Raw genomic sequence first — 65,988 nt, 5'->3', positions numbered from 1 at the left:
TCTTGATCCATTTCCAGAGCAGGCCTGAAACTGGGGAAGAACTGACAATGCCGTAGCTTCTCCTTGCTATCTTTTGCTGATCTCATCTTTCAGTTTCGATAGAGCTGATTTCAGGGAGGAGAAATCTGATAGTAAGTATTCAGTAGCCAAGTAAGTGCACAGTTCTTCAGTGCTGAATTATCCACAGCTGCTTACTGTTCATAGCTATGAGCTAGACACAGCAGGACTGGTGGGACAGTGACCCACCTGTCCACACTTAAAGCCATTATTTTCCTCAGTGGCACGGTATTTCAAAAGAATTTTGCATAACTGAAGGTAATTGTATGTGTCCATATAACTGACAAAAGAGACAGAGACAAGGGGTGAAGCTGCAGTGCAGCAATGATGAAAGGCATTGGTTTGCGTCCTGCTTATGAAAGAGTCACTGATACTCTGCAGCCCAAACCACATGCAGTTTAACTGATGCTTTTCACCTCCTGGACTTAATTTTCCATTCCGATTAGACAGTTATGAGAGATTTGAAAAGTTTTAGATTTTCTGTGACATATCCAACCCTATTGGCTCTGATAACATGTAGAAAACCAGCAACCAGCTTATATTACTCGGTGGTGAATCCAGGTCTGGATGGCAGGAACGAAGACAGGTCAAGACTTGTGCTTGCCTGATTTGTGTTGCTTGCTGAGGCCTCTTGTGAGGCTTTCATGTAAAGGATGCCCCTGTCTACCTTCATTTTGACGTCTGTTTCAAGGGCAGTGGTTTTTTTTTCAGAATTATTTTGTACAGTAATGAATGCTTTTGACGATCTTGTCTGAGGTGGCCATTACTGAGATTTAGCACCACGTAAAGCTGTTCACTACTTTCAAAAGCTTTATTAAGGTTGTAGAACAAACACTCAAAGGGTAAGAAAGCGTCCGCATGAAGCCTGAATTCCAGACGCATATGAATTATGAAGCCGTCTTTGAGTGATGACTTTTTTTCTTGTTGCTAATCCTCTGCCACTTTCCTTTTTAAAAAAAAAAAATGAATGTTTGGTTTTTGACTGGGAGGAACACTCACTTTACCAATACATCTTTCTCATGTTACTCCTATGTTTCTCCTTTGCTAATTAGAAAAACATCGACTCTATCCTGTAACCAAGGTAGTATTTTTAAATGTACTTGCACAGTAACTAAACCCAGAGTATGCAAACGGGTAAAGTACCTGCGTCATATTTCACTCTAGGTATTCAAGTGGCATAATTTTACATATATTTACATAGCCACAGACAAAAATGTGGGTTTAAAACACATATGAGAAAAAGTATCGTATTTTTAGGACATTTAAAAAGGAATTTCACCCCTAATATAGAAGGAAATATGAATTGATGGTAACAGTTTCCATCTGCATGTAGCGCGTGCATCGGTTTCCACTCGGTCTAACCAAGCTGCTCCGTATCTTTCCCTTCGGGACGCCACTCCGGACCTGCAGTCCCCGCCGCGAGCTATTATTTCCGGAGCCCTTCCCCGTTTCCCAACGCCCTTCCCCGGCGCGCTCAGCGGCAACGTGGCTCTTCCCCGTCGCGTTGGGTTGCGACGCCGGCGGCGGCGGCCGCCCCCCGACAGCCCTCCGCCGCCGCGCTCCCTCCGCGCGCTCCCGCGGGCAGCCGGCTGCGGGCACGGCGTCGCTGCGGGGCAGTGCGCAGGCGCTGCCGCCGGGGCCGGGCGCGCTCCCGGCCGAGGCGGGGACGCGCGGGCAAGCTCAGACGTGGCACTTGGGCGAGTGAGTGTCCCCGAGCGGCGGCGGCGGCGCGCGCGCGCGCGGGGGGGGGGCTGCGCGCGGCCCGCAGGTAACGGTCCCAACGGCCTCCCCCGGTTCTCCGCCCGCCGCCGCAGCCCGTGGGCTCCTCCGGGGGCAGCGGCGGGGGCGGATCGGGCCCTGCCGGCGGGGCAGCGCCCGGGGAAGCAGCGGCAGCAGCGGCGGTGGGAGCGCCGTCAGAGGCAGCGGAGGGGCGGCGGGAGAGCGCGGGGGCTGCGGGCGCCCGGCAGCAGCGCGGAGGCGCGGAAGCTGCGCCCCGCGGGCGCGGAGCCGGGGAGCCCGCGCCTGGAGCGCCGGCGCGGCGGGAGGCGCAGGCACCGGCGCGCCGCGGTGCTCCCGCCTGGGGCCGGCGGACGTGTCCTCCGCGGAGCGGGGTGGTAGCGGCCGGAGAGCGAGACCTGTGGCGATGCTCTAGTGGCTTGAAAAACGGGGGTAGGAATGTTAACTCTTGGCAGGCTTTGCGCTGAACTGGAGTAAATTCAAGCTTTTACTTTCATAGCTTATTCCAAAATGTGTTGTTAAAACCAGCGAAATGTAATATGTGTAGCTGTATTCTATTCTGAATATATACGTGTGTGTAGATACATGCACACACCCCAAAGATTATTTGCCGAATTGAGGTTGCAGCATGCCTTGGGAGGGACAGCACCTCTTCCTAGCGGATATGTTACCAAGCACGGTGTCTCTGAAGAAATACTAAGTTAATAGTTTTTCAGTGAGCCAAGAACGTGATCCTCTAGTTTTGATTCTGTTATCCGACTTCTGCGTTCCGCATGCGCTTAGTGGAGTTTTACATCTTCACAGAGATGTCAGTGTAGTAGAGCATTGCATAGGTACAGCAATCCTCTGGGGAAAAAAAACAAAAATAAGATGACAACCTATTCTATAACAGTGGTAAATTAAATCGTAGAGAAGTGCTTGTGTTCTTCCTCAGGCTATGGGGTGTAAGGCAAACTATTAAGAGAGACAGGGAGAAAAAAGTTTTCATGTCCTTCTATGTAGTGACACTTGTAGTAAACAAACTCAGGGAAAGATCTGGATTTAGCAGATCCTCTGATCTTTCTCATGCAATTTCCAGAGTGAATCTGTATGTCTCTTGATAGAGCCTGATCTCTAAAACCTTAGGTGATCATTTTCTTTTGATATTTTGGGTGTTGCCTCCAAAGTATTTTAATTGTGTGTTGGTATATATACATACGTTGAGAAGGGATTCAATATGCTCAATGTTGAGTAGAATCTGGAACTGTTTGATAAACTTATGATTTTGCTTATGGTTAGAGTTCCTGTCTCTCTTTAGCACAGCCTCTGTGTGTTTATACTGTCTGTGGGAAGTTTGACGTGGCAAGATTTTTTTTTTGTGAGTGAGTGAGTAAGCTGTAGAGGAAGTCATTTCCCCTGGATGCTATCACAGCTAAAGGTGTTGGCTGTTGCAGCTGCCTCAAAGAGAAAGTCTCTTCCTTTATATAGATACAAAATACATATTGTCTATACCAGTGTGTAGGTAATTTATTGCTGACTTACTGACTTTTTGGAGCAAAGAATGCTCGTGCTGCCACGTCTTTTCTGATGGGGGCAGGGGAGGGGAGAAAGTACAGCTGGCAGCACCAAGCTTCTCTGTTTAAACATTTTTTTTTCTTCTTCCCATGTTTATCTTGTTAAGTAGGAGACGGAAGACAACTCTCTAAGATTACCGATCTGAAGCAGTTGAGGACGGCACATTGAGGAGTGTGGCTTACAGGATGGCGTGGGCAATGTGTGAGGAGGGCTAGGCCCTGTGTGCAGCTCAGAGTGATTTCTTGTCTGATGTGGAAGACTAGTAAAACTGTTGTGTTTTTTTCTCAGAACTGTGTGTTTAGTATAAGCCTAGAGATGGGTTTTCTGATAGGGATAGCTTTTCTCTATTGACATGTGCCAGTGCAGCGTGAATTTGTCTGTTGTGATCTTGTAGCTGCATGTAATTTTCAGGTGCCTTTGTGCATGCTTCTGGAGCACAATTCCTGATTTACTTCCATCCAGTTTGCATGCTCAAAGATCACTCTGTGGCTCAAGGCTAAGAATGTGAAGTATATGATATAGGGAAAGCTATTTCAAAGGAACATTTAGCATCTAAAATGCTGGTTTGCATCATGTATTCTTAGTTCTTTGGGGATGCCTGACCTGTGTACTTGGGACTCTGCAGAAGTAGAAAGTGTTCATTCAGGGTTTGGATCTTCAGTGTGTCTCAAAACAGTTTTAATTTGGGCATCAAGAAACTTAGTGGAATTCTAGTTTTGTTAAATTCAATATGAAATCAAAATAAAAAGTTCTCTCTTCAAGGGAAAAGAGGAAGCTACCTAACCAGACTGCAAAGTGTACAACTTCAATTACTCTTCAAATGCCTTGTTGGCAAGGGCACTGTATCTGAAAACTAGTCTTATGAAATACAATTGTCTGGTATAGTAATGCAGAATTCTTCAGATTTTCTAGTTCTAAAAATGATTGCAATTATCAGGATACTCTTTCCTGAAAGTTTCCTAGAAGTCTCTTTTATCCTGCTTAACAAAGTCTGATTGCAAGAAAGAAATTACGTCTTGTGAATACTCTCATCATTAGAAAACTTTTTCTGAATTGCCTTTAATCAAATTCTGGTTTGGTGTTTGGTTTTTTTTTTTCTTTCTTTAACAACAGGATCGAGATGTGAAAGCTTAGGGAAAAGGTGCCTGGTAATAGCAAGGACAACATACGGTACTGTTGAGGCCATACTGCTCTCAGAGAACAGCTTCTCATTTCTGGAATACCTTGTGCTCCATTTTGTCTCAGTATGGAGTCCTGTAGTAAAAAGGCTGCTCAGGCCTGGACCAGTAATGTGGCAGGCAGCTAGAAATAGGATCTCTCTCTATTCTGTACTTTAATATCTGTTTCACAGCATCAAAAGCAAGGAATTGTCCCTCACTTGCTTGGAATGGGGCAGATGTAGATGGTTTGATGGAAAGCTGATGCCATGTTCCGTATCTCCTCTAAAAAAAGGTGTACTAGGACAGAAGAAGGATTAGCTAGAGGAGTTTCATGCTCTGGTCGTTCTGCCTTTCCTGATTTTTCAGTGTGTTCATTGGGATATATGGTATTTGGGGAGCAGGACTCGCTGTGTATTTTTCAGGTCTAGTAGAAGTCTAGGTTTTCCTAGTAAAGAAACAGTTTGAGACTTTCCTCTGAGTTTTCTTTCACCTGCACATCAATTACTTTTTCTCTCCATGGACCTGAGAGAAGTGAACCTTGTTCAGATAAATTCAGTGATTTTTTTAAATTCATGCAGTATGTGATAATGCTGAGGAAACTAACCAACCAAGCAAGCAAAACCACTATTTTCCCGTGACTTCCAGGTCCTTTTTTTGCCCTCAGATGTGTCTTTTGTCTTTTTTGGGAACGCAGTTCACAGCCTTTTAAAGTGCACGGGGAGTTTAAGAGTAGCAAATGTCACTTTCTCTTTTCCAGATTCTTAAAGAGGACCTCATACTTGGAGTGAGAATATTGCCATCATGAGTCAACAAGGTTATGTTGCAACTCCTCCGTATTCCCAATCCCAGCCAGGAATAGGAGGCTTTTCTGCAGGTTTTGGACCACCTAATTCTTCAGTTCATTATGGGCATTATGGGGACCCAAGCTCCTCATACTCAGCACCTCAACCAGGTATGAATTTGACTTAAAATGTATTTTCAGAGTCTACTTTGCTATGAAGGCATTTTGCATCTCTCTTTCTTACTTGTGTCAGCACAAAATGCTCAGTTGCTACTGCAACAGGATCCTGCAGTAGCTTTGTCTGTGTTATTGTTGCTGTAAGATGCACAGTAGTGAGTATCTGACCTTCGTGTGTGAATTCTATCGTCCAGGAAGCAGTAAGCACCAGTGCTTGATGCTGTATTATGAGTAATAACTAATACAGACAAATACAAAAGGAATGATTTTTGCAAATAGAGAAGTGTTTCTCAACTCATGTTAATGGCAAGCAAGCTCTCAGAAATGGGTTGTATTCTTCACAATGGGACCTTTGTACTACTGAGCATGAACTGGTGTTCTCCTACTTAAGCTTGCTTACTGGGTGAGGCATTTGGATAATGCATGGTAAGTAGAGCCCATCTGCTTTATAACCACTGAGGAGACATTTACTTTCTATGAGGAAGGGCACCATGAATACATACAAATGACGAGCAAAGAGGATATTAGCTTTATTTCTACCAGTATAATCATGCTACAGATAATATCATTTACATCCAACAGATAAACATGGTTGTCTTTGTCTCTCCTTTGCTTTGCATTAATTTTGATTTACTGATACATGACTTCAGATCTTTCAAGTATAATATATGAGTATGTGGTGGCCGAAGCTTAAAAAAAACCCAATAATAATTTGAGAGCACAGAATTGCAACCTGCTTTGCTCTAAGTAAGTAATGCTGGCCTAATTTCAGTGAAGTCAAAGTGGGCATGCTAGGCTAGTGAATTGGGGCTGTGGAAAACATTCAAAGAGTAAGGTTTCCGGTTTCCTTTGCAGGTCTGCTAATATGCATAGCCAAGATAGGGAGGCAGGAAGAGGGACGTCTCAATATTTTGCCTGATGTCGCAGGGGAAAATTTGTTAAAATAGTAAAGATGTCTGAAGTGTTCTCTAAGGCGTCTAAAAATGTATTTGGTAAAATTTTTAATAATGTTCACATTATGGTAAGTTACATTAAATGTAGTATTTGAGGTGGTGGAGTAGACTAATGACAGAACTAAGCATGCAAGTATGTTGAGGTTTTTCAAATATTCTGTGGTGTCCTTGATTTTTTTGTTATTATGAAAACCGAAAAAAGAAGTTGTTTTACTTAGTTTGTCTAAAACTTCTTATTAAAGACAGTGGGAGTTGTGTTACCTTAATCCAATGCTGAATGTTGTCAGAAGATAGAACTATTTCTGGTCATTGGCTTATTAGAATATTTGAGAAAATACTAGTTTTGGTACCAAACAAGTTTTTTATGTTTTTATAATTTAAAGGAAAATAATTCAAGAAATACAGCTGTTTATTCAGCACTGCTGTTTACATAAATTATAGTCTCTTCACAGTCACTGTTCTAGATCTGAATTAAGAACCATTTTTAGCATAGGTTTGCAGGTTCTACATCTAAAAGCTGCTTTTTTTTTTTTTTTCTTTTCCAAAGGTTATTCCAAGTTTTCTTTCTGACCATGGTCACTGAAATCAAAAGGACCTCTTGCTTCTACCTACAAAGATAACTGCGTGACAGGGAATTACCAGTATCCCAAATAGAATTGCAGGATCTGTTTGTTTATTCTTGCTTCTTTCTTACTGTCCCTTGTGGCTTCTCTTGCTGGAAAATTGCAAGCTACTATTTGCTTCCTTTTTGCTATCTGTTCTTTTTCGCATTTTTTTGTATAGCTGACCAGAAATCTGTCCTTTCTTATAGAATCACAGAAGGATTGAGGTTGGAAGGGACCCCTGGAAGTTGTCTGGTCCAACCTCTCTGCTCAAGCAGGGTCACCTAGAGCCAATACACTTGTATTCTTGGTGATCTTGTGCTTTCTTACAGAAAAGTACTTCTTCTTTTGCAGGTGTGTCGAAATCAACTGTGCCTTTTGGATCTTCGGCTCCTGTTGGGCCTCCGCCTCCTGGTGCACATCAATTCAGCCAGACCAACTTCCAGAATGGGCCCAGTACACCAGGACAACAGCCACATAGGTGACTTTTGAGAATTAATACATGAGATCTAAGCTATTTGACCTCTGTTGCCTGTCTTTGGCTGCTTCACTGACATTTGAGTATTGCGTTTCTTTTGTCTTCAGCAGTTCTGATTTATTCTGGTTCTGAACTGGATCTTCTAGTTAGGTTCCCTGTGATGATAAACTGCCAGATCATACAGTGTGATCTGTAACCTCATTAAGTTCCATTTTACAGCAAATCAGGACTTTATCATGCGTTGTTTGTTTTATTTTTAATTATTCTTTCTTCTTGGTCTTAGACCCATTGTTTCAAAGCAGCAGCAGCGAGGTGTTGTACGTCCTGTTTGATGTAGAAGTTCCATAATTCTTTTTTTTTGTTCACTGATTGCTGTCGTAATTCCCCTTTGTCGTGAGATACAAAGAAGTTGCTATTTACAAATTAATGGTTGCCAACAAGTTTTGGCCAGTGCATATCTCTCTACCTATAGTTCCCTACAACTGGTGATCAGTTGTAAAAGACAGTGTACTAGTGCACAGGGAGAAGTGGTCGTTGTCCTGAAGTTGTAAAGACAAGGTGAACAGAGTCAAGCTGACATGACCCACCCAGCAAAATACTGATTCTCTTTCCTAGCTTCCAGTCATTGCCCTGACAGCTGCACATCTGCTGTTTTTTACCTAATCTTGTTTTATTCCCAAATTCCTGAGAGCTGCTATTTTAGGCCAGGAAGTTTCCACATCAAAATTTCAAGGAAAGTGAATTCTACTTCTCTTGATATAGCTAGGCCCCTCCTCGGTGTTAGAAGTGACCTTAGGAAAATCAGTGCAGATCTTCTTTCGAAGATAGCCTGGGGTCTTATTTTTCCCCGAGTGAAATAGTCTGGTAAAAATATCTTTATAAGCCACAGGTGTGTTACTTCTTTCTTTTCTTTAGTTGTTTTTCTTGCATTCATGTTTTTCCATTTCTGATGATCATGAAGCAGTTTTTCCCTACCTACATCTTCTTTTTCCCTCTGCTACAGGGAACTCCTTAACAGTTGCTCACTTCATTTTCCTCTCTTCACAAATTTTTTCTCCTGATCTTTTTCACCCATCCCCAGTAGAAAATCTTCCTTGTAAGCATGGAAAGGGGATGCAGTATGTTCAGAAGCTTGTGATTCTTAATCTTCAAGCTTTCATATAGTTGTTACCACTCTCTCTTTGCCGTGACATACTTGCTCTTCTTTGTTTCTAGTAAGTATGCACACGAACATGTACTGTCTTTTTTTAAAAAAAAAAACAAGTGTGCATTCTCTCTGTGCTTCATGACTACTTTAATATAAATACATGTTTTCTAAGCAGAACGTGAGCAAACTCTCTTAAGAGTTTGTCTGTCTTAATTTTTGCAGCACCACCCTTCAGAAGGTATGAGACCTTCTAGAATTCTGATTGGTTGATGTAATTTTTTGCATAACTGCACTAATTTTTCCCTTTAGGTTTCAAGGCCCTCCACCTCCAAGCAATACAGGACCTTCCTATCCTCACTTCAGCCATCAGTCACAACCAGCCTACCCAAATACTGCATCCACTTCACCTACAGCACAAGTTGCTAACCAGCTCAACAGCATGCAGATAAATAGCTATGGTAATCAGTTTTATCTGATCTGAATGACTTTTTCTCAGTTAAAGCTGTTAAGACTATGATAATTAGAAACTTACCTAACTTCTGTATAAACAGAAAATGAAATCTTTGACCACTGTCATTTGCTCGAGTTCTTACATTTTTTTAACCTCATCCTATTCCTTAAATCAATATTCTTGGGTTAATTCTGAATTGATGTTTGATGAACCTTCGGGAAAAGTCAGCTGTCTTATCAGTCATTTCTCAAATTATTTGGTGACCTTGTCAGTAACAGCCAAGGCATGAGCAATAATATGCAAACAGGGTTTCATCTTTTTCAGCTTTTTAGAGTTTCTCTCAGTTTTGAAACTATTCTGTTTTGTCCAAATCTTATAGTTTAGTTTTTCATCTGATTTATTTGCATTTGTTTTGGGGGTCAAACCCAAGCCATAAGGTAAAGATGTGATAAGATCATGTGATTCTTCTGTGTAAATTACTTCCCACCACTAATTTTCTGTTTGATTATATCTACTTTTCTTGAGTATTTCCTGGTGAAATTTACCATTTCATTTAAAAGGAGTGGAATTTATTTAACATCTTGTTTTGCTGAGACCAGTGTGTTTAGGAGGATACATTTTTTAAATGAGGATGACTTTGGTGGGTGGTATCTTTGTAAGATAGGTGTCAAGGTGAACTTTTCAGTTCAGGCTGAACTGATAACTGTATCACTGTTCCTACCCTGGCTTTGCAAGTTGCTGATTTGACTTGAATGAAACCTGCATAACTGCCGTGAGCCTTTCTTTGTACAATTGTTTGTGAAGACTTACACCTTCCTCGCCTTAGAAAAATTAATTTAGACTCGATTTCAACCTTCATGTACTGAACTGCAAGAGCACAATGAACTCAGACCTTTTCGTACAGAATGAAGTGTGGCCCAGCACCTCTAGAGCACTTCATATGTAGCAAATGGTATTATTTAGAGCAAATTATTTTTTTTTTTTTGCTTCCTGCCTTCATTATATTGCCTTCAGCAATAATTGTGTAAAATATAACATTCTTGCTTAGTGTGTTACACGCTGGAAGGTTGAGATACCCTTCAGGCCACTAGACAGGTTCTTTAGAACTCTGCCTCTGTGTTGGGTTTTGTTCTTCTGATTTTTTTCCCTGGCTTTTAAGTCCAAGTTGGTGTAACTTGACAGAGTGCTGCAATTAACAGATTGTAAAGCTACTGGAGTGATGTTTGTTCGTACCAGCTGAGAACCTGACCTTGCATTTTGCATGTGACATTTTTTTTTCAGTTAACATGTCTGACAGAAGATTCATTTCAATGTTTGTATATTACCACGTTGGTCCTTTTGCTCCAAACCTAATTTTGGTTATTCTTTTAGCTTTCTTGAAAATTATTTTGCTGTAGGTCTTCGGGGAGAAATTTGACTAAAATTGTAGGTTTTGTAAAGTAATAAGTATTTACAGATTGTAAGTCTCAAAACCCCCTATTTCCAGAGTCCTCTTAATTCTAATTGGAATCTGGATCTTATAAACAACAAACTACTCCTCACCAGTGTGTACAAAATAATTGCCACGTTTCATCTTGTAGCATCAAAACGAAAATATGGTTGTAACCCAGGTAAAATGAGTGGATTTATCTTCCATTGAACCTGTCATGGTGAAATGCAAATAGCAGGCCCACAAAAACATGCCACGTAAGAGATATTGATTGCAAAGCAAAAAGAATGTTGTTTCACGTTAGGAAATAAAATATTATTTCAAAAGCAAATAGTGATTTATGTGTATTCTAATCAAGAATTGTCAAAGGCTGGATTCTGTCTCTCCCTGTCTACCCCAGCTGCAGGGTTTTATTGAAAATTGAGCCAAAAGAAATAAAATTGAATGTCTGAATCCATTCAAACTTAAACGATGAGGTCAGATTTGTTACATGAACAGGCATTCAGAATCCCCATAATGCAGCATTTTCAGTATGGGATACAGTATTGCCTATATGTTGTAAATGTATTGAGCAGAAATAGAACACCTTCCACACAGAATTAGTAGGTAATCATTTTTGACTCAGCTGACATAGTTTCTTGCTCAGGTCCTGGCACTACTCCGAGCTCTCGCGTGTCTTCTGGGCATCCGTCATCTTTTCAGGGTCCACAACTACCACCGCCAACCCAACAGCAAATCGCTTTACCACCTGGATCACAGGTTCCTCCACCAGCAAATAGTGTTAATGGCCTTTGTGCTCAACCATCATTGCCCCCTATGGCCAGACAAGATGGAATCTCTGGACCTGTCCCCCCAAATCCTAACTTGCAACAGCTTTCAGGACAGCCTCCAGGGCCTGGATATCATCCTCAGCAAGGTAAGGAACGATGTTTGTTATGTAATTGAATACAAAACATGCATGGAGAATCACTGGTGGAACCGTGACTATTCACCATGGATATTCTGCTGACTTGGAAAAATTAAAATTTAATCCTCCTCTAGTAGAATGGAAGGATTTGCATTGTCAGTCAGTATATCCAAGGCAGGCTATGCTTTTGCTCAAGAGTTTAGCAGTCTGTTGAGGCTGTAACAAGAAAAAGGAGATTAATTTGAATCAGGAACAGAATTACTTGGTTAGTAATGGGTAAAGGCACAACATACTGCAGAAAGGAGTTTTTCTTATACTCTGTAAAGGTATAGATTGCTCTCTGTCTTATACTACTGTCAGTCATAAGTAGCTTTCAACAAGGCTTTACTATAGCAAGAATTGTAACAATGCAATTACTTCACCTGACATAGGTGCATAGAACAGTTGCTTTGACAAGTGAAAAGCCAGCGAACTAGACCAGTTTGCATTGACTGATGTCAGGGGAGAGATTCTCACTAATGTAATGGCCTGGTTTGAGCAGCTCTGCAAACCATCCTACTTGACATATAGCTGAAGACTTTGAAACCAAAGTTGTCACACCTAGTCTTATGCTTACCTTTAAAACATGGACTGCTTGAGCTGAAGTAATCCATTTCTTTTACTTGCTAAAAACAGAAGGGAAGGAGAAGTTTCATTTAGCTGAGTAAGAATGAATTGTATGGCAAAAGTTGATGTTAAAAATTGATAATGCAACTTAAATGCTTTAAATGAGTTGTCATTTTTAACTCTGCAGCAAACTATGGTCCTCAGATGGCAGGATCTCAACTGTCTTATCCTGGTGCTTTTCCTGGAGGTCCAGCACAGCTCACAGGTCCACAGCAGAAGAAGCTGGATCCTGACTCTATTCCAAGCCCGGTACGTAATGTGGCACTAATTTTTTTATAAAACTAAATTTCTGCTGCATCTGGGATAAAGGAATGACAGTGCTAATTTTGTATTTATTTTAGTAGGTGAGGTTTTTTGTAACATAAAATTGTGCTCACGTGGCTTGGTTCACAAGGTGTGTTCCAATTTTTGCAGTTTCTAGATTACATGCAGTTTTGTACTCTGTGCAGTCAGTTTTGGATAAATTAGCGTATAATGTTAGTTTTAGTACTGAAGAGGCTTTATGACTTTATCTGACATGGGACATACCCCTGACTCCAAATACTTTAATAGGAATTCTCAGCAGGATTCTTAGTATGGCAGTGTGCAATACTGAAGGATTACCCGCATTTCACTCTGGAAAGTTTGAAAGCTTAAACTTAGAAACAGATAGACATGGAATTTCTACGGAATACAGGTATATGAACTCTAAAACTGTGATCCTGGAAAAGCTGAGAAGTCCCATGCTTAAAAACCACCTCACTGGTTTCAGGATTTTCCCAGTCAACTAGGGTTATTTGCCTGAGCATCCTTCCAGTTGCTGCAGCCTTGTAAAGAGTTCAGTAGCTTGGAACGTACTTAAGGCTTAAGCTTCATACAGGTTGAAGAGGTTCAGCTTTTGAAGCACACCCTAACATGCACTGGTGGGACAGTGTCTCCTCTTCTTAGAATGGTGTTAGAGAAAGAAAAAACAAGCTTATGGTTGTGTCCATCTTTCTTAAATAAAGTAGTCTAATTGTTAGCCAAAGGAATAGTCAGTCAGATGCAGGCTGCATTTAACTTCTTTATTGAGAACAGCTGATTGAAATAGAGGGAGAAAATGTGCTGAACTCACAGGGAAAACGCATTCTGATGGACACACTTGTACTAGTTGTGGCAATCAGCCGGACAGATCAAAAGGTCTTTGGAGGATCACGATTCTTGAAGCAGGTTGTATCCTGCAGCTTTGACCTAGAACTTTCTACTTAAAAAAAATGTATTAACCACCACGCTCTAAGCTAGTCTGGGTGAGGGAGTCTTCCGTTTCTCTGCTGAGGCAGTATTGCTGTACAGAAAGAATTTGTGTTCCAGCGAGATGAGGAAAAAGCATTTGTGTAGAAGCCTGACACTGTCTAATAGGGAGCAGCCCTGATTCCTTAAATTGGGGTATTCTTTTGTCCTTCTAGAAAAGATCATTTTTTTTGTCCAGTGATCGTCTTAGTGTAAAATCCCCAGAGTTATGGAAAAATGCTTGTTGATAGTCACTTAGAGGTTAATGTAACAACTGCAAAATCCTCTGTTAAAGGCAATTTTCAAGTTAGACGTAACTGAAAACCATTGCGTAAAAAACCTGAAGTGAGTGTCTGTTTAATTAACAAATGTCCTTAATAGATCAATCAGTCCTAGTGTTTCAGTATGGTGATTTTTATATAAGGAGGATAAAATGGTCTTGTCTAATTAAGAGAAAAAAAAAAAAAACCCACAGAAAAAACAAACCAGGGCAAGGGGAAGAAGAAGGTCTGGCATGAAAGTGTGGACTGATGTTTTGTTTCAATTAGGCATGTAGAATAAACAGCCTTGACTATGACAGTGATGTTAAAATAGCTTAAAAGGTTTGTTTAAGCAGCACAGAGAAGATCAAAATGACATGTTTAAAAGAAACATGATCTGGGTGAATGTCTGTAAAGGGCAAAAAGCTAATTCAGAATGAGGAATAAGTATGACCATGTGTATTTCTCTTGTTATATTTACATTACATAATTACAGTAGTGTTGCCAGATAAATTTACTTCATATCTGTAGCCATTGTTGATTTATATTTTCTTACATATGTTAGAGGTTGATGCGTGCTCTGACAACATCTTTGAAAACTAGCATCTGGGCTTTGTCAACAATTATTTCCAAGAACAATGATATATTTAGGTCAGTTAACTGCAGAATGCCACGGTACATGGATCGCTTGCAGAGCTAAGTCTGAAAGTGGCTTGCTTTCTTCAGACAGTGAACCTTTTTAGAGCAAAACCTTTTTCCTTCTAATGCAAGAGTTAGCAATAAGTATACAAACCAAGGAGGCAGGGGAAAGTAATCAAGCAGAAGATACAACAAGCTCTCTGAGGAATGTATTGTATATTTAAATTGCAATACAAAAACTTTATTGGGAAAAAAAAGAGTTACAGGCCCCAGATTGTTTCCAGTGTGTTAGGAAATACCTCTTGGACAATGATCAATAGACTCTATGCAACTAATTTTGTTTTTCTTCTCTGTTTGCTTTCCAACAGAGGCTTCTGAACTTCTCTAGCTATTATTAGAAATTCATATGCAGTGTAAAGATAGAATTCCATGGGATGCCAGCAGCAGTGGCAAAGCCAGTTTCAAAAATTACCTGTCTTATTCCTCTTGCCTCTCACAGCTGTTTGGCTACACTGTAAAGCAGGTTGCTGAAAAGATAGCTTCTTTGAGGGAAGAGGAGGAACAATGGTGTCATCTCAGTGGTCCAGTTTATGGTGTGGAACAAAATACAGCTTCATATAACTTCAGTTATGTCCTGAAAAGTATCAGACTTAAACAGGAGTGAGAGACTGTGCAGAAGTGACAGGAGAGGAAGTATATGGGAAAGGAAAGGAATTTGTTCAGTAGTAAAGCCAGCTTTATGAGCGTTTCGTGACATTACATTGTAAATTGCTATAAACTAGGCTTCAACCTGAGTAAATCTGTACATGATCAGAGCTGCCTCATTTTAATAAAATGAGTTATTTCGGTCCTTGCTCTCCTTTACTTTCTTTCTAGGAGGAAGCTCGCAGCATGGTAGTCTGACCTAGAGAAGGAAAACCCTGAGCTCCAGTGTTGAAATACTACCTCATGGCCAACAAGGCTTTTCTCAGGAGTTTAAATTGCTGCTTTCTAAATGGCAGTGCTGAAATATAGCTCAGCTAGGAAGGTGATCTACTAGGTAGATTGTTTATTTCTTAACCACCCTGTACATGGAACCTAGTCAGGAGGAATGAGGGCTAACCCCTCCCACCATTGCAATCTGATCAATTAGCTGTGCATTCATTTATGAAGACAGCAGCTGGCACAACTATGGTCATCAAAAGATAACCTGGTGTATATGGCATCTGAGTAAGGTGATGCAACCTTGCACTTCAGTTTGATCTGGGAGAATGGAAGGCCAGATTCAGTAAAAAGGACTTATTAACACCATCACTCTTCTCAGTCTGCTGGCTAGCCTCTCACAAAGGTCTGTTCTCCTAGTGGTCAAGATACTTACTTTAAACAACTGATTTATTCACCGTATATAGGTCTTATCCACCCCAATGTGTAGTGTTACCTCTGAGTTCCAACAGGCAGCTGTAGTTGTAAATGAGTTATTCTGCTCAGCTGTGTGTGTAGTTTTGTAGTTGTTAAGTGCCCCGGAAGCCTTCATTATGATAGGTTTATAGCACCTCTGTGCAAGACAATATCAATAGTGTTACTTGGTGTAGATGTCAGCATAACTGTTTAGGAATATAGCTGTACGCATGGCTTACCGTTCTCATGCTGTTCTTGCTTCTTATTCATCAGATTCAAGTAATTGAAAATGATAAGGCTTCTAGGGGAGGGCAGATCTATGCTACAAACACAAGAGGACAGATTCCTCCACTTGTCACCACAGACAGCGTCATCCAAGACCAAGGTAACTGCCCTTGTTACTGATTTGGGAGTCTTTCCAGGTGAAATCAAATATAATTTAAAAAAAAAAAAAAGACAGACTAAATTCTCAGATTTCTCATCTGAAAATGATGCTTCCTGCTCTAAATTGGACATGAAATGGGAAACTCCCATTAAAGAAAGAAAAATGGGTGAGGGGAGAAGTGGGAGTTGAATTCTTACACCTGAGTTTAACACCTCCTCTGCCCTTCCTGACCTTTAAAATAATATGAATAGTTGAGACAGCTTTTATTTGTAACTTAAAATTTTTCAAGGTTTTATATTTCAAATTAAAAATCCTTTTTGAATTCTTCTGAAATTTTAGAAGATGGACACTAGAAGAAGCAGTGAGACTAGCACTGGATAATTCTGTTCAAGCCATAGGGGCAGTGCACGAGCTGTATAGTTGACTTAATTTTTTCCTCTGGTTGGTGTTTCTGCCTTTGCCTCTGCTTAGAGCCTGGAAGTACAATATTCCATGTGCTGCTCTTGACAGCAGACTTGATATTTTAATACAGATTAAACTGATGGTATCATTTAGTCCAACATGATTTATCAGTGCTTGGATAAACTGTATAAAATGTACAAACACATAAAGATTTTTTGGCATTATCTGAGAATGGAGTAATGCAGTTCTAATGATCAAAGAAATTCCATTCAAGAAACTGAGCAGAACTGCAGCTTGATGGTTAAAAAAGGAGCATAAGGAGGCCAATTTCTGAACTCCTGTTGCCTTTCAGTGCTCTTGTCTGCGGTGCACAAAACAGTTTCTCATTTGAGGGAACTGAGCTAAGTGTAGTACAAGAAATGGTGTGGTGATTTTAGCACCCTTTTTTTTGCAAGATAAATGAGCATGGTGATTTTAACACAAGTATACTATTTTCCGAATCAGAGCTACCTCATTAGAGCAATGTTAACAGTAGGTATCAGTCTGCAGCATTTCATTACAGACAGTGCTGACGCTTCCACTGGGGATTTCATCCATATTATTTTCTTTTAAGATCTTAGATTTGATATGTTTCAAGCTAATGTCTATTGAGATTCTTACTGCAAATAGTGGTGGGGTTTTTCTTGCTATGTTTAAATCTCTGCTTTAAACTCAAAACAGTGAGAAAAGATCTACCCACAGTGAGGGACAATGGGCTGACATATAAAGAGGAGAGATGGGTAGAAGCTTGCATGGGAGGAAAAACCTATATATTTAACTTAGCATATGTGCTTGTTGCTTTATTTTGTTTTGTTTTTTCTGGTTTGTGTTTGGGACAGGTGGGTTCCTTTTAACAATCTTTCGTTCTGCATGCTATGTTGGGTGTTCTAGGCCACGCCAGCCCTCGTTATATCCGATGTACTGCCTACTGCTTCCCATCATCTTCAGATATGGCCAAACAGGCTCGCATTCCACTGGCAGCTGTCATCCAGCCTTTTGCTATTGTTCCACCAAATGAGGTAAGGACTAACTGAATATTAGTCCTATGTGGTTTTGTCTCCTAAATATTACAAACTTCTTGTTCTCTTGATTGGATTGGGGTTGAAGGTGTTTTACCTCTGACTGTGAAGGAGAGAGTAGAGAGGTGGCATAAGACTATGAGATGCACTTGAGTCGTGATGCAACTTTAAGGGATAAAAATCTATGTTTGGAAAAGGTAGAAGAGTGATGACTGTGTGATCTGAACTGCTAGATTCCCCCAACTGCCTCTAGTTTATGCCAGCTTTGTCAGTTGCTTGCTGTGCTGGAACTCCATAGGCGTAGGCAAAGACACTAAAAGAGGACGACCACAAACTCTATCAAGTTAATTTTAAGACATGGACAGTTATGTTCAAAAAATGGCATTTCTCCATTTAGTTCTTTACAAAATAATTTAATTTCACAACAGGCTGAGAAGATAATGTTATTTTCTACTTGGATGAGCTGAGTCATAGAAAGAAGACAAATGTAACCACCCGTTTTTGGGACTCATTCGTCGGCACTAACCTAATCAATTCCTTTTCTCCCATACCATCTGCAATAGGCTTTCATATTCCGTACATATCTCTAGTTCATCTGCAAAGTATTTCTGCAGATTGGCAGTATCCTGTGGTCTTAAGACAGTTACCTAGACTTCCTGGCATCCCCAGAAGATTGTCTCAGTAGCAGGGATAAAACTAGTTTTCAAGTGCAGCATTTAGCTACATCATCTGTGTGTTGGATCAGCTTTCTTGTTCTTCAACTCCTGCCTCCATTGCACAGCTTCTAAATTCTGCGGCAAAGGTCTACACAATGTATTTCCTTTTCATGTGCTGCACTGATTTCCTTTCAGAGCGCTGTTTCTGGGAAAAAAACAGGGATTTCATGGAAGTTGTAGTATGTGATTGTATCTTCAAAAACTCATAAAATGCATGCATAGAAAAGCCTAATTAAAATTGCAAAGACTTTCAGCGCTTGGTTTTGCAGTGTTTGATTTTTCTTTAACTTTGTTTTATTACTTGTAAATTCTTAGGGTTTTTTTGAAGAATATCATGGAAAAAAACAGATGTTGTTCTTTATCAGGATGGATAACTTCCAATCCAACAGACCTCTGTAGTTTGAATTAAGAGTATTATTTTAGCAGGGTAGTATGTAGTTATCTTCTCTGTGGTCCAGAGGGAAATAGGATGCATTACTTATGGTTCTGCAGATACTGAGCCTCACCATTTGTCTGCTAGACAGCAATTTTGAATTTCATTCCAATTCTTGAGGAGAATGTGCAGACTTGGCTTATTGCCTCCCTGCATTTTCTCCTAGGTGAAACTCTGCTGTTGCTTCTCCACCTCTTCACTTTACCAGCCAACCTGTACTCTTTACTACCCTTTATCCAAGTTTTGGATACTCAGGTAGCGCTAACCAATTCTCCTTTCATGTTGGCTCTTCATTTGTGCATCTTTCACTTTCAGTCTGCCTCTAGTCATTTATGTCCCCCATGCGTGGTTATCCTATGTTTGGATAGGGTGATCAATAAGTTGCTAAATTCTAAATCTCTTCTGGATACATAAATTAGTAGTATGTACAAACACACGTACTTGGCCAACTTCAGGAGGGTTTTCCCAGAGTTGGCAAAAAGATGTTCTCAGTGACCCGCTGTTCTGAAGTGTTAGTGCTCTCAAGCTGTTAGAAAGGAATTCGTTAATCTGTAAAGAGCTAGCCTCTTTCTTGGAAGAGGCTAAAAAAAAACCCACTGAAAAATGTCTCTCAAAATTGGCAAAAGTCCAGTGTGGAAAATTTTAGTCTGAACAATTATAGCTTGGTAAAGTTATAAGAACTGAAGAGATGGTGTTTCAGTAGGAAGAGCTGGGCAGTCTTAACAGAGGCAATTTTTCCAAGGCTTGCCTGTGCCCTTTGTCTTCACTGCTGCTGCCAAAATAAGATCTTGCTCTTAAAATCTTCTAATAAAATGGTTTTCCATATGGGATGTATAACCACTTTAATTCTGAAAAGCCACTTAATTTGAAATAACTGGGCTTTTTATAGAGGTGAAATACATTCAGGGGCTTATTTGTGTTTCAGAATTTCCTAGTATGGTGCATTCTGCCGGGAAGTAGTGACTGCAAGGCACAGAATGTGCTTCATTTCAGAATATCTAACTTATTTTATGGATGCTGTTTAAGTGCCTTTTAACAATGCCTACAGGTGATGCTCATCACATATTACTGGACTTAGTACGAAGTGGGAATCTGTCTGATCTCTTTATCTCTTGATAAACAGCATGATGTACCTAGTAACTGCTTAAAATAATGGTATTTTTTCCTAGACTTTTAATGAATAGTTGCTCTTCATTCATCTTTGTTGAAGCTTTAGCTGCAGATATGTCTATTTCTGCAGTTTCTAATACACTCAGTGTTAGCACCCAGAGAATTTCAGTTCTGTTTCTTTTAAAAGGAGGAGGAAGAAAAGCAATGGCTCCAAAGGTTTAGTGGACCATGGATATGAAATGGCCACAGATGATTTGTGTAGCTGGTAGTGTGGTTAGGAACAACTGAAAAACTGACCTGTCTCACTTGAACTGTAAGGACTTGAGCAAATCTACACAGTAGACATAATCCATTATGATACATATTACATAGACCATGCCTTAATAGTAAACCCGTATTAAAAAAGCTATGGGCGATCAGGATCATTCAAGTGATTAGTAGACTTATGATTGTTCCATAAATATAATTCTTAATTAATTGGTATTTTATTTTGATCATATAGTTGAGGATGAATTTTAAATAGTATATAAAATATATTTACATTTTCAGTGGTCTTTTGCCATATAGAATTCATGGGTTGCTTTTTTCCCTATGCCATTACTGTACTAAAACAGTTAGAAACAAAGGAGAAACCTTACTTCGCTCCCATTTCCAAATAATATGAGGATTCGGTACAGTCTTCAGTTGGCTTGTTCCTTTCTGGAAGCGAGTCATGAGTGTGGACTTTGATTCATTGAGAGGATTGGTGTTTGCACTGATGAAGCGTTATGTTCTGTCCAGGTGACCTAAATGACATCAAGAGAACTGTGAATCGTGTTTTTTGCTATCCATGCTTTGTTTGTCACTGTATAATCTGAACTGCAGCAAAAATTTAGTAAGAAAAGCAATGAAATAGTGAAGTCTGCTGACACTGATAGAATAAGATATGTGTATGAGAGGGAGAGCACAGTTGTACAGACCTTATTTTCTTTCTTAGTGGAACACATTCACTATTTTAGTAGATGACTTGTAAACAGTGTTACATGTTGGTACCAGTTGAAGGGTGGTGCACGCTCATTAGTGTCTGTTGCTGAGTCTATACTTTGACTATCGGAGCAAAGTGTGGAGCTGTTTTAGGCTGTGCAGGCTGCAGGAAGGAGAGCCTGAGAGATTCTTCATCTAAAGCAACTGGATAGGAGGAAGTGGGAAAAGGTAGTTGGGGTCCTGGAGCTGTCAGACGCGTGTGTAAGGGAGATGATAGGCATCACTTTGCTGTCAAATCTGTTTTGTACCTGTTACTCATTGACAAGGAGATCCTATGAGAAACTCTGTTTGGAGTTAGCAGTGTTTTCTTCTGCCAGTTAGATGTTTGTCTCTCCTTTCAGATTTTACTCTGAAGAATCAATAGTGCTCCAGCTGACAGAGCCTGGAACACTCCCTGAAGTTTTGGAATTAATGTCTGTAATGAATTTATTAAAAAAAAAAAAAAAAAAGCTGTCAATTGCATTCATAGAAACAGTAGTCAACTGCAAATTGAGCTTTGAGGATTTGTTTCCTTTGACTAAAAACACACGGAGATAGAGATAAAAGATTCTGGGAGCTTTCAAATGAAAACTTTAGGTCCAGTGACTTAAACAGTAGTTTTCTCAGCAATACTCTTCCAGTTTGGTGGTCTAACCTGGAAAAAGAGAATTTGGGATTTCAGCATTTCTGAAAGGCAGATTTAAGTTCATTAATCACTGTGGGTTCTGTTATGGAAAGTGAAGTGTCTACACGCAGGGGCTGGTGCCCTGTCTCCAAAAGTGAGGTGGGAATGTTAACAAAATGAATATGGTTTTTTTTTAACTAAGATCTGGAAAAAAAATGTCAGGAGCTGAGAAATACACAAACTTGAACAGGGAGGTCTTTAGAAGCTGTGTACAACAGAGATCTCAATTTCCAGTAAAGAGTAGGATACAAATTATCCTTGTGGGAGAAAATAAGAACACAAAGTAAAATCAGGATTGTGCTAGATAAGGATGTTAAATGAAAAGATCTCATGAATGTCTTTGAATAAATGTAATGGGTTTTTTTGGAAGGGAACCCCAAAACAAACAGGGTTTGCCCCTACAGTGAGAGAGAATGAATTCAAAATGACAGAAATGTAATGGAATGAAAAGATTAAGATGCTGTTGCTTTATGCCCTGCTAAGAATTCCCCATGCAATTGAGACCTGGTGAAGTAATACTGTGTCTGAGAAGTTCCGTAGCATCTTGAAGTCCGGTGGAAATTCTGAGTTGAGAGGACAAAAGGCTGATGTAAGTAAATGCAAAGCAAGACGTAAAAATGTACCTATACCAGTACACTGCAATATCGATCTCCATATCAAGAGAGGAAAGCTCAAGTCCACAACAATTTATATTTGAAAGAGTAAGAAAAATCTGATGAAGCTAAGATGCAGGATTTAACTGCACAGTGATAACATTCTAGAGAAACCATTATAAAAATTCAAATAGTAAAACTGGCCACACTGAAGAAAAGTTCACAAAGGAGGTTTTACTTCAGTAGGGTTAAATCACAAGTGAGAGCGAATTAAAGGCATTGGAGACCATTCAGTAGAGATCATTGTAGGGTCGTGTTTGATATCCCGAGAGCAGCTCTGTTAGCAACTCTTGACATTTAGGCACTGAGCTTCAGAAGAGCAGAGCAAGTGAAATGAATTTATTCAGAAAAGCCCTCGAGTTGAAAGTTAGAGGGGCAAAATCCATGGAGGGCGCACAAATTCCCAAAGATAACAGCAAAAAACCCACAGCCAATCTAGAGAATTATAAACTAGTGACCCTTGCTTGTATGCTATGTATCATTCGAAACAAAGGCTGTTAAAACATTCATGGCTTACTCACCCCCTCCCTGCTCAGTGTCTTCGCAGCTCTACACATTTCTGAATCTTATCTTTACTAGGTCCTTATTTATTATTTCTCAAAAATATCAGTTCATTTTCACTTTCCTGACTTGGATGATCTATGGAAAGTATTTGTTTGTTATAGGTTGAGAATACAGTATCATTGTTTGACAGAACCTATTTTTAGTCCACCAGTGCTTTAGCAACAGTCTATAAAAATAAACCAGCTCTCACAGTTATCATCATAGGCCAAGCCCTACATGAATTTGTTTTGGAGATGTATGAATGTTTCTAGAGCCTGAATAAACCATGTGATCTTTAACATTTAATACTACTTGCTAACAAAAGGTAGTTAAAAGAGTATTTCGTGTTGTAAAAGGAAATATAAACAACTCCAAATAATTATCTATGGTTTTAAATATCTCAATTGCCTCCTTCTTTTCTCCTTAGTAGTTTTGTGTTGTCATTTCCTACCATGTTCTTTCCTATTTATTTGAAAAGTTTTTTAGAAATATTCATTGGTTGGAATTTAATATTTCACTTTTCATTTTCTCCTCAGTTAATTAACTAGTTAAAAGATAAAATTGGAATGAAATTACTTCTCAGAAATGCTGGTGCTCATGAGCTAAATGCCATTTAATCTTTTCATAATAGTGAGCTTTGATGACGACAGTGCAGCTGAGCTGTTTGGAAAGCCATGGTTTTTACAGGGATGACAGTATGGTTTCCTCAGTAGAGTTGTAAGGTTAGCAGAAGCTGAAAATTGAGTGAGCTGAATAACTGGCACATGATGCACTGTTATACATATTTTTTTGTTTTGAGAACAAAGTCAAGTACCAGAGTGAGAATTTTCTTTTAGACCCCAAGTCTGCTCCTTTGGGTTCTAAATAAGTCATTCAAATCTTAACTAAATATGAATTAGGGAAATCCCCACACTCTTGCAGTCTACCCTGGGCTCAGTGGGCACTCGAGTTCTGCTGTCCGTATTCTGTAGCTAGTAAGAAGGGGGAGCAGACCATAGCTTTAGTTTGAAGCATCTTTTTATGTAGACACATGCATTTATCAGTGGTTATGTGCTCATGCAGAACTTTGATTTGAGGAGAGTGGAATTCTTAGTTTGCGGGCAATGTGAAACAATTCCAACTAAATGTCTTACCGACTGCTCCTTTCTATTAACTGTGTGTTAAAAAGCACAGAGTGCAGAGCAGATCCTTGAGGTGCTGGCTGATAACATCTATCCAGTGTAAAAAGCTGTCATTTTTTACCTTTTGATTTCTGTCTTTTATTTAGTTACTTATTTACAGCAAGCCCTTCCCCCATATTGCATAAGAGCTTAGCTAATTTAAGAGCTTTTGATGAGGGATTCTATCAGAAGACTTTTTTCAAAAGGAATACATTGATATCAACTACGTCATGCTTAGCTACATGGCAGCAGACTCTTGACAGAATTCAATACATCTGTACTTCATGATGTCCCTTCCTCAAGAGCCACATCAGCTTTTCCTCTGTATATCCTGTTTATCTGTGTGTCTCTCTATGTTCTCCTCCATTGTAGTATGTACCAATTTGCTTTCTGTGCAAGTAGGACTTGCTGTTCTATAGCTCTGGGATCACCCAGAAGTTCTTTGTAAAGTTTAGTTTTGTATTGATGTTTTCTTTCCTTTTGGGTGCTGAGGCTCATGTAAGCTGTTGGGTTTATGTACAGTTCAGTAATTTCACAGTGTGCCTTTTTAGACAGGAATTGCATGGTTAAACAATAAAATTGTCTGCAATACTAGTAAGCTTTTTTCAACTATCGGAAGATGATCGTTTTAAGAAAACTTTCTGAAGAAAAGGTTATGAAAGAGAGATTGGCAACAGGTTTACTCTGCTGTCTGTTTTGAAGTGTCTCACCTTTCTCAGTGTTGGTTTTTAACTTTGTAATCCCCTTCCATACTTGGGACTTGACGTAAGTGAGGTTCCTCTTCATACTCACAACTACTGCAAATGAAATATCAGAGCTCACTGAATGTATAATGACCTTTTTCTTTTGGATAGACTTCATATGACTCTTTATATCTAGGTTATTCAAAATTGCTTCATATCTGTTGACAATACTGGACTTCTCTCCAACATAGGTAACAAAAGCTTCCTCCTTTTGCATGAGTGCTCCACAGCAAAACCAGCAGCTGTTGACCAGTGAGGAGATGATATTTTACCATCTCTGAATTGTAAGTTGGACAGATTGCTTTGTGTGCTCAGCAGTTCTGGTCTCTGGATTGTCCCAACGTCCATCAGAGAATGATTTTGTCAGTATCTTTGGGACACACTATCAAAGTAATCTGTGCTGTTTGTCATGTTTTTCTGAAGCACAGTCAGAGTAGAAGCCCTGCACATATGATGTAACATAATTATTAGGACACTTAGTCTGACGATGTTGAAAGGCTTTTTCACCCTCCAGGAAAGAGGAGCTGACCACCAAGCTGTTTGCCAGTTTGTACAGAAGAGTTTGTTGCCTCCCTTTAAACTTCCACAGGTGGAAGTCAGTGGACCAGAAAGAGATCACATGCACCGATACCGTACTGTAGATTACAACTAGGCCAGTTAGTTTCAGGATAGAGCTATTCAACCAGACATTCCTCCTTGTTCTTAGGACTGCCTTGATATTTTACAACCAATCCATTGTTGAGCTATTTGGAACAATCAATCCGTTGAGAGACTGTCCAGGTAGGATTAACTTGTATCCTGAACTCATTGCTGTATACCACGCTGTTAAGTGTGAGCCTAAGCACTGCTATTTCTTCAGTTTTCCAGATATTAAAACAAAACAAGTTCCAAAGCATTACTGTTGATGCCTGGATTTGGGAGAGAACTGTGAGGCTCTGGTCTCGTAGTTCCGAGTGTGCCTGGACTATGGAGCAGGATGGATATTTGACAATCTCTGCTCTGTCAATGCTATTTTATTTTATTTTTTCAATTAGCTAGTGCCAGGTGAATGTCCGAGGTTTTTGCATAGCTCCTGTGAGGTGCCTAACTCTCCCATGCGTGGTATGGAGAGCCTAGAACTCTCAAGTATCTCCAGATGCCTCACCCAGAAAGTTTTGTATCAGTCTGGAGGCCAGTGCCTGTAAGCTAGGTTTCACAATGCCTAATTTAGAGGTGCTTAAATCCTGTATTAGATGAGGCTTTCTTTATGGAGTATGCCCCGTGCTAGTTTGCATTTGGTAGTAAAGCATTTGGAATTGGATTGCTTCCCAAGACTTAATCATCTAGGAAAGTTTTTTGTTAGCCTGTTGGGCTGTAACTACATGCTGTAACTAGAATGAACTTTCAGAGACAAATTTAGCAAAGGCTTTAGCAGCAGAGCTTTTCCTAGTTCAAGTAAATTTCCTGATTTAGTATTTTCTGCCTTTTTGTTTCTAGTGTACGTTTTAAAATACTCTTAAAGTCTACTCTTCAAAATATTTCTGTAGTATGTTGTTCCGTGAATCATTGTTATGGTAAGGAGGTAATTCTGAAAGAGATGGGGACAGTGACTTGAAATCAGACATTTATATAAACCTTATTCATATTGTAATCAGACTTCCTGATTAATTTTTTACAAATTTGAAATTTCGACTGGGAAAGTGCCTTTCTAGTGATGTTGTAACTAGTTTCTGGTAAACTGGTGACTGTTCTTCGTTATGGTAATGGCAGAAGAAAAACCTGACTAAGCAACAGTAAATATAGAAGGGAAATAAAAAGTAACATTTGTATCCACTTAATTAGCTGGCCAAGAATCTCGATAATTTGTTTGCCAACAAAAATAACACTCAAGTAAACTTTGGCTATTGCTAGATACCTCTAACTTGAAATAGCTCCTTGAATGGCATCTGCCACTCTGCGTGAGCACTTTCCTCTGTGGACTGCACGTTGCTGTCCTGAAAGTGCACATTTGTCTCCTCTTACACACTGGCCAAGGTTGATCATAGCAACAGCAGTAAATTAAACATTACGAGACTGTGCAAGCTCTAACTTCAAGCTGTCAGGGATGTTACTCAGTTACCTTGGAAACTTTGAGTCAGAACACTGGTATTTAGTAAGTTCAGGAGGAAAAGTTTGTGTTTTGCTTTTTAAACTGCAGTTGTTACTGCATTTTCAGTTTCTATGTGTTTCACTTATCTGTGCCTGTTAGTGCAGTATTGTATTTTGGATGCAACCATGTAAAGTGTGTAATTACATAGAAAAAAATGTTTTTAAAAGTTGAATAAGAAGCTGATGTTGGGGGAGGGGATTGTGGTTGAGTGGTTTGTTTGGGGTTTTTTTGTATCAAACAAATGTTGCACCAGTTTACATCTAGGGCCTAATCACAGCAGGCTCTAATGCTGTCTTGCAGAAAAAGGGGAGAGACTAAGCCTTCTTTTACAGAATGTCCCTTCATTAATCCTGTGGGAAGGGAAGCTCATCTTGTACGACAGGAAATAGGTGGAGGGGGCTCCTTTTTCATGTAGTGTTTAACAGAATTAGATAATCCATGCTTGCCAAATAGGTATAGATTACCTCCTCAGCAGGAAAGGAGCAATAGAACAGGTCTGTGCCCTTCGCAGGATTGCTCTGCTCATAACTCGGTTCCACACAGCCCCTTACTTGTGACATTCAGCTATAGCTCAGTGTTAATACAAGAGATTAGTTACATACAAACATTATTAATGTTTGGAGGTTCTGGAGTCTGCTTGAAGCATCCCAGCTGTCATAGTAGCGAAAGTATTCCTGCAAGAGAGACTCGAGTATGAGCATTCCTACCTGATGTGGTATTCCTAAAGTAACAGCTGGTTTTGCTGTCGACCTTCAAAAACATGAAAGAAAGGACTTGACTTTTAAGAAAGGATATTAAACTCATCCCAAATAGCCTTGCTTCAGAAGTGAAGATATTCAATACTGCTTTTTGTTCACCTAACAAAATTCTCTCTGTACATTCTAAGTACTCCTGTGGCAATTGGCTAGCTGTAGCTAGCTTGGGAACGCAGCATGACACTTGAAGTACTCCCAGTTCTTTCTGGTTTCAATGGAAATAAATTCATTAGCCTTAGAAGCATGTTTACTGATAAACATTGTTCATGAAGGCCTGCAGATAAGCAGAACTATTTTATCCACCTCAAATAAAACACTTTTAAACTTGTCTATGCTTTTTTTTTCCTAATGCAAGTTTCTTTCTTTAATATGTTTGGTTGCAGAAAAGTAGAAGCGAGAGAGTTCATATTGTAGAAGATTCTCAAGAATGCAAACATGAGTAGTCAGTTGGTTTAGAAAATCACAGTAATGCCTTCTAACAAAAGAGAAACAACTCCAGGTTTTCGAGAAGGAAAGAAGCCCTCTATTCATTGGACTTTTCATGTATGATCTTAAGTCAGTAATTGCTTTTCTCTCAAATGCTGAAAATATTGTACATATGTATATATACACACACATATATATACATACACACACACATCTATCTATCCATCTATATATGTGTGTGCGGGTATGTAAAAAAGAAAAAAAGCCACATGTTTGCTCTCTAAAGTTAACGATAGCCCAGCAAGCCAGAATGGTCCTGAAATCCAAAGTTAGTTTTGGTTTTGTTCTTGCTACAAAGACGTGAATAGCATTGATAATATTCTTCTGATGCAGAATTTCATCTAGCAGAAGTGTTGCTTCAGAGATTACTATGCTACATTTAGATTTATTTACGAACTTAAATATTTGTTCCCCTAGCCTAGAGCTGTGTGTTCCACAAGTACTATTTGAAGTGTTGCTTGATTGGCTATCCTAAGGATATTCTAGAGCATGTTAGAAATGTCACAGCTGTGTTTGCATTCAATGGTCTTTGACCTTCTGAAACAGAATTGATATGCCAATTTACCCATTATCTGTGTAAGTTATAGACTCTGCCTGTATTTTAAATTCTGGTCTTAGATTTACCATTTATTTAGCAATCCTGAAAAATTTTATGTGAGGGTAAACTAACATTGATGTAACCATACAGCACATGTAAGAGACGGGGCATGTCAAGAAGAACTCAGTAGTAATAGTACTTGGAGCCCAAATTCTGTCTGCTCTTTTGAAGATCCTCTAGAGCTCTCCTGCAGTGATTGGAAAAAAAAAAAAAAAGATGCCTGAATGAGGTGTTTAAGAGTTCTATTCACTTCTGTAAAATATATTGCTACATATCTTTTATTTTGGTTTGTGTAAAATAATTCCAAGCCAGACAGAGAACAAATCGCTGAATATCGAACTTCTGATTTTGTCGTGAAACTACTGTGATCAATAAAGTGAGACTGCCTGCCTTGTAATTATTACCTACCGTTTCTGTCAAGTAGCTTCCTAAAACTTATTTTTCAATGGTTTTACAGCTAGTCTGACAATCATACCTAGAAATCTCAGACAAGAACTGCAGTGCTGGACCATCTGTGATACTGATATGTGGGAAGTGGAGCTGAGGATTACGACAGGCATGAATCTGAGTCCTCTCATGTGATTTAACATGTGCATATCGTCCTCAGGGGTGCTAACAGGAAGGGATGGGGGAAACGACATGACGATGACAACACTGTCCTGAAGTAGTTTTGTGTCTCTTACACCTTCCCTTGTTGTGTATGTGCCTCTGCACCAGCTCCCACTCTTGCTAGGATGGGTATAGACTGGACTGAGGCAGGTCTTGCTTGAGATCTGCTTGTTTTGAAGTGCTAACATTTTGAAAGTCTGTTGTTCAGCACAGTTTCCTGATTATCCAATTTCACGCTCCTGCTTATATCATCAGTTAATCCTGGCTGCTGACCTTCACTTGAGATACAGCATGTCCGTACACCCAAATAACAGTCAGCACTTCAAAGCTGAGAAGTGCTGGAGAGCGCTGACTTGTTAACGCTTGGTGTTCCTGCTCTGGGATCATGACCAGGAGAACTTGTGGTGCCTCTCTTAACCATGGATAGTAAAGTTTTTTCCTTTTTTTTATCTCCCCTCCCACACACACACTTCTGTCACCTGTATGATAAAGAAGTTCTAAAGAAGTAAACTAGCTAATTTTGATGTTTCTTTACATCAGAATTTTTTCATTGTTACATATATTTGTACCCATCCTGAAATTTTTTTTAAATCCTTCTCATGTGGAATAGAGTAGCTTGTGTTTACACTCTTCACACTGTCAACTCTATTCAGTTAGTTGCAATACTCCAGTTAAAAAAGGAATGCTGAGTAAGGATTTCAAGGATAGTCTGAGGTGTGATCCACTGAAATCAATAACTACTTTTCTGTTTTTTTTAGTACACACTGGATCATATCCCATGTGCAGTGTCAACTTGAAATTCAGCCATGCCACGGTGTTTTTCGCACTGCCGTGTATGCAGGTGAATGTTCAGCCAGGGTCTGGAGGGGTTTTGAGCAAGAAGGTTTGACATGCTGCTCACGTTTTTATGTGGTCTGTGAAGAAAAGGGCAGAGCCAAGAGATACTGCATCATGTGGTTGATGCTTTAGCCTGCTGCAGTTATGCTAACAAACAAGGAAACAGAGGAAAAAGCACTGTGTTACAGAATAGACTTGAACCTGCTGTGAACCCTGCAGAGGAGATAGTCCAAATTGGCTTGAGTCATCAGCTGAGGAGACTGATAGTGTTCAACATCTGAAAACCAAGAATAGGCAAAATAACTTCTGTCTTCAGAGGGAATGGCTTCTGATAAAAGACAGTAGAAACATCACAAAGGGAAATGCTTTCTTGACAGTTTAATGCGAATCAGTAAAGCAACTCAAAACCAAGGGATTATTTGTGGACTGGTTAATCTTTCTCAAAAGCAATCTATGATGATATAATAAAAGAAAACAAACCCCTTCAACAGTCCTGGGAAACAGAGACAGTTTGGTTCATGGCCTGTTTATTTTTCCAGAAACATCAGTGTTACATTTCAAAATTCTCTTTAGTTATCCAGAGGAGTTTTTTCCTCTTCTTTTTACTGTTCTAATTTAGCACAATGTTTAGTTGAGGCAGTGGTACCACACTTTGTCAACAGCCTTCTCTTCTGTTCATTAGAAAGTTATATTGCATAGTGTATCTTAAAATTCTTATATGAATATTTTAATAATTAGACTTACATCAATGTCAGTGTAAATAATAACTCTAGAAACACTGCCTTTCTGAATTTGTTGCCCTGACAAACTGCATAGCTGGTCTGGTTAATCAGCTGTTTGCATTGAATAGTTGACAGTTTTGTGTCTTTTTTTTTTTTTTCTGTTAATCAGCCATGTAAATACAGTGTTTAGTGTTTGCTGCACATCAGAAGTATAAAATATTTTATGTGCTGTAGTACTGCTAATCAAGGAGTATAATTTTAAGGAACTGTCATACTGGAAGTCGTCAGGAGTTACGTATCTGCGCAGCTCTCTGCGCCTGTGAGATACTTTCCCTTTTGAAACAAATAGCCCTCATCTAAACATGTCTTGAAATCTTAGATCCCCTAAATCTGGGTTTTCATGGGGCATGCTTTCAGAATCATTCTCTCCTGAGATAATTTGCAGTTGAAAAGGCAGCTTGTCAGGTGCAGTATGCAACGTTACATTGTGTAGAGTGGCACTCCATGTCTTCCAGCAGTAGTGTTCTTCAAAAGCGTATAGAAGAGCTGGTGGCAAGTTCCTCTTCTTGCAGGGATGAGTAAGGGTGTGATAGAGACACTGAGCTAACTGAAAACTACACTCTTTCCATGAGTTTTTGTGTTCCTTTTGGGTGTAGCCAGACTTTGCAAGCTGTGTGGGCCTCTTTTCAGTATGATAGCGTTCCTGTCTTTTCTGTGCTGGGGTGTTAAATGCACCTAAACAATGGTGGAGTCAACCTAGGGGCAAAAACGTAGCTCCTAATGTAGACTTGTTGCTGTGCCGATAGCGTCTATGTCGAGGCGTGGATAGGAATCCACCTTGGCTGTGGTAGGTAGGAAGAGGCAAAGGCAAGGTACAGTGTCCATCACATGTGGAGATTTGTCTTGCAACACAGCTACAAAACTTTTTCTTGAAGCCCAGTCTGTATGCCAGTTGGCAATGAAAACAGGTGCTGTATATATTTTATTTAGTTGTGGGATAAATGGCTAGTTTTCTTCAGTGTTCACCTATGCCTCTCTTGTTCTCCAGAGACACTCTCTCTCTTAAGATTTTTCTCTTTAGAATACCTTTCTGGAGATGTGCTATGATGGTCTTGAGCTTCATCACAGTTCGTACTCCTACACTTATAATTTCCAGCTGTGGCCCTGATCCTGCAATATTAATACAGTGATACTTTGCAGGCATCACAGGGAACCCTCAGGAGTGGGTCAGGACTTCATTTTTATAGCAAGCAATAGTAATTCAGCCTTCTCAGACTTTAAAGCACAGGTTACAGTCCCTTTGGGAATTTTTATGGATGTATTTCATCTTGGAGCTGTTCCACCAATGTCTGTCTATTGCTTTGTGATGTTGTTCTGACTCCTGAGAGATGTTCTTGCTGAAATATTTCCAAAATAGAACTCTTGCTATCCCAGCTATATTTGGACTAATAGTGGGATAAATTATGGTTTATCAGATCGGCTTTCAGGACTTACACTCCAGCAGGGCCCTGAGGCTCCAGAGAAAGGAAAGTTTATGCAGATCTCTTACAGCATTTCCCATCTTTTCAGCCCAGTCTTCCTTTGCTTTACCCTGAAAATGATAATGTTCTGCCTCCCAGTGCAAATGATTCTTTCTGCCTCTCTAGTCTTCCAGCTCCCATAAAAGGAATCCCTTTTATGTGTCCCATTCAGATTCAGCCTACTAAGTATTACCTTAGTCATTGGGTTTGAGAAATATTTATATTTTGATAGTACCGCAACGGCAACAATCAGTATCTAAGTGTTTCTTTTTGTGAGGTCAGTCTCTGTTTGTGATTAGGTGGTACCAATAGGCAAATTGTACAAGGGTGTGTGAAGAGATGCGGGGGAAGAGAGGTGTAAGGCCATAACAAGTCCACAAGCATAGCAAATATCCAGATAGCTGTGGTAGATGTCTGACTTGATTCACTTGTTATTGATAGAGATTTAAGAGGAAAGAAAGATGCTGATACTTTATAGGTGGAAAAGCAAAAGAAAAAGGAGTATTGCATTTGTTAAAAAAACAACAACAACAACAACAACAAAAAAGACATTTTTTAATTTTATCTTATTCCCTGGCTCCTGTAAGAGTTTACCACTGACTTGCCTGGGACCATAAACAGATCTCTATTTTATCTTCTGGTATACAGTGACATCTACAGAGAGCAGAGCACACCAAACAAGACTTTCCCGCTTAGTAACATGTCTTTTTAATGACCATTTTTCTCTCCTGTATTCATTAGTTTAAACTTCTTACTTTGTTTTATGCTTTTTAATGCATGTACAGTATTATTTATCTCTATATATTCCCATGGAGATCTACCTATTTTTTAAAAAAAAGTTACTCCACCCTGACAAAAGTTATTTTGACAGTTGGAAATGCAATAGCAGTTTACACACCCAAACAGAAATTACTTTCTCCTGATGAGTAGAATGTCTATTCTTACAGTGTAATGCCCTGGAAGATTTCAGCTTTTTCGAGGTAAAGTTTGTTTCACAACTGTGGTGTTCACATCAAGAAGTGGATTTTTGATGCTTTCGGTCTGAGTGCTTATTCCGAAATTATCGTACAAATAGCTTTTTCATTAGATGTGTTCGTTATTGAGGTAGTAACGAACCTCAATAACGTTCATTAATTTAATAATGTTTTAAATTATTTAAAGAAAATACTGAAGTGTAAATTCCATTTAATTTTAAAAAATTGTAAATGAATAAATCAATAAAGGGCTTTTAAATCAATCATAGGGCTTTTTAAAATCAATCATAGGGCTTTTTTTCAGGATTTTTCTTTGTTAGACAAAATCCTTAATTCTATTGCATGAATTTTTGGTTGTTTTTTCTTTATTGATTTTTTTTTCCCCTTTATTTTTTTTTTTACGTTTCTGCAAGCTTATTAGGCAGAAAAAAATAGCTAGGTTCTGCAGTGTGGTTTTATTGGTGTTTCATCCTTTATTTCTTTGGGCAAGACAAAACCAAATCTAGCCTGGTATATATTTACAGAACTTTGCCTGTGGATACTATTTTCTTAAGTCTTGAGCACATGTTTTAACTTCATGCACCGCATAGTCTCAGTAACTTCAAGATGAACATTTAATGCACAAAGTTAAAAATGCATGTAAATCTTTGCAAACATAACCCTTAGGCTACTGAGGCACTAACCTCATATTTTAAAAAGAACTTTGTAATAAATAATTTTTTTAAAGAAGCTTAAAGTGAGGAGAAAACTAAAATTTTCACTCCAAATATGAAAAGACAAGAAAAAAATGCCATTATTTTTATTTCTGCTGTCTTTAAAAAGATTGTTTATTAAGTATGTATAAGAACATAGACATCTAGACTCTGAACTTCATGGCATTTATTTTTTGATTGTTCTTGCTCATGCTTTTTATCTAAAAGTCTTAATTTTGGGGATACGATCATTTGGGGATAATTTTTCTTTACTCTTGGATAACATTAAATATATCAAACAAGGCTTAAAATTACTAAATCAGCCTGTATAAATGCATCAGGAGTTGTTTTAGTCTTTTTTTTTTCCCCCCTACCAGGTCAGACACTATAATAATATTAACTGCAAACCAGATCCAGGCCTCATTAAACTAATACAGCAGAATGATAATCAGAAAATTGCCGAGTAATGAACAAAACCCAGAAGTTTTAAAACTTATTAAGCGATTGTGGCTGATGAGCAGGTTCTATAGCCAAGGCTTTCATGTCTGAAAAATGACCCTGGTAGTTTGCCAACTGACATTATTGGTTAATTTGTGTTAAACTCAATTTTTGTAGAAGAAAGAACACAAAGTAAAATAACATCTCAGTGCAGCAGGAGGGAGCACTTAAAACCCATGTAGTAAAAATCTACTTGTATGTATAAAATCCTTGGCAAAAAGCATTAAACCCTTTGGAGAAATAAATGAGTAAAATAGTCTGTAAAATATAAACAAACAATAAAATATATGTAAGCAGTAAATGCTAGAAGGACATGAATGATTTTCTAGTTACTCAAAGACTCTTGTGCTCTGATAAAAGATAAAGTGTATGACAGATGAGATATGTCCATTCCATAAGAAAAGATAGAATAATTAAAAAAAAAAAAAGTGAATATGTTAGTGGTAATGTTTTATCATTCAAAGGCTGTCAGCATTTTTCCTCCTGTAGAGATCTGTTATGTGTCCAAACTCTGGATTTCTTTTCTTATTCTTGCATTCAGAGATTTTTAGTTGAGATTGAAGGGGAGTAAGAAAAAAAAAAAGAAAAAGACGAAACATGTTTATGCTCTGTAGAGTTTCACAAATAATTGAGCAAGCTTCCATTTTTATAGTGGTTTCAAGTATGACTTTTCTAACATGAAGTATAATCACAGGAATCTTTCAATTGCTGCACAGTTATTACTGAAAGAGGCATCTGGAAAATGTCTTGCATGAGCTGTGGTTTTTGGCAGAGGCTATAAGCAAGCATGGTCAGTGTAATTAAACTGACAAGTGCTTGAGATACTGTACTTGTTTGCTGTATGTACTTTCCTTCAATAAATATTAGTATTTCTAAATCTCCTACTCTAGCTGGTGACCCTGTACAACATTTAAACGTTAGTATAGCATGTAACATGGCAGCATTGCGGAGGCAGCATTTAGGATAAAATACCAGAAGCTTTCTTAGCAAAGCAAAATATCTTTTTGAGAGACCGTTCACAATAGATGAGGAGCAATAAATTTCTTTGGGAAAAGCTTAATCTGACAGAGAAGGCAGAATACCTGACACCAGCAGATTTCTCTTAGTGAGCTGTAAAAACCCTTTGCCGGAGCAAATCAGCCTGGAGCCCTGAAATTCCAATGCTTTCAAAACTTCATAGGCTTTGGTGTGAATCCTTACTCTCTTTCTGATGAGTTTCAGAGTACGGACTGTGAACTGGTAAATTTAGCCCCTCAGGGGATCTATGGGGTTGAGAGAACTGTACTGCAGATTTTGGATGGATGCTGAACAATGTCTGATCTCTTGGTTGCGTGATCTCTCACAAGAGTTAAGTCTGAGCAGTAACTTTCTAGCTCACATTATTTGTTTTCAAGTTTGCATTGCTTTTTATAACTTGATGTACCTCTGCATCTAGGCACCTCTTTTTGTTGTAAACCATGGTGAGAATGGACCAATCCGATGCAACCGGTGCAAAGCTTATATGTGTCCCTTCATGCAGTTTATTGAAGGTGGAAGAAGATACCAGTGCGGATTTTGCAATTGTATAAATGATGGTAAGCGATATTTCTCTGATCCGTGATCCATAGAAATTCCATAAAACTGAAAAGAAGCTATATCCCTAAAATTATTTTCTTGACTTGCTGATTTAATGAGAAAATAGTTTAGTGAGATGCAATAACTAGGCCTATTTCACAAATAAAAAAAAATACCCAAGAAAAATACATAGAAACATTTATTCAGTACAATTTAAAAAAATAAATGTATGAAAAATAATGCTGACTCATAAAGTCTGGTCTGGTACGATCAAAACTTTATTTAAAAATATGGTGTCAACATAGGAAACAAAGCTGCTTGTATTGCTAACTGAAAGCAACTTTTGTGTGGAAAAAATAATTGCTTTAAGAAATCTAAACGTCCAGCAAGAACCAAATATTTAGAACCATGTCAGCCTAGTCCTGTCCATGACGGTGGATGCAATGGTTAAATAACCTATTAATCTTCCTGTGACAAGTGTTGGTTTTCACAGAAGATACCATGCCGTATTTGTTCAAGTGTGCTGCATGTGACTCATAACTGTTCTTGTGCTCTTGGCTAAATCCCAAATCTTTGCCAGAACTAGCCTTTCTAGACATTTGTATCAAGTTGAATTTCCTCAGCTGGATCACAGCGGTCCAGTGCTTTCCCTAATACAGTAATCTTTTCAACTCTGAAATGTGAACCTTGACAGACTCGTTCCAACTTCTTTTCTGCCTGACGCTCACATGTTTGTGCAAGCGCAGCAGATAACAAATTTCATTGTTTGTTAGCAATTTAAACTTTCATAAAGAGAAATTTAAAGGCATTGTGAACGTTTTAAGGAAAACGTTTAAGTTGCAGTGTCATTTTAAATCATGCTTTGTATTACTACAGTGTCTTTTATCCAAGTCAGAAAGCACTTAGAAAAAAACTTTAATGATGAAAAATCGCCGGGAAACTAGGTAGATACTGCCACTGCTCACACACTTGTACACTTTTTACAGGCAAAAATGTGGAAAATAAACATTCTAAATATATATTGATTGAAGAAAGAAGAGCTAAAATCCAGAAGTGACTCCTCCCTAATGTGACTCTAACCATTAGGCTAGTTGTATATAAATTGTTGGTGGCAAACCCACTTGATTTTGTAATGCTTTGGAGTTTTGCACATTTATCTGTAACTTCAGAAGATTCCCACTGTAATGGACCCAATGTGCTGTGCCGTGCAGTAGGCCAGGGTAGGGAGCTATTTCCAGTGAAGTGGTATTTTTGGATAAAGCAGTTCAGGCTTTAGGAAAAGTGCTGGTTTGACTGCTGTCCCTCTCCAGAGCTCTGGCTCTGGTGATTTGAATTAAGCTGTGAGCAGACTGTATCTACTAACAAAATAGGCACTGTTAGGTCTCTATCCTGAGGGTAACAGAATCCTGCCTGTGGAAATGACCTGTGACAGTTTTACCTACTCAAGCCTGACAGCATAAAGGTGGGAGAAAATGAACATTTATAGGGGAATATGCCCCTTCCTCCAAATACGAAAGCAACTGGCGTTATAAGAATTTTGTGGAGTTTTGGGTGGATTTTTTTAAGCCAATGTTGGAAAAAAAAAACCAACCAACATTGCAACCTCTGTAAGTGTTTAAACTCTTCCCTTGATCAGTAGCAGAGGAGCCTGCATTAGTACATTTTATCTGTTGAAAGAAGGTGGTGGGTTGTTTCCCTCTGCTCCAAAATATAAATGTTTTTTTCTGCTCTTGTGTTGGCTTTTAGTCCCTCCATTCTTTTTTCAACATCTGGACCACATTGGCCGACGGGTAGACCACTATGAAAGGCCTGAGCTATCTCTGGGATCTTATGAATATGTTGCTACTTTGGATTATTGCCGAGTGAGTATTTCCAGTATGCAAACTAGTTTACGATTTTATGTCAAAACAAACAAAATCCTTCAAATACCTACAGTAGAGTAAATGCACTTGTAAGCTGAATATCAGAGTCCAGAAACATTCTAGAAATTGTAGATAGATTTGGAGAATATAAACTTACAAGATTATGTTTTGTTCTTTTGTGCTGCAGAGTATGAGACCAGCAAGTAAGAATAACAAGTAGCACAGCAAAGTCATGGATCACCAGTCTTTAACTGAAGTGTTTGTTTGATATAGTTGAAATTCCGATGCAGTGTTGCATTTTAGATGCATGTCTTCTATTGATTTTGAAGACAGACACACACCTGAATAGTATTCCCAATACTGAAAACCTTAGCAAGGGAATTTGACCTTGTAATCTTTCTCTGGCGAGTAATTTTAGTATTCTGACCAGTAAGTTACAATGGAATGAGTTCTCTCTCCTAATATTAACTCACTTAAGAACTTAATCCAAACGCCACTCAAGTCACTCTAAATATTTGTAGCTGATTTTATTAGAGAACTGTATTTGTTGCTTTTGAAAGCATAAATTTCTTAAACTTTTCAAACTTTGGCTCATTTTACAAAACTGCAAGCATGACTGCATCTGTTCACAGTATGGACATATTTTTCTGTTCTTACTGAAATCAAGCAGAATTTTCTTCCTGTCAGTGGAATTGAGGTCATGCTAAGGTTAGGAAAGGCAACTGGATCCTACAAAGTCTAGAAGTAGACACCAATAACTTCCTCAGACCATCAAATTATTGCAAATGAACAGATTTAATTCTGCTTTCTTGCTAGGGTACTGCTCCAAAATCCAGTGCAATCCCTGAGATGTCCTCTGTAAATTTGATTGAAATCTGGGTTAAACACCAGAACAAGAGAGAATTGTGAGTGAGGCATTACAGGAATACAGCGTGGGATCCTCAGTTAGTGTACACCCAGTGTAGCTCCATCAAATTCAGTTAAGCATTGCTGATTTCTGGCAGCTAAACTTTTGAAAACTCATGTGTACAGAATGGCTCTGTGCCATTTTCACACTTCTTTGTCTCTACTCCAGAGTGTAAGTCTGTGCGATGCAGTCATCGTCACAACGCAGCTTTGAGTGCCATGGCTTTGGCCATATAGCTTAAATCAGGGAGTTTCCTTGATAAATCATCCAGTATGGATTTGTCATCTTGTTGGAAAGACTCATCCGTAGACTTACTAGAATGTTACAAAAAAGAAATCTCTTACGAAATTAACACTCATGCTGAAGATGCCAGGTCATTACATTTTAGAGAAGTTAATATTATTTTATAATGCATTTTTTATTTTGCTCCAAGTTGCAAAAGTTTAATTCTTTTATAAATCCAGTTTACGACCAGAACTGAAAAGTCATTTCCTTTTGTGCTTATGGAATGACAAGGATGAACAGCTACAAAAAATGTTAACAAATAACAGCTGTTTTGCGTTATTGCGCTCCTGCTAAGCGGATGTGGCAAGAGCACAAGTACTTATTTCTACCATATATTTGTCAGAAATTACACAGGGATTCTTTATAAATGGTGATGCGATATGAGAGTTTAGAAGTAGTGTTTGATACAGTTTTTGAAACTAGAATCCAAGTACAGTAAACAGAACAGCTTTTAAAAATACTGCCTGGTTTTAGTTCACAAGAATTAGTCCTGATTTATGTGATTCAAATGAAGTGAGATCAAGGGTATAATGTTAAGTTTACTTTAAAGTGTGCCAGGGACTATGGATAAGTCATAATTCAAGGGTTAGATGATTTTTTTCTTAAATGGAGTCGTCTGAGGTTTATTTAACGAGTACAATTTGTTAAGTGATCAGAACTCTTTATATGAAGGCTGTGAAACAGTATAATGGAAAAGAAATAGAGAAATTGGAGAATTAGGAAGATTCATCTTTGGGAGTACGATTATTACTGTTGCTGCGTTTCCTTTATGGGACCTTTTTCCTGGGTAGATCTCTAAGCATTACATTGCTTTAACTAAAAGAAAAAAATATCTCCATCTTACTTTTTCTTACTTACAGATATTTCTGTCGGCAGTCTATGTCATGATCTGTATGCCAGTTGCATTATGAATAAGAGGCTCTGACTGAGAAGTTATGCCCAAAGGAATCCATACCAGCCTAAGTCTCTGCTGTATGGGCAGCAGTTACATACATTGAATGTTCCACTCTCATGCTTTGATTATCTTACAGAAAGTCAGCTTATTCCTGAAAGTACAGTTCAGCTGTCCAGAATGCATTGGAGCATGAGACAGCAAGACAGACAGACAGGATGCAGATGATCACCACTTAGTACTGCTAAGAACTGAGATATTTTAATCCTGGTTCAGTGCTGAAGTTGTATTTTCTGTTTCCAGATTGGATAGAAATCACTTACCAGTTGTTAGAGGCAAATGCTAACTAGAAAAACTGAATTTAAGCATTCGTATTAAAAAAGTGATATTGCATATTGATATAGGGAATGCAAAAACATTATGGGCACAAAAAAAGCCAGAAGGCAAATTTGTTTAAGCACTTGGATCCCAGGAGAAAATGTTTGTCTTTCATCTTATCTAATAAATTGTTACCCTTTACATATCCAGTAATAATGTATTGGGTCAAGTCCGTCCTTGGAATAAAACAAGTCAGCTTTCTGCAGTAGTTACTATTTATGATCCATAGCATTTTTCAAACAACATTGTATTTAGATTGTCTTGTGATACCAGCTGTAATTTTTTTTGACATAGCAGGACACTGTCTAATTTTCCCTGTGAATTTCATTTTTCCTGTAGAACAACAAGCCTCCAAAGCCACCAGCTTATATCTTCATGATTGATGTGTCGTACAGAAACATAAACAGTGGCCTAGTTAAACTCATATGTGATGAACTGAAGACTCTGCTGGATAAGCTTCCAAGGTAAAGAAACATTAGTGTGCTTTGCTTAACTTGCTCCGCTCCAGTTTTCACGCAGCTTTGCATGTTGAGAGGTAAAAACAAGCTACAGAAAATGTCAGAATTTATGATACAGGCATTTTTGGAGTCATAGTGACCAAATGTTAATTATAACACTGCTGGCAGTTCTTAAACTTTGATGTCTGGGCTTACTACATGAATGGAAAGAATCTCTCATACTAATTGTACGTGTAGGATGTGTTCTTTTCCTTTCTTGTAGTGAACTCTAGTGGTATTATCAGCTAAGTCCCAGCTCGTCGTTTTGCCTTTACTTGCTGTAGTTCTGTTTACTGCAGTGCTGCTTTTCTCATTAAATTAAGCAGGGAGATACCAAAACCATAATACTCAAGAATGACAAGTCTCTCTAAAGCCATAGTGTTGCTGGCTTGTACCTTTAGCTCTTATTGTTAATTAGCAAAACTTTTAAAGCTTCTTGCTGTGCTGTGAGACTTTTCTGTCCTGGTATGTATCTGAGAGGAGAACAAATGTTGTAGGCCACAAATGTTTTATGAAATATAGTACCTCTGCTTCGTGAGCATTAAACACACAGTAGTAGTATTACTACTGATCAATATTAATGACTATATTGTTTTAGTGTACTTTAGTATAGTTTTTAGTATAGTATATTAGTATAGTTTTCATTCAAGTGTAAATAATGCAGACACACATCGTTACGTGAGAGCAGTGAAAGACCGAGAAATTAAGTAGACAAGACATTTCTCAGCGAAGGCATATAAAAGCATTGAAGAACAGAAAGAAAGAAACTGCATTCCAAATAACAACACTTGCAGAGGGAGAACAGACTTAAGAAATGGAGAGCAAAGTGAGGAAGCGTGGGAGACGAGATCCTTGAGATTAGCTAGGATAAATTAAAAATCTTTTACCATATGTCCTCCTGGGATCTCTGTGCATGAAAAAATTTCCAGTCCAGGATGGGGGGTTAGTTTGTCAGATGCCCATGTAAGGCCATCTCTCAAGTACTTGAAGATCTCTCAAGTCATTGAAGATTACACTGGAGACACAAGTGTTTGATATTATCCTGAACATATCTCAGAGCTTACTGTCAGGATTGGTTATGAGACTGAAGATAATAAAAGGCACGAGTGTAGTAACAAAAAGCAGTTGGCAGTTTAGAAACACCTAGGCTTGAATAGGAAAAGCTGAGGAAAAATGAAACCAAGTGTATCTACATCAGAAAAAAGACACATTAGCTCTTCTCCTCACCAGCACACTGCAGAAATTTGCTGCTAAATAGTTTGTTTGCAGGGTCAAAGTTTTTATGTCCACCGAAAAAAGCAATAAAAAAAATAAAGTGCAGGCCCTTCAGTTTCTTCAGACTGCTCTGTTGTCTTTAAACAATATTAATTTAAAAAAAAAAAAAAAAACCAAACATAAGGCACTCCACAAAATTTGCAGTGAAACTTTTATTTTGTTGCCGAGACACAAAGGTCACTGTGTGTTCTTTTTCTGTTGCTGGACAAAGACACGTGCAAAAATATTCTGCTGTTACCACATGAGGTGAAAGCCCTGTGCTGGGAATTCACCCTGTGCTCCCATCTTTAAGAGGAAAGACTTGGGGGAGCAAAGCAATCTGTGCCACGTAAAGGCCAGTGGTGTAAAGGCCAGCGGTGTAAAGGCCAGTGCCAGGTAAGCCTGTGAAAGTGGCGGTGAAGTGAGAAGGTAGAGGTAGCAAAGAAAGGATCAAGGTAGGTGGCTCAAGACCTGGCGTTAAGAAATTTGTTTTTTTGTAGACTTGCAGCACAGCAGAAAACACATTATTTGCTTGCTCGATATTTTAGAGCAGACATCTTCAAACTTCGGCGTTCCAAACCAGAAACTCCTGATTTCGTATTTAAAGAAATACAGAGAAAAGTGTTTATAGAAATGGTGTTTATGAGCTCAGAAAATCAGGTTAACTAGTTGTGCAAATACGATTTTTAGGTGCATCATTTTAAAAAAAAAAAAAAAAAAAAAGAATGCGTTTCTGTACATACAATCCAGACATCTCGTTCTGAGATTTTAAAAAGAACTAAATAGCATACAAGCTACATAGGCAATCGGCTGCTACGTTTACAGCTAATCTTTAAAACTATGGTAGAAGAAATTGGATGAAGTGTGGCAGTACAGGCTGCCACAGGTAAGAGCAATATCTGAAAAAATTGTCCCAAATATCTGCTGTGTAACAACTTTGGGACTACTAGGATGATGTGAATATTTCTCTTTGAAGAAGGAATGTCGCGGCCAGATGTCGCGGACTGCCTGTGTCTTCCTCCAGGGGGTCGCAACCAAACGACTGTTGCGACCACAAGGTATCTCACAATCAAAAGGCTCTTCCAATCTCCAATAGAGAGCTCCAACTCACCGCTCTCCCGAGGGCTCCTACCTCTCCAAACTCCAGGAGGTGAATGCCCCACTCCCTCTTGGGAGTGCCCCGCCTTTAAGCTTCCCATAGGTCACGTGGCCTCCGGCCAACCAACGTGACTCAGCACCTGCCTTGATGAGGCACAGGTGCTTCTCATGTAGCAGCCGGGAAACTTCCCCGACAATGGAAGGGCTGTATGTGCAGAAAGCTAATAACACCTTGTTCTCATCAAACTCCTGAATGCTCCCTGTTAATCACATTAATAAGAAAATAGTGTCTGAGTGCTGGGAATGAATAGAAATTTCAGAAATGATGCATCCGTTCAAGTTAGCATATCTTGGAGGAATTATTTAAAATGCTTCTTTGTGGAGTGTGTTTATAATATAGAGTATTGATTTAGATCGTCGAGCTGTGTTCCCATAAAACATGAAAAGTAGATTAACATTCTACACTGACATGAGAGTTAAAGATTGTAGACAAGAAAATTTATTTCCCTCTCAAGCTCAAGGTTTTAGATGAAGCCGATGAAACTGCCAACAATTTTTTTTTTTACAAATTTGATAGCCAGGAAGAAGGGTGACAGTTTTTTCTGTTTGCTATAAGAAAAAACGAACAAGAATTGCAGTGGAAGTGTATTTGTGTTGTTTCTCCTCTTTAGTTGGACTTTTGATTCTGCAAGTCGTGAAATGCAATCTGTGGGTTGCTGTGGAATGGGATGGAGGCCTTGCCTTTGATTTTGGATAAATAAGAGATTTTTTTTTTTTGCCCTAAGTGCCTAGTAAAACACCCTGCTACAAGAAAGTGCTATTTTATTTGTAATTAAAAGCAATTTTTTGAGTAGGATTGCCTCTTACAGAAAAGCTCGCTAAACTTAGCACTGCAAACCCAGTAAGGATCTAACTAGTACTATTAATACTGCTGCTACTGATGGCAGAGTGGGCTCCACAAGAAGAGAAGCTGAGCCTGCTGCCTGTGGTGTTCCTGCAGACGTAGCTCAAGCAGTGGTTTGCTAGCTTTGGTTGGCCTGGCAACTTATTAGCAAAAATGAGTAATTTCTACAGTGTGTTTTCTGCATGATGCACAGCCATGGAGGATCTGACAACTTTTGCAGCTGAAAAGTAGTCCTCCTGAAGCAGAAGATTGACCCACCAAAGTAACCAGATGCTGTTCAAGCCTAGTTCCTGTTCTTACTAGGCATCAATCATCAATGTCACTGAATTACCATGTATTCTGAATAAAGCTGATTTTCAGCTTGTATCTTGTAACTAATTGTCCTGTTCTGTCTATTCCATATTTTGAGGACAGTATAGTTTATTCTTTATCTTAGGGACTTTCGACTGCTTGGATAGGACGCAAAGCTGATAGGGTTGACGTAAATATGCATTTTTTAAAAAGTAAATAATACAGTAATTTATTTTATCAGGGTGTTTTAGTTTGTCCTAAGGCAAAGATTGAGGCCATTACATCTGCTTAGTGGTTGTTTGCTTTGTTGCTCCCCAGTCCAGATAATGATCTGAAAGCAGCCTTGCATTTCAAAGGAATGCTTTTATTGCAAGGTCAGGATTTCAGAATAATAACCAGTTGGTTTTGGTTTTCTTACAGAGAAGAGCAAGAAGAATCCTCAGCAATTCGAGTTGGTTTTGTCACTTATAACAAGGTCCTCCACTTCTTTAATGTAAAAAGCAGCTTAGCTCAGCCTCAGATGATGGTGGTCTCAGATGTTGGAGAAGTTTTTGTTCCTTTACTGGATGGTTTCCTTGTTAACTTTCAGGAATCACGATCTGTTGTTATCAAGTAAAGTATAATTATTCCATACGTGAATAAGATCTGAATGCTTATGATACGCATTATGCCTTTTAGCCAATTGTGTTACTGGGTTGGGGGCGGGGGTGTGCATGTGTTTATTGAAATACTTTAGGAGCCAGCAGATGCTTCAAGTCATATATTTCCACCTCTGAGGCAAAGAAAAAACAATAACGACCCCCCAGTGCTTATTTTGAGAGCATATTTAGGCCAGGTGTAAACCATGCATCTTCAGCTATGCTGCTTCAAAAATGGGAGGGGGTTTGCAGCTGTGTGCCATGTTGCATGTTTTTTGTCTTGTGATGTATATGATGTACACCTGGATATCATCTAAGGACTCTTAAGTCCTTACAGCACAGTAGAACTCCTTAATTTTTAGCTATTTTTTAGTTGTTGCATTCTCCTTTATGTTACCAGTTTTGAAATCATGCATCCCATAGGATTTAAAATTTCATATTTTGTTTTATTCTGACTGGAGTCCTAAGAAATTGATTATTTTTTTAAATATAAATTTGCATTAAAAACGTGTTTATGTGTGAAGACTTGCTATGTTACAAGGTATGTTTGGGGATTATCCCAAATACACTAACCGGTTCAGACACTGATCCTTTCGTGTTTTGTAGCTTGTTGGACCAGATTCCAGAGATGTTTGCAGACACGAACGAGAGTGAGACCATCTTCGCTCCTGTTATCCAGGCTGGCATGGAGGCACTAAAGGTTAGAATGTTCCTGTCTATAAGAGAAGCAGCTCTTTAATGAGAATAAGACTTGGCAAGCTGCAGAAATTCCACTTGCTAAAAGCCAGTCCCAAGTTCTCCTACACATCCCATCACAATGGGAAATTAGAAAATGTCACTTTTCTAATTCCATTATTCTATTCCATTATTCTAAATTCCATTATTCTAACAGTATGTTTGAACTGCTTTGCCAAAATGAGAACGCTGACAAACACAACATCTGTTTCCAGATTTTGCTTATTGAGGGAAACCAGTCCCTGGAGTCTGTTCCGCATAGAATGGATGTTTAGGAGAAGATGAGGAGCAGGAGTCGGTTTCTTGTTGAGCATATGAGAAAAATAAAAGTGTTTTGTTACTGCAACAGAACTAATAAATACTCTGGATGTTTGCACAGACATCCAGTCCTTGCAGGTGTGAAGAGAAGGAAAAGAGTCAGTATAAGATATGGTTTTGCCCTGCCTGTTCTCCAGCTTCTGCTGACTTCTTGTGCAAAATGAGATATTTATGACTATTTATGACTGAGTCGGGTGGGGGGTTGAAGGGTTTCTGCTTAACTGAGAAGTTCTCATAGCTTGAATACAGCTGAGAATGAATCCATAAGGTCAAGATGCATCCCCAGTTGCTTTCTGTATGTACAGGACATCCTCTAACATGCTGACGTTTCCATGGAGCGCTGCCAATTAAAAGAATGCCACCATGGTGCACGACAAGATTTGTAGGGGCAGAAAACAGCCAGTGGTGTTTTAAAATAGTTGATTTATCTGCGAGCTGTGTATAATTAAAGCATGAACTTTAAGTAGCTAAATTTGTTGAGCCAAAAATGCACATTTCTCAAATCTGTTTCTTAAATATTTAATTAATACCTGTTTTCTTGTTATTTTTAATACCTGTTTTCTTATTATTTATTCATACTGCCAGAAGGTATGTGTGCAAAACATACGTTTGGTTACCGCTTCTGTCAGAATGCCCTTCCTTAATACTTGACTTCTACAGAACAAACTTCAAGGCTATAATTGTAAATTTCTTTTGATGTTGGCTATAAAAGAAAGCAAGTCTTAATTAGGCTTTTTATTTAGCTCGGTATTTTAAAGTTTTAATATGTAAGGATTTTCACTGTGAATTATTAATATGCATATACCTGTGCTCAAGAAAACAATTCTTGTCTAATAAGAATAAAATGGGTTGTGCTCCTATTTGAGATCAATTTTAATACACTTTTAGAAATAATACATATACATTTTAGAAAATTCATCAAAAGCCATGTCAGTCATTTCTGATGCGTATCATGACAAATAGGTATTTGGTTAAGTCAGTCTTCAGCAGAATGCTTCTTAAAAGGAATTGAAGAAATTGGCGTTTGTGATAGCTATGCTCAAAATATTAGGGGTGTAATTTTAGTTCTATTAAAAATAAGATACTGTCTTCAATTGCATTTCTACCATAGCAAAGAGATTTCTAGTTTTCCCAGAAGAATGCTGTAGCTGTTTTGAAATGTGGAATAGGTATTATCTTGTGAACATGTTAAGATCTGGAGGAGGAGTACCAACGCTGATTTGTGTCTGTAGTCTTGGGTATTACAGTTTTAACCTGGATGTGTGGTTGGGTCTGGAGCAGGAAAAGGACAAATCTCTCTTTCCTCCATCCTTCCCTTCAACTTCACCCCACTTCTTCAATACTTCAAGACCTCAGAATTGCTAACCAGTTTTCATTTCACTTTGCTTTAACTTTTGGTCAGTCCTGAAGCGGTCAGACAGCTGGACTAGGTCTATTCTGTTCATTCCCATTAGCTGTCTCACTTGTAAGAGTAAGCGATAAACTGGATTTGCTAAATTTTGGTGGAAAAACTTGTAAACAGTACAAAGACGCCTGCGGTACTGCTCCTGTTGTTACTCTCTTCTTTGGAATTTAGGGGTTTCTGTCAGTAGTTTGTCATCTCAGTAAATATGATGTTCTCATTAGCGTTCCAAATAAGAATGGAAAACTTGAATAAAACTGGCAGTTACTTCATTTTTTACTGACAGGAAGAAATGTTCATCACGAGTTTTGACACTTCTGCATTTTAGTGTAGATTTGAATGTGGAATCTAATACAGGAATGTAATCATTGCTCGTCTATAAACATGTAGTGAACACTAGTGTGCCTGAACTGAAAGAAGTAATTTTTCTGTTAAGTTACATTTCCTTTTAGTTTTATCCAATTTAGTATTTGTACTTTTGATACTTGTTGATTGTTGCATAATGGTTGTATCCGATTAGAAAGTGTCTAAGAGAGGTACTCCTAGTTTTGCCCATCAAGATTTTTAGATTCCCATGTAAAAATCCCTGCAACGGAGCATCAGCCAATATACCTGTGTGCTACACTAAGTTACTTACTGACATAAAATTCCCAGTTTGTTTTGGGACTTATTTCCGTCAAGTTTTGAGTCTCTAAATGAATTATTTAGCTCTGTGGAACTTGCAGAAAGTTTACACTGTTCTCTGAGATACCACAATGTATGAAAATTAGGATTGTTTATCTTGGCGGTAATAAATATGCCAATATGGTGTCTTTCAAACAGGCTGCAGAATGTGCTGGAAAATTGTTTATCTTCCATTCCTCATTGCCAACTGCAGAAGCACCAGGGAAGCTGAGGAACAGAGATGACAAAAAACTACTCAATACAGAAAAAGAAAAGGTATTTTCTGCTCTAACAAGGGACTACTGTTACGCTGAATTTCTCTAATGGGACCTTCATCTTTTTTCATTTATTTTCTTTTACAAAGATGTGTTGTTTAATTATATAGTATTTCCATCCTCACTGTGCCCTGCTTATATAGATATATTGATACTGGCCCCACAGGAACAGCAAAGTCAAACTACAATAGAGGAGCCATTCTCATCGATAAAGGAAACCCCCCAGCAGCAAATAGTTCCACCCATCGAGAGCCCTTGCTACCTGCCTGTTTAGTGATTTAGTTCTCTAAGAACGTACCGAGTTGGCTCCCTGCACACAAGTATATGAGCAGGGGCAACGTGTTTTTAATCGAATCCATGCCTCACTTAAAACTTCCACTTCATCTTTTTTTCCTCCAAGTGGGCGTTTGGATTGTGGTTGGCTACGAATGGTATCTAATGTTACAACTCTTTTTTAATTCTGTGCAGACACTCTTCCAGCCCCAGGTGAATTCTTACGAGGCCTTAGCCAGGGATTGTGTGGCTAATGGGTGCTGCGTGAATTTGTTCCTCTTCCCTAATCAGTACATGGACGTAGCCTCCATGGGTCTTGTCACAATGTACACTGGAGGAACACTGTACAAGTACAACAATTTCCAGGTAAGTGATGCAGATTTCCTGCCTTTCAGACAGTAACACCTGGGGATTTGTTGTTTTTCTTTTCATTTCAGCATGCGCTTTGATGTTTAACATAAAAGTAGAGTGACTCTAGAAAACTTAAACTTCAGCAGATAAAATTCAAACTTAGAAATGACAGATCAGGCTCCAGTATGTATCTTGGAATAGCAACAAGCTGGTTGGTACGTTAAATCCACTAACTTATATATGCTGGCATCTGAGCAGGGACGTCATTTACTCCTGTATATACAGATTAAAAATGGTTATAATAAAGACCCAAAAAAAAAGCCATAGTAACACTTGTTTAAAATTTCATGAGAATCTCTCTGGGGCTAGGGGATTTTCTCTGTCAGGAGCTGACCTGCAAAAGTGTTTTTTGCGACGCCAGCAAGGCTGCTCTGTAATTTTTAAGTTTGTGCCCTAAAACCTCAGCTAGGCTGCGAGGTGAAGCTACTGGAGATAACTGGATTGAACAGAAATTCTGCATGTCCAAGCCTAGTGATGAATGGGTGGGTGGACACTTGCACGTGTTTCTGTTAACAAACCAACAATCAACATTGTTTATCTCTTTCTAAAGGAAACCAGAGATGTTAAATGTGAACAGACCAGACAATGTCGGGGGGTCACGGCGTTGGGGGGAGGTGTGAGGGGGGTGTCAGGGGTCGGTTTCTGCTGCCGCCCAGCGGTGAACTGCCATGTGCTTTTGCTTTGTGTTTCCAGCTCGATGCTGACAGCCCACAGTTCTTAAGTGACCTCAGGAACAACATAGAAAAAAAGACCGGATTTGATGCAATAATGAGGGTTCGGACAAGTACAGGTAACGGTACCCATTGGGAATGAAAATAAACATGAATGCATATGAAAATATATAATTTTAAATAATACAGTGCTGCACAGATCACTTGTAAGATCAGGCTAGTTTACCTTCCTTATGTACATCTTGAAAAGTGATTGGATAGACTGGTAAAATGCAGGAATATGTTCTTCCTGTATATGCCTCCATAGTCATTCATTTTCAAGTATGAGTAAGGCTCCTGATCATTACGCATGCATCTTGGATTACAAGAAAGTTGTATTTAGAAAGCGTAGCTGCAAAACGCTTACGTGTTCCTTCATTTTTGTGCTTCAAGTGACACTACGGTGTCTACTTTTCAAGCATTCATTCTTACCTCAAATGCAAGTATTTGAGAAACACACACATGCAAAGTGGCCACGTCAACAGTGCAAAAGGTTCTGGGCGTCACAGTGCAGCTTCGTGGCCCATCGGCTTTTCTCTCTCACCCAACTGTCAAAAAATGCCATTGGCAAGGACAGCTGTTGGGGCCCCATGAGGCTGCAAATCCCTGAGGGGAAATAGTTCCCATTTCTGTAAGCAAAATTGACTGGCCATAAAAAGAAAGTCACAAAATAATGTCAATTTTATTTGCCGTTTTTAAATAAATGAATATGTTTTGTTTTGTTTTAATCTGGCTGCAGGCTTCAGGGCTACAGATTTCTTTGGTGCTGTTTACATGAACAACACCACAGATGTTGAGATGGCAGCAGTTGACTGTGACAAGGCAGTGACAGTGGAGTTCAAACATGATGACAAACTGAATGAAGACAGTGGAGCCTTAATTCAGGTAAAAAAAAACTTAATTACATGTAATGTCATGAAATTGTGAGCAAGAACTTAGCAGCAGCCATAACAGAAAAAAAAAAAGTATGTTGTAGGACTGATGGGAGCAAGACACAGCTTGCACAGATGCTGATGACATAATACCAACAAAAAAAGGTTTTAATTAACTAGCCAAAGCTTGCATCTTACCTCAAAAGCATGAACAACACCCCTCATGACAATTAGTGTGTTCACCTGCCTCTATACTGCATGTTCTATTCAGGGATACCAAAACACTTTCTAAACACTCACCAAGACCTCATCAGCTATGATTTTCTCCATCTTGCTAAATAAGTTTATTTGGAGTACACGATTCATTACTACTTATATGGAAACTGTTAATGCTGTAGCATTCTTTGTGACATCTCTGTTCAAGGGCAGTCCTCTACTGCTAAACATCACCTCCAACCCTAGGGACTTTAGAAGCTCAATATGAGCCGGCAATGTGCTCTTGCAGCCCAAAAGGCCAACCGCATCCTGGGCTGCATCAAGAGGAGCGTGGCCAGCAGGTCGAGGGAGGTGATTCTCCCCCTCTACTCTGCCCTCGTGAGACCTCACCTGGAGTATTGCGTCCAGTTCTGGAGCCCCCAACATAAGAAGGACATGGACCAGTTGGAGAGGGTCCAGAGGAGGGCCACGAAGATGATAAGAGGGCTGGAGCACCTTTCCTATGAGGACAGGCTGAAAGAGTTGGGGCTGTTTAGCCTGGAGAAGAGGAGGCTCCGGGGTGACCTTATAGCGATCTTCCAGTACCTCAAGGGGGCCTACAAGAAAGATGGGGAGAGGCTGTTCAGGAGGGCCTGTTGTGATAGGACAAGGGGTAATGGTTTTAAAATAGAGGGAGGTAGATTCAGATTGGATATTAGAAAAAAATTTTTTACCATGAGAGTTGTAGAACACTGGAACAGGTTGCCCAGAGAGGTGGTGGATGCTCCATCCCTGGAGACGTTCAAGGCTGGGTTGGACGAGGCCCTGAGCAACCTGATCTAGTTGGAGATATCCCTGTTCCTTGCAGGGGGCTTGGACTAGATGACCTTTGAAGGTCCCTTCCGGCCCTAACCATTCTATGATTCTATGATTCTATGACTGCTCAAGACCCACCAGCAATGGAGTCTGTGTTTGCCCTGCAGGCTTTGGATCATACCTTACATTGAAGTATTATTTTTTGAACTGGTGAAATTTTGAAATTCAAAAATTTTGTAATTTTTGAAATTACTTTAAATATAATGAAGAATCATTATATTTAAGTAGAATCGGAGTCATAAGGAACTTCTTAAATTACACCCTCAGTTTTTAATACGTAGGCTCCTTGTAGATGCAGGATACAGGGGTTAGCAGGACCTTTTGTTTCACTTCATAAGCAACTTACGTAAAAAGAATCACTCAGCTTTTCAGTATCAGGAAGTTTTTCTGTGTTGATTTTGCCAAGAGATAAGGCAATGGGCAGTGTACTTCTCGGCAAGCTTCCCATCTCTCATATGGCGTCTTTTTCAGATACATTTATTTGAACTGTTCAAACATTACACAATTACAAAGTGTGATTTACAAATTTACAACCAGTGGTCTCTTGTTTTCAGATGATATATATATTCAGCGTATATCAAATTAGAGTAATAAGCCTTTCAATCAATTGTGTTACTATTTTTTATAATTTTAAGATTAGTACCTTTTATAATGTCTAATATACTTCCATAAAAAAATACCGGTGTGTTGGTCCTATAGGTGACAGAAGCACTGAAGCAGCACTGCAGGGCTGTCTTCAGAAGTAATTATGTGCCTTTTATGCACAAAGTAGGTGGCTCTTGCATGACAGAAGCTTTTTGTTTTAAAAGCAATGGTAATTTGCTCCTCTGTTGCAGTGTGCTGTCCTTTACACATCAATAAGCGGGCAAAGAAGACTTCGCATACACAATATAGGTTTAAACTGTAGCTCCCAGTTAGCTGATGTCTACAAGACTTGTGAGACTGATGCACTTATCAACTTCTTTGCTAAATCAGGTAAAGTCGTAACAGACCAAGTTTGTTTCCTTTTCTACTTCGGGGTGGAGGAAGGGGAAGGAAAGGGAGCTGAAGTGATTACCTAGTGGGAAATCATCTTTTGGACCTTGCTTCTCCAAGCCTGAGTGACTCTTAAAGTATTATAACATTGAAAAGACAAATAGGTTAAGTATTTTAGACATACTGCCTTAAAAGTAATGCTTGGGAAGGCATTCTACGTATGGAAAAATGTAGTGCACAAAACTGTATAGGCACAGGAGTGGAAATGGACGTCCTATCGCAGTGTTGGAGGTTTGGTGGAGTTTTTTTGGCAAAGATGAATAAAGATCCTCCAAGATGCTGTCTGTAAAAGAGACTGAAAATCTTAGTCCTCAGGTTAGTAAAATTAGAAGCTAGCAGAATATAGATACTCTAAAAATATATCTCCATCTTTAGCACGCCCTTTTATTCTTCTGCATTTGTAGCTTTTAAAGCCATTCTAAGCCAACCACTGAAGACGGTCAGAGAGATCCTGGTGAATCAGACCGCTCACATGCTGGCGTGTTACAGGAAGAACTGTGCCAGCCCGTCTGCAGTAAGCCAGGTAAAACCCATCCAAACTAATAGATTTATTCATAGATTCATATATTTCTAGGTTGGAAAAGATCTTAGAGATCATCGAGTCCAACCGTCCCTAATCCCCATTAAACCATATCCCTAAGTAGTTCATCCACCCTATTCTTAAACACATCCAGGGATGGGGACTCAACCACCTCCCTGGGCAGCCTATTCCAGTGGCTGACAACCCTTTCAGAGAAGAAATACTTCCTAACATCCAACCTGAATCTCCCCTGACTAAGCTTATACCCATTTCCTCTTGTTCTGTCACCCATCACTAATGTAAAGAGCCCTTCCCCTACCTCCCCACCATCCCCTCAGTCCTCCCCCAGCCCGGCTTTGCAGCGGATGAATGACCACCCCTGCAACATCAGCAGTGCCAGAAAGGAAAATTTCAGGTCAGGCTTTTCCTTTTCTTTCAAATATAATTAACAACAGGAGGGATTCAATGGTAGCAATTAAAACACGCAGAGGCTGTTGGTTCAGAACACATGGCAACGTCGTTGAGGAGACTGATGATCATATTCACACAAAGGAGCTTAGACAGCTTTTTTCCTCCTGCTAGAATTATGAGCTGACTCATAAAGCTTTCACTTTTTTGTCTTATGTTGTTAAAGATTTTAGTATTCTAATTTTTGACAAATCAGACTGTTATTGTCAAAAAATGAAAATAACATTGTATCTTAGTAAACAATCTGAATTTGCACATGGGTCTCTCAAGTGTGCTGGAGTGATAAATATCTGATGTCTAGATGGGGCCAAACTCCTGGAGGGTAGGGTGGAAATCATGCTCATTAAGATAAGTCTGTTAATGCCTTTATTTACCCAAGGGTAGTAAGAAGCTCTAGGAACCTCATTACTTGTATTCCACAGTACTTGAAAATTCTCTCAGCTGAAGACATCTCTATTATTTTCAGCCCATTCTTTTATATATTCAGAACATTTGGGGAGGTCTAACTTAACCAACAGGAAGGTTTTTTCAACAGGGAGGCAACAGCATCGAAGATGATGACGACAGTCTATAAGGGCAAATAATTTCTGTTGGATTCTTATTGAATGTATTAACCATTCAGAGCTGTCACGTCTGGCTTGAAACAGCACATATAAAAAAAAAGTTTTCTAGTATTTTTCTCTTCAGTCAAAGAAAACAAGCAGTGGTTTATTTAAATGTTTGAAAGTCCAGCTCTCATTCCCCATTAAATAACAAGCTTTCTCTGCCTCTCAGCTCATCCTCCCGGATGCAATGAAGGTGCTGCCAGTGTACATGAACTGTCTGTTGAAGAGCTGCGTGCTAGTTGGCAGACCAGAAATTCCAACTGATGAGAGAGCTTACCAGCGACAGCTGGTCATGTCTATGGGGGTGGCAGACACACAGTTGTTTTTCTATCCCCAGCTTCTGCCAATTGTGAGTATGTTGTTTCGCACACCTTTTCATTTTCAGTATGCTGTGATTTCGTAATTGTGCAGATGGCAGAAAAGATTCTATCTGCTGGGGAGGTGTTGTGCTACCGCGCTGGATTACGTTTTTACTGTGATGTAGTTGCTAGTTGAACTACGTTGATGAGGGAGGGTAGGACCTCTAGTTTAATGGAAGATGGGGAAGTAACATTGACATTTCTGTACTTGTAGCAAGGTTTTTGCCCAGGCTAATGAAAGATGCCAGCTGCACTAAAGATCAACATTGGTGTGCAAGTGCCTCCCCACTTAGAGCAGGTCTTCCTTAACACACTGTGTGCAAACTGAAAAAGAAGCATTTTTTCTTTTACGTTTTTAATTCTTCTAATCTAGAAAGGAACCACTAAGAGGGACTAAACTTTTCAATAGTTACTTTTCAGTATCTAATTAGAGCTTTTTAACACACTGTGTGCAAACTAAAAGAGAAGCATTTTTTCTTTTACGTTTTTAATTCTTCTAATCTAGAAAGGAACCACTAAGAGGGACTAAACTTTTCAATAGTTACTTTTCAGTATCTAATTAGAGCTTTAGTCACCTTGAAGTCAGGTCTACAACTCTTGTGTATTTTTGCCCCCCCACAGCACAGCCTTGATCTGAAGAGTGACACCATCCCAGCTGCTGTCCGCTGCTCTGAGGAGCGTCTCTCAGACGGAGGGGCCTTCCTTCTGGCCAACGGGCTGAGTATGTTCCTATGGCTGGGAGTCAGCGCACCCCCAGACCTCATCCAAGGGCTTTTCAACGTGCCATCGTTCGCACACATCAGCACGGAGGCTGTGAGTACATGGAGACTCGTCCCTTTTTCAGAATTTATGATTTAGTAAGACCAGAGAAATGCTAATCAGAGAAATGAGTGAGGTGAATTTTCATCATTCAACTAAAACCAGAAGCAGGTGACCAGCAGAAGGTGTTGAGACACCAGAAGTGACTTGACATACATAGAACTTTAATAAGCTTTTACATTCTGAACACTTAGGAGAGAGAAGCTTTGACGTTTTTAAACTTACTTAAACTTTCACTGTTGCAGATATTGAAGTCCTATTGAATTTATTGCTAAATTGCTAAAACTGGAACAAAACACTTTGTGATAGTTAAAGTTTCTCCTGATAATGAATTTGTATATAGTGATTATTTTAAACTGAAAAGTGGCTTAGACAGATGAGTATTTAAGATGAAACAGATGAGACGCATTTTTTTGAAGGAGATGGCATTTCCCAGTTTAGAATGAAATCCACAGTAACTTGCATAATTATAAATATCAGCAGCTTGTCTTGTATGAATTCATAAGAGAATGACTGGAATATAACAACCTGCCATGCTTTCATTCTAACAGACATCACTACCTGACCTGGACAATCCATTTTCCAAGAAAGTTAAGTCAATATTGGAGCATATCCAGAGCCAAAAGCCCTACACTATGAAGGTAACATCCCTCTGCCTCAACTCATTCCCTGTACTGTTCAAAAGAACACTACTGGCTTTGAGAAAACTTGTTGGTAGCTGTAAAAACTTTTACATGTCAGGAATTTGCCTGATTTTCCTCATGGATTTCCAGCATGGGCTGTAGGTACAAGCATCTCAAATGTGCTTAATTCTCAATCAAAAGAGATTGTCAGAGGTAGTCAACTCTAAAGGTAACTGTTTTATTCTTCAAACCTTAATTCATACTAGTCTCTCTCCTGTGTTCATACAGCTACTGAAATGTGGAGATTTATTAGTTTGGGATTTCTTCCCCCCAACAGCATACAGTAATAGATAGAGGAAAACCATACTGCCATTCAAATATTCTAAAAACACGTATCTCTTACCGTTTCAGCTGATTATAGTGAAACAACGGGAGCAGACAGAGATGCTTTTCCGACAGTTCCTAGTAGAAGACAAGAGTATTTATGGAGGAGCTTCTTACGTGGATTTCTTATGCTGTGTTCACAAAGAGATCTGCCAGCTGCTCAGCTAAGGAAACTCAAGTGTAGTCTGTCAATTTTTTGATTTTGCAGGAGGGACAGTCACCGGTGCCTGAAGGCTGGCCCACAGCTCCACTGTTCCCAGGCATTCTGCTGTGCTTTAGTCAACCTTTTCTGTGCTCTTTTTGTACAGTTTCGTTTCACACAACCTCTCCCTGAGTATTTAGCTTACTTCTTAAGCTGTAGAATAGGAAGTTCTGCACACAGGTATTAATCTTCTGGGAGTCCTGACTTTTTCTCTAAGTGCATTGTCAGATTTCAAACTGTCAACGCTTAAGAGCATACGGTATATGCATTTATTAAAATATAATTTAGAAAACTCCTTAATTATTCCTTTTACTAGTCATAAGTTATACAAGAGCCAGGAAAGATGCTGAAAATCTATACAGAAGAGGAAAAGGAACACAAAACACTGCTTGTTCTAAGTGAAGGCATACTGTTGAATCAGATTTGCCGTAATGATGTAGTTCAATTTGAGTACTTCAAAGTCCTTCATGTAAAGCTAATCTCTGAAAAATAACTCCCTTTTTGCTGGAAAGGACAAACATCACTTTCTACAGAAACAGAGCTCTGGGTACGCTTCCACACCCGGATTACCTGGACACAAAAATGCCTCCGTTTATAACTGGACTTGAGTAAGTTTAACAACAGTGGACCACATGAAGAAGAGTAATGAAACAATCCTTTTGCTAAGTTTGGCAAATTATGATGGTACAATTCTCTAGTCTTAAGGGCAGCAATTAATTTAGCATACTATTTAATTACATTTTCAAAACTGAACATGTTAGGTTTTATTTAGTACATCTGCTAACTGGAATATTCCCAATACAATGTAGATAGAAAAACACCTGTCCCTCGACATTTCAGTGGCAGGTCAGCTGCAAGGCAGTTGACACATTAACCAAAGGTTATTTGTGGTGCTATAGAAAGAAAAGCCTCTTGTTCAATACCAGTTCTATTACAGTGACCTCCTCTCACATGACTGATTTATTCAACAGTCACTGCTTTGAAAAATAAGCCTCTGCTAATATCAATATTTAAGGTAGAATTTAGAAAGCCAGAGTCTTTGGAAGAGCTGTTTACCTCAGATGCTTCATCAGTCTGTATCTTTAGGACCAATGCCTCTGCATGTGAGGTTTGAACTTTTCCAAATTTGTAAAGCTATTATTACAAAAATCAGTGTTTCAAAGAAAGAAAAAAAAAAATCAAAAGTAAGGGTTAGGAGTTGGGCCTCAAAAAAAAAAAGTGCCTTTAAACATGCTAGTATTGCTACTTAGTGTTAATCATTTTAATATCCAAGATAAGCAGTAAAGATCTGTATTTTTTGGTCCGACAGCTTATCAAAAGAGTTGTATCCTTGTGCGTTGACTGAGAGCTCTTAAAATAAGTGGCTATATTACAAAAGGAGCCTCAGAGTGAATTCAGTTGCCAAGACAAGCACTTTTTACAGAGATATCCCATGGCCAGCAAAGCTCCGTTGATGTGAGGTCGCACCTGGCTCCCAGCCCATGTGTCAGACGGCCACGGACACGTCACTGGTGGCCACAGGACCGCTTTGGTCCCGGCTCCAAAGCAGACAAGGCAATGCGCAGGATGGTCACGGCAATCCCAACCCATGGCTGTTTCTATACGGTGTACGTTACCAATACTGTTTGCTGTATTGCAGAGCAGCAGCAATAAAATCTTTAACATCTTGAGCTGCTGCGGCCTTTTAATGCAAACTGCACGCTTCTCATCCCCCGGCTCTTCCGCTCCCTCCAGCATCCATCCCCTGCATCCTTTGGGCAGTGTAAGGCCTGGGGGATGTAGAGTAGCTTTGCCTTGAGGTGCATGGAAAGCTGATCTGAACCGGGAAGTGATGCTGACAGAGAGGTGGGAATGCAGCACGGCTCAAACACCAACATCCCATTTTTAATTACAGAGGAGCGAGTAAATTTTCTCCTGTGCTGCCTCTTAGTGCACCTCAGGGTCCTCGTCTCGAGAAACCCATTCGGCAAGAGATCGGCGAAGATCAACTGAGGACTTTTAAGCCTTTGTTATTTGCATCTGTTCACATATTGAAAACATTAAATGCATCAATTTATTTAAATAAAGAGACTTGTAATGCATTCTGCCCTCAGCTTTGTGTTAGTTAATCCTCATTGCATTTTTCACCCTTTGTGGCACCTTCAGTTGGCGGGTGCCCAAGGAAAGGGATCCTTTCTGCTGTTATCAGGCAGATGTTGACAACTTTTTTCAAGCTGCACTGAAACACAAACTAGATCCTTCCCTACTTATTTTTCAGTGCAAAACCGGAGAACGGCTGTCCCAAATACTCGCTCAGTGGTTACAGCACTGACATCGCCCAAGGGACACAGATTCCTGGCATGAATGAAAGAGAGTGAAAACTACTACTTTTTTCTTCCATATCCCTGTCCACGTTCTCTACATTCAGGCCTTGAAACCAGTATGCTGCTGCTGTGCTTGTCTGTCTCCATGGCAGAGTATTTGTTTATACAAGGTGGCTGGGGACTGCACACAAAAATCACGATTGGTGTTCCTAAGTTAGTGTGTTCAGGCAGCTGTGAGGAGACAGAAAACAAAGCAAAGCTGACAGTTGTTCACCTAGAACAAACAGATTACTTGTCACTAATCTGCTTTCCAAGCAATTTCCAAATTAGTTTAATAAATCATCTTCCTAATTTTTCAGTGTTTTACTTTACAATGTTTTGTAAAGTAAAAGTTTTGTGTTTTACTTACTACAATGTTTTATTTTACAATATTTATACTTCTGATCAAAGCCGAAAGAATATCCATATGTCACTGTAAAAGAAAGCTAAGCTCCCTAAGCCTGCCTCTGTTGGGAGGGAAGAAGAAATACGCACTTTTATAACTTCTGATAGCATTTTTATCCTGATTTGGTAATACAGTGGTTTGATGATTTAGAATTTGGATAACATAGTGGGATATAAACAAGGCTTTTCCCACATACATACTGGTTTGGTTTGGTTTGGTTTTTTGTTTCCTCTGTAAAGACTTGCTTTGGAGGTCAAGTGTCCACATGAGAAACATAATTCATCCATGAAGGTCAAGGGAGCATGTTTTCCATAATTTTATTTCCAAAATGAAGAAGGCAGCCAAGTTTTGGTATGGGCCAGTCTCTGTGCTTGACTCTCTAGTAAGTTTTGTTGAGAAAAAAAAACTAGAAACCACTGTTATTCCTTTCAGAGCTGCTGATGCAAAGTGTCTGTCTTTACTTCCCCTCTTGTGAGGGGAAATCCGAGAGGAAAGAGAAATCCCAAGATTCACGTATGAAAAGGTGTTTTTCCATGGTTTTTAGATAAGGTATCTAGAGAAAGATGTTTACTAAGCTCAATATAATTAGTCCTCCTGAAGGAACGTCCAGCTACTGTTTTCTGAGGCTGTTTTTTGAAGAATTCGTGTTCCCCGATTAGAAAGTATTGGTACTCAGCTTCTCCCAAATAAAAAGCAGAGTTTTTTTGTTTTAATTATTACTATGAAGGACGCTTTGTAATTTATCCAAATTATCACAGCTTTATACTGTAATACAGTTTTGAGTTTGAAGAAACCTACTTTACAGTTATTGGTCCTTCTCTCTTCCCAGTCAAAAATAAAAGCACTTGAGAAAGGACATGGTATTACAGTACGAGACAGGACCCCAGAGCTGAAGGCAGGACTGCAGGTGGGGTCTCACAAGAGCAGAGGAGCAGAATCACGGTCGTGGAGCTGAACTTCTTGGAACTAGATGATGTTTAAGACGATCTTCCAACCCAACCCACTCTGTCAGTCTATGATTCTTGCTCTGGTACTTACACTCTCACCAGGGCATAGGACATGGCAACCATTTTATATAGTGTTTAAGTTGATGTCTTGCTGTGAGGTGACAGAGGTGTGCACTCGGGAGTACTCTCATCTCCATCCTTACTAAGGGTTTGACTCCTGTTCAGGTACCAATGTTCAGCCATAACTTTGCTTTATAAAATGAGCTGTCAGGCGCACAAAGACGGGCTGTTACCCCCATTATCAGGCTATTCCTTGCTAGCACGGTCCCTCCACTGCGTGTGTTACTGAAACAGCTGTGTCAGCGCCCGGGCAGCTGTTTTCCCACGAGAGCCAACGCTGAACCCCTGAGAAGGACGGGAAAAACCCGGCAGCGAGCGGAGAACTCAGCGATTCACACTGCTGAGACACGAGACAGCGTCGCTCTGCTGCGGGCCGAGCGGTGGAAATACAGAAGTGAGGGATTCGAAGTCCAATGCCCTTCGCTGCCACGAGGTGTCAGATCCTCGAGAAATTATACGCCGAAACTGAACGCAGCTTTTCAGAGGCTGTTCCGTGCCCTGTGCGGGGCAGGGCGGGGCGGGGGGTGGGGTGGGGCGGGGGCGAGGAAATTTGGGCCGCGGCGGCAGCGGCGGTTCCCTTCTCCCGTCCTGTCCCGGTGGCGCCGCGCGCGGCTCCGGGGCGGCAGCGGCCGGGCCGGGCTCGCCCGGCGGGGCCAGGTGAGGCGCGGGGGGTCGGCCCGGGGCAGCCGCGGGGCCCGGCCGGGGCGGGGGGGCCGGGGCCGGGAGCGGCAGCCGCGGGGGGGGCCGTGGGGCGGTACGTGCCGGTGCCCGGGCGGCCGCGCTGCCGCTGGCTCCGCGGAGCAGCGGGCAGAGCCGCGGGGCTCGGGGCGCCGGGGAACAATAAAGCCCGCAGGGCCGGAGCCCGGCGCCCCCCGTCCTCGCCCGCCGCCCGCGGCCACACGGGGCCGGGCCCGCCCCGCGGGTCCCCCCGGTCAGTTGCAAGCACCGCCCGACACCGCCGGGGCTCCCGGGCCCGTCCTGGCACCACACCGCTCCACCATGGTCGTCGTTCATTAGTATGACTTAGTGGGGGGGCTTCCAGGTCTCTTTTGCAAATGATATCATAGAGTCATGGAATGGTTAGGGTTGGAACGGACCTCAAAGATCATCCAGTTCCAACCCCCCCTGCCATGGACGGGGACACCCTCCACTACACCAGGTTGCCCAAAGCCTCATCCAACCTGGCCTTGAACACTTCCAGGGATGGCGCAGACACAACTTCTCTGGGCAACCTGTTCCAGTGCCTCACCACCCTCTGAGTGAAAAATTTCTTCCTTATATCTATTCTAAATCTCCCCTCTTTCAGTTTAAAGCCATTGCCCCTTGTCCTATCACTACATGCCCTTGTAAAAAGTCCCTCTCCAGCTTATTCCCCAGTTCATGAGCAGGCTTGGAGATCAGCCTTGCCGTTTTTGACAGATGGGTGTTTCAAGCACACATAACAAAAAGTAGCACTTAAGCAAATCTGACATTATTGTATAGTACCTCTGTAGTGATATGTACTTCTTATGTGTTTGCATTAACCTCTGTTTTAAATGTATTGATAAGTAATGAATAATATTGTAAGTTTTTAGAAAATCCTGTCTTTTCAAGTTGTATTACGCAAGCTAAGATTTATCCTGGATTAATTCAAAAAATTGGTTTTCTGGCCTTAACTTAAACACATAGATTCTTATTGCTGTTAGAGGTTGTTGTTAATTTTATTTCTAGTGTTGTTTCAGTTTCCTTGGACTGCAACACGATGAGCACAAAAGGTAGAAGCACGCATCATGGTGGCTTTAGTAATCAACAGAGTTGTGATAAACAGAAAAGGGGAAACTGTGGATAGAGAAGAGGATTCTGAGCTGTGGGAACAGACAGCCTTCTCACAGCTGTTGTTCATATCTGAGCCCTGCAGTAATATCGAGATGTTCCAGAAACCAACCAAAGGATATTGTTGTTGTTCAAGACAGTGAAGCATGCAGCGAGGTCGGCATCAAGGCCGTGCACATCCCATGATAAGAACACCTGGTATAAACGGGGAGCTGTGTACATGCTTGGACTGCTGTGTAAAACTTAAAAATGCAGAAATACACGATTCTATTGTTTATTGGAGGATGGGAAGGGTACACTGTAAATATGGTAAAGGGAAAATAAACTTCCATTCTATCTCTAGCATTTGCAGAGTCTGTGTGCTTACTGCACTACAGAATGATGCAGTTTTAGGAGCCGGAGACTGTGCTGAGATGGGAGAGCAATCTCCGTCCCTGTACATGGAACATGGTCTGTTCTTTTGCATGGTTGGAGGTGGTTCGTAGGCTGCTACCAGAGGGACCTCTTTCCTTTCTGTCGCAGGGATTTTTCACAGCTGATAAAATTTTATAAAATCAAAGGAGAGGGGGGGATTTGCATTATTCCGTTTTGCCCTATATTTTTCCATCCCACACAGATCCCGTGCAGTTCCTGGAGAGGCACATGGATCGCCTCCTTTCTGAGGGCTGCTCCTTGCAAGGACCGGTTCCTCCGAGGCCAAAGCAAACCCCCAGGCCAAGGATGCTCCTGGCCCTCGGAGTCGCCCATGGTTCCAGGAGGATTGGTCCGGCCCAGCCTGGGCACACTCCGGAGCCGGTGGGGTGGGGGGGTGAGGAGGGGGTCACCGTCTGCTGAAGACCAGCCTGGTCAGGACAGAAGCGGAGACGCGAGGCCTGGGATGCTGCTGAAGGAGATGGGGTGGTTCAGGACGAGGAAGAGCCTTTTCTGTTTGTTACTTGGTGTTAATTTTACAGGGGTTTGTGCCATTGCCTTTGGGTACAACGCACAATATTTTAGCCTGTTACTTTTACCCTTGTTCCATGTTGGAAGGAAAGAGCAAAACCCCTTTGGAATGTGACGAGTGATCACTCCAAATGTACACACGTGTGAAAGAACAGGGATTTAATCTGTAGGGAGGAGTCCCAGCCGCTCCCCTTCCTCCTTTTAGGATGGCTGCTTTGCATTTAGCATTAACATTCCATGGATATTCATGAAATTAAAATTACACTAGTGCATTTAAATAAATTCATTTTATGTTTTTCATGGTATGCAGGTCCTGGACCCCAATACCAAGACTTCTGCACAATGATCCCCCTCCGAAGGGTGCAGGAGGATCTCTTACATTCCAGTACCAATCCCAAATTCCTTCCACCGTCTCTATGGAATGTAAGGCAATTCCTGCACCACCCTTCCTGCGCTCTGCTCGTCCCAGGCCATTGCCCCATCCCTGGAATTGTTCAAGGCCAGGCTGGATGAGGCTTTGAGCAACCTGGTGTAGAGGGTTGGAACTGGATGATGATCTTGAAGGTCCCTTCCAACCCAAACCATTGTGTGATTCCATGATTCTACGACTCGCCGCCTCTGCCCTGGGAATGTCCCCAGTCCTCGACGCATGAGGCTTCCGCCGTGCTCCGAAGAGCATCCGCGTGCGTCCATCCCCTGTGCTGCCCGCGCAGCAGCGGGCGAGCTGGAGGCAGACACAGGGTCAGTGCCGGGGAATACAACAAACGTTCCCTCCTCTCCAAGACGTTCATCGGGAGGCCACCCCATTGCTGTCGTCCCCCCACCTCCCTATTTAGTCTCTCCCCGCCACGCACGTGGGGCAGAAGAGAGAGGAACCAGGAGGTCGGGTTTGCCCGGACGATGGCGGATGGCAGCCGGAGGCGCCGCGGATGGGAGGAGGGGAGCCGTGCCTGCCCTTTCCTGGCAGCAGGACTTTACAGCGGGCACCAAACAGAATGTGGCATTGACAAAGCTGGAACATGGAGGAGGAATAGAAAAGGCTAACAACGTGCTGTCAGCTGTGAGCCGGGACCCCCAGTGCAGCCGGGGATGGAGCATCCGAAAAATGAGACACCCCCTCTGGCACACAGGGAAGTGGCACCTCAGAAAGGTGCCCCTGTGGCACACGGGGCATCACCTTAGGCATCAACTTGGGCATTGTCTCTGGGAAAAGGGCTTGAGAGGGCGGCCTGCTGCAGGAATGGGGAATTTATTTGATTTTCTTACATTTTATTTAATTTCCTTGTATTTACTGGTACCCTCCCACCTGTCTTCCATGACCAGCCCCACACGCTGAACCTTCGCGGTATGTTCCTCACCGGGGTCCCCACACAACCATCACGTCCCGCTGCTGGAAAAATTGCCGCGCTCCCACTGCCCATCCCCTTGGCTGCCCACTCTGGGCCCCTGGAAGCCCAGAGAATCCCCCAGAAGCTCGGAGGTCTTGAGCGGGCAGGGGGTACCTGAACTGCATGCGGTTGCCAGCGCAGCACGGTGTGACCCCGGAACGTATAGAGAGAAACAGAGATAAATCCGTGTGTCTGTGCCTGAAACGCCACTGCCTTTGTCCACATCGAGTCCCCGCCAGCACTTAGCCTTTCTCCTGCCATGGCCACCATGGCTGGACCCTTCCTGGGAATGTGTGGCCCCAGCACCTGCCATAGGCAGGACTCTGGCAGCGATGGCCCCAGCCCAGCGATGTCCCCCCAGTGAAGTGATACCCCCCAGTGCAGTGATACCCCTCCTCCAGTGCAGTGATACCCCCCAGTGCAGTGATAACTTCCCCCAGCTCAGCAATCACCCACCTCACTCTGGGGGTGGGGGTCCCCCAGCACGCCCCTGTTCTGGGTGTGGGGTGCTGCCCAGGGCTGCCCGAGGTGGGGTGGGGGGGCCAAAGTGGGCTGGGTTGCTCCTCCTGCTGCCTCTCAGCAGCTCAGTACACCGCCCTGCTGCTTTATGCTTTTTTTAAATTTTTTTTTTTTGGCATGGTTTGTTTGGGGTTTTTTGTTTTGTTTTTTGGTTTGTGTGTCTTTTTTTTTTTAAATAGGGAGGGGTTCAACCAGCTTCCTCCCTGCCACCACCTGCCCATGGGGTGGGGAGGGTGGATCAGCTCTTCATTGCATTTGTTTTGCACTTCTACTTTTTAGTGTTGTGCTTTTGAATTTTATTTTTCATTTTTCTCTTTCCTTTTTCTGTTTGTTTTTTTTTTCTCTTTTGTCTTCTTTTTTTTTTTTTTTCTGGGTTTTTCCTTTTTTTTTCCTCTCTTTTTTTTTTTCTTTTTAATCTGTTTTTCCTGGGTATTGTCTGTTTACCTTTTTTCCCTGTTTTTTTTCCTTTTTTCTTTCTTTTTTTTTCCCCTTTCCTTTTTTAATCTGTTTTTTCTGGGCTTTTTTCCCTGATTTTTTGGTTTTTATCTTTTTTTCCCTTTTAACCTGTTTTTCCTGTTTCTTTTGTTCTTTTTCCTCTTTTCCCTGCGTTTTTCCTCTTTTTTCTCTTTTTTCCTTTTTTCATCCTTTTTTCCTATTTTTTTGTCTTTTTCTGTTTGTGTTTTTTTTTTTTTAAATCTTTTTTTTTTCCTTTTTTTTTTTTTTTTCCTCCTTTTTCCTTCTGTTTCCTAGGCAGCAGCGGGTGGGGCAGTCCCCAGCTGTGGGCACTCCCCGGCCGATGAGGAAGGACCCGCCCCTGGGGTGGGCTCGGCCAGGGGCGGGGGTTTTTTGGCAGGAGGGTGCCAGGAGGGGACTGG

The 65,988-nt window shown here is 40.3% G+C and overlaps 1 protein-coding gene across 2 annotated transcripts; it reads left to right on the top strand.

Annotated features, from left to right (window-relative positions):
- Positions 1 to 5,309: 5,309 nt before the first annotated feature.
- Positions 5,310 to 56,603, top strand: SEC24D (SEC24 homolog D, COPII component). 2 transcript variants are annotated; one of them, XM_086611683.1, is made up of 23 exons: positions 5,310 to 5,460; positions 7,376 to 7,502; positions 8,956 to 9,104; positions 10,678 to 10,707; positions 11,173 to 11,442; positions 12,227 to 12,348; positions 15,897 to 16,008; positions 17,341 to 17,468; positions 35,768 to 35,906; positions 37,633 to 37,748; positions 40,550 to 40,674; positions 44,675 to 44,866; positions 45,499 to 45,592; positions 48,170 to 48,286; positions 48,754 to 48,924; positions 49,663 to 49,759; positions 50,419 to 50,564; positions 52,459 to 52,597; positions 53,062 to 53,180; positions 54,420 to 54,599; positions 55,231 to 55,422; positions 55,980 to 56,069; positions 56,463 to 56,603. In XM_086611683.1, the coding sequence occupies exons 1-23, from the start codon at positions 5,310 to 5,312 to the stop codon at positions 56,601 to 56,603; spliced, it is 3,147 nt and encodes a 1,048-aa protein (XP_086467809.1). The 2 variants fall into 2 exon arrangements, with proteins under 2 accessions (XP_086467809.1, XP_009977421.2); XM_009979119.2 differs by lacking the exon at positions 10,678 to 10,707.
- Positions 56,604 to 65,988: the final 9,385 nt, after the last annotated feature.

Source organism: Tauraco erythrolophus, chromosome 5, assembly GCF_009769465.1.
Source record: "Tauraco erythrolophus isolate bTauEry1 chromosome 5, bTauEry1.pri, whole genome shotgun sequence".
Classification (NCBI taxonomy): Eukaryota; Metazoa; Chordata; class Aves; order Musophagiformes; family Musophagidae; genus Tauraco; species Tauraco erythrolophus.
Note: the sequence above shows the minus strand (reverse complement) of the source record. Positions and strands in the feature narration are given on the sequence as shown.

Bases quoted from the DNA above. Each gene is read 5' to 3' on its own strand.
- SEC24D (XM_086611683.1), top strand. From the start codon at position 5,310: ATGAGTCAACAAGGTTATGTTGCAACTCCTCCGTATTCCCAATCCCAG. The intron at 7,503-8,955 runs GTGACTTTTGAG...TTTTCCCTTTAG, and splicing joins CCAGGACAACAGCCACATAG to GTTTCAAGGCCCTCCACCTC. The intron at 37,749-40,549 runs GTGAGTATTTCC...TTTTTCCTGTAG, and splicing joins CTACTTTGGATTATTGCCGA to AACAACAAGCCTCCAAAGCC.